Source organism: Pelodiscus sinensis, chromosome 17, assembly GCF_052426305.1.
Source record: "Pelodiscus sinensis isolate ZL-2025 chromosome 17, ASM5242630v1, whole genome shotgun sequence".
Lineage (NCBI taxonomy): Eukaryota > Metazoa > Chordata > Testudines > Trionychidae > Pelodiscus > Pelodiscus sinensis.
The window spans coordinates 6,503,797-6,575,885 of NC_143068.1; the positions used below are offsets into that span (position 1 = coordinate 6,503,797).

The 72,089-nt window shown below is 46.6% G+C and overlaps 1 long non-coding RNA gene across 2 annotated transcripts; it reads left to right on the forward strand.

Moving 5' to 3' along the window:
- Positions 1-24,668: 24,668 nt before the first annotated feature.
- LOC112546362 (uncharacterized) lies at positions 24,669-53,668 on the forward strand. 2 transcript variants are annotated; one of them, XR_016347003.1, is made up of 3 exons: positions 24,669-24,786; positions 27,030-27,183; positions 50,190-53,668. It is a non-coding gene; the product is annotated as an uncharacterized LOC112546362 (long non-coding RNA). The 2 variants fall into 2 exon arrangements; XR_003090047.3 differs by having other exon boundaries at positions 24,696-25,035.
- The last annotated feature ends 18,421 nt before the right edge of the window (positions 53,669-72,089 follow it).

The following is a 72,089-nucleotide window of genomic DNA, read 5'->3' on the forward strand; positions in this document are numbered from 1 at the left end:
AGGAGGCTCTTGGGGAGCTTGGGCATCTGCCATAGCAGCTGCACTGTGGCTGGAGTCTGTCAGGGCCTGTTTCCTTCCCCAAGCCCTTTCCCCTGAGTCTGCAGCTTTAAGAGCTGCAGGGGAAGAGGAACTATAGAGGCCTAAGGAGTGTGGCCAGAGTGGCCAGCAGGGCACCTATGGGATTTCCTGGAGACCTCATTTTTTGACACAACTCCCTGTTCCAAGTCCACACATGCCCTCTTCTGAAATAGCTTTTTCAGAAGAGGCTCTATTTTTTGTGGAATGAGAGGCTATGTCTAGACTGCAGCGCTTTTCCAAAAAAAATTCGAAAAAGCAGACACATTCTTTCGCCATCCCTGTAAACCTCATTGTATGAGGAAGAAGCGATGGCTCAAAAGAGCGGGTTTTTCCAAAATTTGGTTCCTCTTTCGAACAAAAAGTGGAAAAAGATTGTGGTTTGCAATTTGCGGATCTTTTTCCAACTTTTCTTTGTAGTCTAGACATAGCCAGGTTTACCAACACCAGAAAAAGCCCTCTTATTTAGATTTTCTTTTGAAATAACGCAATTGCTGTGTTGACACTAGTACTGTTTTTCCAGTATAACAGCCGTTATTCCAGAATAACAGTGCAGTGTAGACGTCTCGTTGTTTTTGCAGATACAGGCTAACACAACCACGCTCCGATATAACATTCTCCAGTGTAAATCAGGGGTAATTCACTGAAGTAAATGGAATTACACCAGAGTAAAACCAGTAAGCGTTTAAGCCAATAACAATAACAAGGAGTAATGGGCTTAAAGTGCAGCAGGGGAGGTTTAGATTGGACATTAGGAAAAAATTCCTAACTGTCAGGGTGGTCAAATATTGGAATAAATTGCCAAGGGAGGTGGTGGAATCTCCCTCTCTGGAGATATTTAAGAACAGGTTAGATAGACATCTGTCAGGGATGGTGTAGACGGAGCTTGGTCCTGCCTTGAGGGCGGGGGGCTGGACTCGATGACCTCTTGAGGTCCTTTCCAGTCCTATGATTCTATGATTCTATGATTCTACGATTTTCCATTTCCTGCCCCATTCTATGAGCATTTTGATGAATACTGGGTCTACTTCAGAAAGCTTTTTTGATTCACGTTCAGTTAATACCTTCATTAGCTTTTCAAAGGAGATACCCCTTTTCTATGGTTGTTTGGTAGAGACAGGTCATTTAGCATTCTGCTGAACTCTCTCCTAGCTCTAATGGATTAGCAGAACATAAAATCTCCAATTTCTTTTAAAAGGGACATTTAAGTAGGTCACATAGATAAAATGTACAGTGCCTTTTAACACTGAAAAAATAGTTATTTCACATACTGTACACTTTTTTTAAGGAAGGAACATTTTCCCCCCAATGGCTGTAAAATATGGACGTTATAGCAGGCACTTGCAGTGATTTAGAGCATTTTCACATGTGCGGTATGTGTCTGATCAGATGGTGAGACAGAGTACCATACCTAAGTCCTATACTGGTGCTTCATGACCTGCATTGCATCTCTAATTATACAAGTGGAGCTTTGCCAGGTGGATTACCTTGTGCATATGGATGCTATGTGATTTTTCTAGAGAAGGAGCATGGCTATATGCCAGTTGGAAGTGAGGGCTGGAATCCAAACTCCATCAGAAGGGGAGAGAATTTTGAAAGTTTCTGACGCTTGGTCCACACTATGATATGTCAGCATAACTGTGGAAAATCGGCAGCCCTGAGCAATGCAGTTATACTGACCAAACTCCTGATGTAGACAGCACTATGTTGGGGGTGGGGCTTCTCCCATTGCCATAACTACAGTCTGTCCACCTCTCAGGGAGTTGGAGTACCTGCACCCATCAACTCAGGCAACGTCTCCAATAAGCATCACAGTGTACAGCTGCATCAGCACTGCATGTATAGTCAAGACAGTACCATTTTGCAATTTTGACTAAAGTATGCACCTGCAAAATACTGCCTGTAGCAAAGCACTACAGCCCATTAAAAGAACAAAGAAGCGAACATGGTTCAAGATCTATATCCCTTTGGCTGACATAAAAATATAAATTAAACTAACCAATAATTGTCAGCAGAAGAACAATAGTAACTTTTTAAAAGGTATTTAAGAATGTTGCATTTTACAAACTAGCTGAAATGAAAAAAAATACTATGTGAAGAGAATTTCATTAAACTACACATTTGGAGAGAGAAAAATCACTTCAAATGACAGCAACACATTTTCATTTGTATTCTTCATTGTAATAGCTTTCCTATGACTTCACCCAATGTTTTGGGCTCAATGTTTTGGGCCCTTCACACGCCCCCTCTACACAGAGGCAGGGGACATCCCCTCCGCTCTGGCCACACTATACATGGGACAGGGGCATGGGTGCAGTCTTAGGGCAGCTCCCAGTTCTGGGGAGAGCCAGACATCCTGACCATGGCCTCTGTGCAAGCACATCGGCTCTGCGGTGCAGGGCATGGTCTCCCTCACGTCGCGGCGGGGGGGGGGGAGGGGGCTGGACATCATCCTCTGCGTCCCCAGGGAGAACTGACCACTTCTCTTCTTTCTCTACAGCTGCACCAGCTGCTCGTGCAGGGCCCACCACCCTGCCCAGGACATGCACCCGCACCCGCGGCCTGCTCCAGACTGCCACCACGTGGCAGGAGTATTGGGACCAGCACCTGGGGGCCCTGCGAGCCCTGCACCACACCATCCAGGCCTGGATGCTGCGGCTGTGGTGAAACAAGAGCATTGGTCAGTTCTCCCTAGGGACATGGTGGGTGAAACCCAGCCCCCCTCTGCAAGGCGAGGTCGGCGTGTGGGGAACAGGCCAGGGCCCCTGCATGACACCCAGCTGCTTCTCCGTGGTGGGCAAGGCCCAGGCGCACGGTCCCTGAGCTCCCTCTCCCCCCACCAGCCCCATACACGTAAGGGGAGCATGATGGCACGCACATGTGGAGCCCTCCCCAGCCTCAGACGACACAGCCAATGTGCTCTGTGGGGTGCCTCGGGAGTCCTGGGTCCTGGGGAGGCTCCTGGCTCTCAGCTTCCTCCTCCTCCGTGTCAGGGACGGGGCCCTTTGCCCAGGGGTTAATCATGGACTGCATGAGCCCCCAGGATGCGGTCTAGCGCCTCGTATTGAGGTCATGCCTCCAGGTCGGCCCCTGGCTGGGAGGCCCTGGAGCAGGCCTGTTGCAGGTCCTTGATTTTGCAGCGGACCTGCTCCTGGGTCCACATGTGACCAGGCTGGCAGCCATGCGGCTGTAGACGGCCGCGTTTCTGAGCCTAGTACAGAGATTGTGGATGTTGGAGGCCTCCCCCCAAACCTCAATGAGGTCCACGATCTCCACACTAGACCAGGCAGGTGAACTTCTTTTGTGGCTCCTGGGAGCTGCCAGCCTGGTCCTGGGAAGAGGCGGAGGGCTGGGTGGCAGCGGCTGGCTGGCTCATGGTGCTGGCAGGCTTGCAACTGGCACAAGCACTGTAGCCAGACCGTGCCCCTTTAAGGGCTCCGGGGCCGGGAGGGGGGCAGAAGAGTTTCCCTGGTTTGGCCCAGAGTGGCCACCACGGCAACCTGGGAAGGGCTAGCCTCCCACTAGCTTGAATTAAGTGGCTACACAGCCCTTAATTCGAACTACTTAATTCGAACTAGGCATTACTCCTTGTAGAATGAGGTTTACTTAGTTCAAATTAAGCGCTCCGCTAGTTCAAATTAAATTTGAAATAGCGGTTTGCATGTGTAGCCCCTATTAAAGTTCGTTTGAATTAACGGCTGTTAGTTCGAATTAACTTTGTAGTGTAGACGTACCCCTACAGTTTTACTTTCAATTTTGATCTCCTGATAATTGGCTCCTGTCCACTTGGACCATGCCTGATGCTAACATCTGGGCCAGACCGCCCATGTTCCAGCCCTGACACCTACCCCTTTGGAAAAAAGTTGGGGGGCGGGTTTAAGTAGAAATAACAGAGCAGCACCCACCCGATGAATTTCCAAAAAACCCCATATCCTTCCTAGTATAAAGCAATGTCACACAGGGGAACAGCAGCAGCTATTTCTCCAAAGGCAGCCAAGTCTTGTCATTCCTTATTGGCTCAAATCCCTGGAGCTGTCTGAATAATTCCAATCACCCTACATTTTAACTGCTTTGTAGTGAAAGGGTTGTTCCTAAGACTCATGCATGAGGACGGCACTATGTTTGATTGCACAATGAAATGGTAACTTGTGAGTGTATTGCCAGAGGACATGAGATTATTACAAACGCCTTTCTCATAAACACTGCGCCCAAATATAGTGTCGGAATTAGGGCTGTTGATTAATCACAGTTAACTTACGCAATTAGCATAAAAATTAATCACGATTTTTAAAAATCACTGCTAAGCAGTAGGCTAGCAATCAAAACATTAAATATTTGTGGATGTTTTCTACATTTTTAATATTGATTTAAATTGCAAAACAAAATACAAAGTGTAAATCCTCGCTTTATATTATTTTATTACAAATTGTGGCAAATCTGGGCTAAGCCCCCTGGGTCCTGTGCTTCCTGGAGGGTCTCTGCGTGCGCCTCAGAGGCTCGTGGTGTCCCTACCACTGCCGAGAAGACCAGGGTACCCCACCCCAAGAGCCCTTTTCAGCATCAGCCTGTCCAGAGTTTTGGAGGTCAGTCCCTCCGATAGTCCACAGAGTCTCTTCCCTGTTTCTCACTGGCAGTCCACCAGCCAGGAGGAAGGTTGGGGGGGAAACCAGTCCCACCCACTTGCTCTGGGTTCCAGCCTAGGGCCCTACGGGGGCAGGGGGGTAGCCCCAAGTGGGCTATGAGGCTTGGCTCTTGCCCCACTGAATAGTGGCCCCTCCTTGGGCCACTTCCCCAACCCTTCCTGGGTACCTCCTCCTTGAAGCCTTGGAACAGGCTCGGTTGCTGGCTGCCCTGTGGTCTGTCTCCATATTATGCCACTGTTCTCTCCTCTGGTCTGTCCCTTTTCTTCTCCCCCGTGCCTTGCCCGAGGGAAGGTTTTTATTGTGTGCTCACAGCCTTAACTAGCAGCAGGTGCTCTAATCATTCTGTCTTCCAGGCTGACTCCAGATGGGTTTCAAGTGTCTTAATTTCTGGGCTGCAGTCTCTGGAAGCCTACTCAGGGAACATAACCCCCTCCCCCCCCCACACACACACACACAACTCCCTGGATAAGTGCCTTCCACCAGGCTTCTGCAGCCCCTGGCTCTCGGGCTGCCACACATCCTCCCGTCCTGCTCAACACCTGGGGGTTGGACAACTTGGGACATCAGACAGTGCATGCGGGACAAGCCATCAGAGTTCCTGTGGCAGCTTCCTGCCCTGTGTTGTACCCAGAATTGGTATAGCTGGAGAGCTATAGACCAGCAAGTCACCGTAGCATTTTTTTCTTTATTCCACTGGAGTGGGGGCATGGTCTGTCACCAAGACAAACTTGCTTCCTAGCAGGTAATATGGTAATATGGTAACATGGCTCATTTTATGACCAGGCATTCCCTCTTCACCACTGCGTACTTATGTTCCTTAGGTAGCAGATAAACTGACGATAATACCCCACAGCCCTTAGGAATGCTCACACCTGCTTCTTGCGTCTTAGCCGGAGCCACTGTTGGATGGCCTCTAACTTATTCAACTGGGGCTTCACCAGACCTTTTCCCACCATGTACCTGAGGTACCTGGCTTCAGTGAATCCCGTAGTGCACTTAGCTGGATTTGCAGTGAGGCCAGCATGCCTGAAGGTGTCCAGAACTGCCTCTATCTTCTGTAGGTGTGTCTCCCAGTATCCCAGGTGTGTCCCACCATCCAAGTAGGCTGCTGCGTATCCAGCATGGGGCCACAGCAGCTTATCCATGAGGCGCTGGAATGTTGCTGGGGCCCCACGGAGGCCAAACAGAAGTACTGTGTACTGGAACAGGCCTTCAGAGGTGGAGAAGGCCATTTTTTCTTTAGCATCTTCCTGGAGGGAAATTTTCCAGTAGCCCTTAGTCAGGTCTAGTGTGGTCAGGTATCAGGTGCTGCCTATCCAGTCCACTAGTTCATCAGTGCATGAAATAGGATATGCATCGAAGTGGGAATCTCATTCAGTCGCCTGAAGTCATTGCAGAAGCATGTGGTGCCATCAGGTTTTGGCACCAGAACTACTGGGCTAGACCACTGGCTGTGAGACTCCTCTTTAACCCCCATCTCTAGCATCTTTTCTACTTCTGCTCTGATCTCTTCTCTTTTCACTGCAGGAACCTGATAGGGTCTCAGCATCACTGGGCCCCAGGACTAGTGATGATGTGGTGGACTGCTGCTGATGTTCGGCCGGGTTTCAATGAAAACACATCTTGATTTCTGAGAATCATTTCTGTAACTTCCTTCTTCTGCATGGGTGATAACTCAAGGGACTATTTTCACTTGCCCCGGGGATTCTGTCTGGAGAACTGGGTCCCTCTGAGCAACCACGCAAGCCTCTTGCTCTTGCCAGGGCTTCAGCAGGTTTACATGATATGTTTGCTCCTGTTTCTGGTGCCCTGGTTGCCAGTCCTTATAATATACTTCTCCTACCACTTCAATCACCCCATACAGACCTTGCCACTGGGCCAATAGTTTACTCTTGACAGTGGGTACTAGTAACATGACCCGGGACCCTGGCTAGAATTGCCAAACTTTGGCTTGGTGATTATAGCACATGCATTGGGCCTCTTGTGCCTTCGCCATAATTCATCTCACAGCTGGGATGACTCGGGCTATATGGTCCCTCACTTGCAGCATATAATCTACTATGTTTTTCCCCTCAGCTGACTTTTTTCCCAGACCTCTTTGGTAATATCCAAGATGCTGAGGGGGAGTTGACCATACAATTCAAATGAGGAAAATCTGGTGAACTCCTGGGATAACTCTTGGATTGTGAACAGGAGATAGAGCAGCAGCATGTCCCAGTCTTGCCCATCTGCCCTCACCACCTTCCTAATCATGGCTTTCAGGGTATGGTTAAATCTTTCCACAAGATTGTTGGTCAGGGGTGATAGACTGATGTGGGCAAGGTCTGGACATGTAGCAGGGAACACAAGTCCTTCATTAGCTTGGATGTGAAGGGAGTCTCTTGTTGGTTAGTAAGTATCTCCTTAGGGAGCCCTACCTGGGTAAAAATCACCACCAACTCTTTCGTCTGGGAGACCGTGATTCATAGCGGAACCGTTTCCGGGTATCTAGTGGCATAGTCGAGGGTAACTAGTATGTACTGGTGACCCCAAGTCATCTTCTCCAGTGGCCCCACTAAGTCTATAGCAATGCATTCAAATGGGGTTTCAGTAATAGGTAATGGTACCAGTGGGGCTCTCAGGTGAGGCAATGGCTATGTAACTGGCACTCGGGACAGGAGGGGTAGTACCGCCAGACGTCCTCATATACCCCTGGCTAGAAGAACCAGTGCAGGATTCGTGCCTTCTTCTCCGCCCCCAGATGCCCTCCAAATAGATGGCTATGTGCAAGATCTAAAATGGCTCACTAATGTCTTTGGCGTGCCAAGAGCTGGTGCATCTTCTGTCCCTGTATGTGGGCCATGTGGCACAGGAGGTTCTTTTTAAATATGAAATAGGGGCCAGGACTCCGGGCTTTTCCCACTACGGGTACCTCATCTATTTCAGCCACTTCCTTCAGGGCATTTTCATACCTGGGTTCCTCCACCTGGTCTTGCCCAAAGGTTGCCCTCTGAGGATTAGAAAACTCGAACCCCTTGAGGTCTCCCTTGACCCCTTCAGATGGCTCTGGGAAATCAGGGTCAGTACTAGGTCCAGGTTCCCCCACTGCCTCTGGGTCCCCTGCTATGAGCCCCCTTAGGATCCTCCCCCTCCTGAGACTCTGAACCCTTCACTAACATAACCTGTGCTCCTTGGCCCGCACAAGTTTCCGTCTGGTCCTGGAGCAAAATGCATGTGCCCAAAGCCTTGGCTGCCCTCCTTTGCTTCCTTGTCTTTTTATCCTTCTCAGGGATGGGGAATAATTCTGGGGCCCATTCTGCAAACATGAGGGGAGAACACAGCTCAGTGTTGTCCACTCTTGATTCTGGGGACTCCCCATGTTTCTGCTCCTGGAGGGGAAATCAGTCTCTAAACCCCAGAAAGTCCCTGCCTATCAGCACTGAGTAGGAGAGATGGAGGACTACCCCAACATGCAACCTAACACTGATCCCTCGGACTTCCATTTCCACCAATGCATTGGGATAGAAATTGATGGTCCCATGTACACAGGTGACCTTGGTCTGCCCTGCCGGTAGTATCTAGTTGGGCTTCATGAGCTTCCTAGAAATTAGGGTGACTGTGCTCCCTGATTGTATGAGAGCCACTTTCTCTACCCCATCTACCTTCACTGGCTTAGTATAGTTGTGAGGGGTAGCCACAACCTCTACCAGGCTAAGCAGGGAGCACAGGTTACCCTTGCCCCCAAGACTGCACTGCATAGGCTCCTCAAGGTGGGAGCACTGGGCCACTATGTGCCTCCATTCCCCACACCAATAACATCAGTAGTCTCTCCTCTGTCTACGAGGGGACAAGGGATTGGCCTTGGGATTAGTCGTCTAGAGATCCTTCTCCTCCTCCCGGGACCCCTGAGGGCCTTCACTCCTCCTACCCACCCCCCTTTGTGATCCCCGTACTCTGGGGTGCGTGGGCCCCTGTGGGCGGAATTGGCAGTCTACTGCATCCAGGGCCCTCCCTAGGGGGTCAGGTCAGTTCTCTGTCTGCTAGCCACCACTCTACCAGCATGATCATCTCCTCAAAGGTGATAGGATCATGTTGGCCTACCCACATGCGAAGATCTGGTGGCAGCTTCTGGGTAAACTGATCGATGATGGGGTCTCCAGGATCTCCTCAGGGCTATATATATTGGGGCGCAGCCATTTCTATGTGAGATGGACCAGCTCAAACAGTTGGTCCCTTGGGGATTTTCCCTCTTGGTACTTCCTCTCATGGTATCTCTGGGCCCGGGCCACAGCTGTTACCGCTGCACAGGCCAAGATCTCCTCCTTTAGCTGGGGGTAGCTGGCTGTGTCCTCAGCTGACTGATCATAGTAGGCTCTCTGGGCTTCCCCACAGAGGAATGGTGTGAGTATGCTGGCCCACTGCCCCTCCGGCCATGCCTCGCAGGGGGTGGCCCACTCGAATGCCAGAAGATAGGCCTTTATATTGTCTCCCTGCATCATCTTGAGTAGGCAATTTGTGGCCTTCATGGCCACCGATCCTTCTACCCCAGTGGGTCAGTCAGCAAGTGCTCCTAACCAGTCCACCACCTCTCAGAGGAGGGCTTGGTCTGCAGCCGCCTGGTTCAGGAGTAGCTGGTTCGTCTCTTGTAACCTAGCAGCCTCCTGCATGGCTAGCCCCTGTACCTGGGTGGTGTCCTGCTGGGCAACCATGGCCTGTACTAACTCCTTCACCTCGTCTTCCATGGTGATCTACCCCCAAAACCCTTCACCAAACGGGACACTAAGAGGGGCATAGAATCCACAACCCAACACCCCAGTGCACACCACTATTGCAGATTTTCCTTTCTTTTTTTGTTTTTGTTTGTTTGTGTGTTTTTTGTTGTTTTGTGAACTCCTGTTCTCATTTTCAGGTGACACTGTAAACAAGAAACAGGCAGCATTATCTTTTGCAAATCATAACCAAACTTGTTTGTCTGGGTGGATTTTTAAGCTCTAAAGTTTTACATTTTTATTTTTTGAATGCAGTTTTTGTACATAATTCTTTATTTGTAAGTTCAATTTTCATGATAAAGAGATTTTACTATGGTGTTTGTATGAGATGAACTGAGAAATACAATCTTTTGTTATTTACAGTGCAAATATTTATAATAAAAATAAATATACCCTGAGCACTGTACACTTTGTATTCTGAGTTTTTATCATGTGATTAATTGTGATTAATTTTTTAACTGATTGCAGCCTAATCAGAATCATGCCAAGGTCTTCAGACGTGTTCACCCATACTCTTCCAGGAGCAGAATTTATGCAGACTATGATTGTTCAACTGGACATTTTTATATGAATGTCTTCCTTGATTAATTAAAATAATCACTATGCATTTTATTAGAATTCTTTATTACTTTCATGGCCATGTCCAGTGCTCTTTATTGAAATGAGATAACAGGTGCTAATAGGTTTGCAGTGGCAAAGGACAAGGTGCTTAGATACGACAGGGCTAGGCACAGCGTATGAACAGGATGTAAATAGAACAGACGTGTTATAGTGATGTGTATCCCTCAGAGCTTCTATGAAACTCTATTTTTATTCCTTCCAATTCTTGATCTAGCCAGGATCAATTTCCCCTATTACAGGGCAATCTTGACTATCCTTCCCTTGCTTGTTCCAATTCTTGATCTAGCCAGGATCAATTTCCCCTATTACAGGGCAATCTTGATTATCCTTCCCTTGCTTGTTCCAATTCTCCTGTTAACTAAAAGAAGGTAATAGGTGGTGGAGATTTCAGACAAGGCGTGTCATATTGTTGTGATGGAATCTACCTCTCCTCATCTTCCTGGAAGGGCTGTTTGCTATAGGAAGAGTGCAACTGCTTTCTTCACTGTAGGAGTCCCCCAGCAGAAGGCTGACTGGCTCTGTGTCACATCCACACATCTATTTTTTGTGTGGAATTTAAATCTTAAAACACCACATGAAGAATGATGGCACCCCGAGAGAGAGAGAGAGAATTGAGGCTGTCTTATGGTTTCCCTTAAGATTTGTAGGTGGTTGATTTGGATAAGAACCCAAATTCCAAAACTGATCAGAACCTTTCCTGAACCTACTGAGTTTCTAAAATTGTCAGGAAGTCTTGCAAAAGCAGCCTTTCCAGAGAGATTTCTGATTGGGCTGCAAAAAAGGGAGAAACTGCCTTTCTATTTGCATCTTGGCACATTTTCAAATCTGTCATTTGGACTTTTAGAGTTAAAATCCAGGGGGGTTATCAGAATGGGTCTTGCTTTATCAGAATGGGTCTCCTGTCCCTAATGGCAGGCATTTAATGGCTCCCTTTTATTTCTGGTACAGAGATTTGATAAGTCAAAGCTGGAATAGGCTTCTTTTAACAGGTTGAATTTTTCAGGGGCATTGGTTCAGTCAGCCAACAGTTGCAAATGGTGTCCCAATAGATGGGAAAGGACAGAACGCCAAGTCTTGGTGGTTATGAATATTGTCACTAACAATGAACTGAAACCAAATGCCTCCAAGCATTGGTGAAGTTTGCATACAGTTCTGAACTCTGCAGCTCCTGCTTTGCTTAATGATCACTCTTCCATGTGGCTGGAGTTCAGCACAGACAACATGCTTTGCTGCAGGAGGTAATTTGCTGGACAGCTTCACACAAACACTGTGGAGGCAGAGACATATAGTAATAGTAGCTGGGTGTGGTAGATTTTCCTATGATGACTGGAAACTTATGATCTGTCTGGGCAAATTTCTTCTCCTTTGAAATGTCCCCCAATTCATGGTACTTACCTTAAAGCTGACTGGAATGTGAGATTTTTAACAATGGAAAACTTTAATGAAAACAAGAACTAACAAAAAGTATTTTCATTTAAATGTTCAGTGAAAAAATAAAATATTTGTTGAAAAATCAAAAACTGACTTTTTTCACGAGCTGAAAATGTTTTGGTTTCTGAACAAAAACTAATTTTTCTTGAGATCTTCAAATATTCTAAAAATCAAGACTCCTACAAAAAGTTGAAACTAAGTCAAATTACAAAGGATGAATGCAAACAAATAATACAAGTATTTAGAGGGCAAAATTAGAAAGATACATATATAAAACAAGCTCAAACTATATAGAGACATCTAGGATAACAAGAAAACATTCTACAAATATATTAGAAGCAAGCGGAAGACCAAGGACAGGGTGGGCCCATCACTCAATGAAAAGGGAGGGGAAAGTAACAGAAAATGTAGAAATGGCAGAGGTGCTTAATGACAACTTTGGTTCATTCTTCACCAAGAAGGTTGGTGGCAATGGGATGCCTAACAGAATGAATGCCAGTGAAAATGGGGTAGGCTCAGAAACTAAAATAGGAAAAGAACAAGTTAAAAATTATGTAGACAGGTCAAAAGTCTTCAAGTCAACATGGCCCAATGAAATGCATCCTAGAATACTCAAGGAGCTGACTGGAGAGTTATCTGAGCCATTAGCTATTATTTTTGAAAAGTCATGGAATACAGAGAGATCCCAGAAGATTTGAAAAGGGCAAACATAGTGCCTATCTATAAAAAAAAGGAAATAAAATCAACCCAGAGAATTTCGGACTAATCAACTTAACTTCTATACCAGGAAAGATAATGAAGCAAATAATTAAGGTATCAATTTGCAAACATCTAGATGATAATAAGGTGATAAGTAACAGTCAGCATGGATTTGTAAGGAACAAATCATGTCAAACCAACCTAATAGCTTTCTTTGACAAGATAACAAGCCTTGTAGATAAGAGGGAAATGGTAAATGTGGTATATCTAGACTTCAGTAAGGCATTTGATACAGTCTTGCATGACTTCCTTATTAGTAAACTAGGAAATACCACCTAGATGTAGCTACTAGATGGATGCATAACTGGTTGAATACCCATTCCCAGAAAATAGTAATTCATGCTTCATAATCATGATGGAAAGGTATAAAATGTGAGGTGTTTCAGGGATCAGTTTTGACTATTCAATGTCTTCATCAATAATTTAGATAATGGCATAGGGAGTATACTTATTAAGTTTTATTATATTATTACGTTTGTGGAAAATACCTACCTGAGAGTGTAGCTTTTGGGGGGCTGTGCTGTGAGCTGGTGGAGTGAGTAACCAAGTGTCTGTCTGTCTGTGAGCATTTGTTTGACTGTGTGTTTGACAATTTGAAAAGAGCGGCGGCTTGAAAAGTTTGAAAAGTGTGAATTGGGAGTGCTTTGGTCCAGGTGGGCCTTTGGGGCGGACTGGATTACAGGAAAGGCTTTGAGATGGGCCTAGCCAACAGCCTTGTAAAAGGGCAGCCAGAGTGAACACACTGAGCAGCGAACAGGGCAGTAGCCAACAGGGGAGTTCGCCTTGGGGAAGCCCCATAGTGTTTGGTCTTTTTCTAGCATTTTGTTTCTCTTCTGCCCTTCAAGGGGGCATTAAAAGCATCTGAGGAATCTCTCTGAAGGAAGGCAGGTATGGATAGTTATAGGTTTGCTGTTGTTATCTGCACAGCTTGTGCCATGTTTGTCCATGTCCCAGAAGATAGAAGGATTTCATCTGCACTAAGTGCAAGCTGGTTGCCATTTTGGATGAAAAAATTAGAGGACTTGAGGCCCGAGTATCTAGCCTATGTTCCATCAGAGAAGATGAAGATTTTCTCGCTAGAAGGCAGCATTTAATACTGCAGGCACAGCCGGTTGAAGAACCAGTGACGGCAGTACAGAATAAGGAAGAAAACTGGCAGCATGTAACCTCCAAGAGAAGAAAGCCAACTCAGGTATCCCCAATTTCAGTAAAGTAACCACTTTCAGGCTCTCTGCACAGGCACTACAGTGGAGAATGCTTTGGCAGGGACCTCTCAGAGAAGAAATCAGAAGAAGACCTCCCCATCGACCGGAAGGAAAAACAAGCTGACCCCCTCAGTCAGAGGCCTGCGATACACACAAACAGACCTTCCAGGACACACCTTAACAAAGTGATTTTTATTATGAAACAAAAGATAAACTTGATAAAGCATACTTGGTTGCTAGATGTTACAGAGCAACCGAGGAAAACAAATTAAAACAGAGATAAATATCGGCACAATGCTTAGATGTTAAAAGGGGGAGGGGAGGCATAGAATCACACAGAGTAGTTCAAACCAAATCACAAAATAAAGAGAAATTACCCTGAATGCGACTGGACTCATTTCTCTTGTACTCCCTTCTAATTTTCTTTTTGATCAGTCCACTCCCATACTCTGAATTCCATAGGAGGCATAGTAATCTTGCCCGGGTTAAATCAATCTGTCTCTCTCAACCCGTGGTGCTATTCTACCACACAAAGAAAGCAGGCAGGGAATCTATATCCAATTCAAATTCTAAACCTCTAACTCGATTGACTCTCCCAGCCCCCTGGCCGACACGTTTGCTAGGCACCTGAGTTTACCCCTTAATAGTGATTAAGGTGCTGGTCTACACTTTTTCTGTTCGTGACAGATGCACAAGATGGAACAAATGCTAGCTCAAGCTCTCAGATCTGTGTTGGTTCCGTTGGGCAAGGGATAGTAAAACCAGCAAACCAAAGCAAATCAGTATTTTAGTCCTCAGTGTGAGGAGATGCAGTTATGCATGCACACGCGCGGGAGGGAGGTGCCATTTTTACAATAGTCACTTCCCCAAGTAGAACCATGCTGTAAGCCATCTTTGTTGTCAGGCACTCTAAACCAAGAACTTCTGTGAATGGTTGCTGCTTTCAGAAGGCAGAACTTTCAGGAATGAAGTTGCATCCTCAGCCAATGATAATGAATATACTGCAGTGCATTATATGGTTCCTTAGAGTGTTTGCCCTTATGCCTTTAGTAAACTGTATTAATCAGACCTGGCTTGGATCCATGAAAAAGCTATGATGAGATTAGTGAACTTGCAATTCAAAGGCTAATTAGCAAGCCTTCCTTTAAGCAAATGCATTGCACTTTCAGTCCTACCTTTTGATTGTATCAACCATCGTAACTTTCAGAAGGGTCTGGTGCATTTTAATCTGTTCTGAGCAAACCTATCTGCTAGCTTACTCAGTGAACTGTTCAGTTAGTATCAAGACTAAAATGTGAAAGAAAAAAAAAAGAAATTGATCCTTGTCGGCTGGATGAAAACTTGGTTTCTTCATCTCCCCCAACCTCCATCTCTCCAGAGCACACGATATATAGAAGGTGACCTTTCCCCTCCTCCCTCTGCTCCAGAGTTAGAAGAGATTCAGATGACACATCTGATGACAAATAGATACCAGAATGTGCAAATTGTGCTTTGAACTTGCTCCAGAGAAAATTGTTACAAGGCCCATGTACAGACTTGGTTGCATCAGAGATGGCACAGATGATAGCCAAATGTTTGTGTTGGTTGGAAACACCACTCATAGAGGACACAGAGGGATGCACAGTTGAGCATTTTAATCTCGAAAGGTTACTGTAGAGAACATGAAACAAGGCTGATGGTTTGACTTTTGAAGACTCTTCTCCATCTGGGGAAAGTTCAGAGGAAATCAAATTAACTTCAACAGCCCACATTTTTGTTTCTTTCATTTTCCTAAGTGATTTAAAAGGGGGGGAGGGAGTGTTTGAAATGTCTATGCTTGCTTTGGCTGATATACTTATCTATTCATCCTGGGACAAGAGAGAACGTGGGGTGAGTACATTTGGTATCATTTCTGAACCAGAGACACAAGTACCAGGAGAATATTGCAGCTTAGACTATTCTTGCACCAAGAACTGATAAGATGTGCTCTTGTGTCAGATTCTGATTATAGTTACACTACAGTAAATCTGAATAACTTCAGTGAAGCTTCTTGGAGTTAAATTGTAGTAACTGGAATCAGAATTGGAATGGAGACACTCTGATTTATACTTATGTAACTGAAATTAGGTCCTGGCCCAGTGTCATTTGAAGCTAGAGGTGCAGTGATCAGCATACAATATAGATAATCCAAGGGTGTGAAAGAGAGAGTAGCAAATCTAGTGTGCAATCTAGGCCTTACTCCCATTGCAAAATTCCCATTAACTTCAGTAGGACTCAGATTTCATTCCTAGATCCTGGGAAGAAAAGAGAGCTCAGAAAAAACAGACAGATTAAAAATCCAGATCTTCAGATCGGGAGCTAAATGCTTCCTTCATACGCATGCACACAGTCCTCAGTGACATTGTTTGGGGTTGTGAGCATGTAGCTGAGAGCAAAATTAAAGTCAGAATATGCTAATTCCTACTATCCAAGGTTTTTAAAAGTGTACCACTGAACTCAACTGAGCCATGAATCATACAATGTATGGTGAGTCAAACTGTCAAACAAGTGATCAAACTGGTGTATGTGAACCTCTTCTGACCAGATTGTGGATTACACCTTCCAGTCATTAGGGGAAGGAGGCACAAAACCACAAGTGTAAACCATTTTTCAGGGGAGGAGTGCCAAATGGCTCCCACAGGGTTACAGTCCCTTTGAATACATCTTCCTTCTGTCCAACTAGCAACTCCAGATCAATCTAAAGTACAGGCCTTAACCCATTAATGCACAGAGAGGTTAATGAAGACTAATAGAGTCATCTTGCTACAAAGCATCAATTGAAGTATGATATGGGATTCAAGCAAACAGGCCCATTTTGCAGCAGCTATCCCCCTTCTCCCGAACACACTTGCCACAAAGTAAAGTGGGAGTGGAGAGACAGAGGAGTGAGACTCTGTGGTATTTACCTTAAGATGGCAAAGCATTTCGGAGACTTGGGATCAAAGATGCTACCTATAAATGACAGGATTTATGAGCCCTCTCGCCGAGCCAATGTAGCTCCATGTTGTTGCTTCAGAGAGATGAGAGTTTACAGCAGTCGAAAGCCTAGCCATTCTTTCAGGATGATCTGGGACACAGCTCTGCTCTTAACAACAATCAGCATCTATGAAATCTGCCCAGGCTCTATCCATTATAAAATAGACACGAAGCCAAGGGGACAGCAAGAAGTGTAAGATGTTAGGGTGTGGCTGCTTCAAAGGACCACATTACATTTGACCTGCAGTACACAATGAAACTGTCAGGGTTGGCGAGCAGTTAACTTGTTTGCCAGACTCATTGTGGGGGAAGTCATATGTTTTCCTTTCTTTAACAGAGGGATATCATGATGATAATACATAATGCAGGTTATGTATAAGCAGGTGTACTTGCAGTTAAATTGATGTGGTTGCACCTGCTAACCAGAGGGTCCTGCTCACCGGTTGTGCCAGTGCTTTGTGGTTTTCTGCTCCCCTGGGCACCAAGGGTTCATTTAGCCCCAATGTAATTTAGAGTAGCAGTGACTGTGGAGTACAGTATATTCTTGCCTTATCCTCCTCTACCTATAGCACAGGGGCGAGGAACCTGTTTTGGGTCAGGGGCCGCTGACCCACAGAAAAATCAGCTGGGGCCCATACACAAGTGAGAAGCAAAAACAAAACAAAACAAGCAGAAAAGGACCTGGGGGTTACAGTGGATGAGAAGCTGGATATGAGTCAACAGTGTGCACTTGTAGCCAAGAAGGCTAATGGCATATTAAGTTGTATTAAGAGGGGCATTGCCAGCAGATCCAGAAATGTCATTATTTCCCTTTATTCAGCTCTGGTGAGGTCACATCTGGAGTATTGTGTCCAGTTCTGGTCCCCCCACCACAAAAAGGATGTGGACGCATTGGTGAGGGTCCAGTGGAGGGCAACCAAAATGATTAGGGGGCTGGAGCATATGACTTATGTGGAGAGGCTGAGGGACTTGGGTCTGTTTAGTCTGCAGAAGTGAAGCGTGAGGTGGGATTTGATAGCAGCCTTCAACTTCCTGAAGGGAGGTTCCAAAGAGGGTGGAGAGAGGCTGTTCACAGTAGTGACAGATGGCAGAACAAGGAGCAAAGGTCTCAAGTTGCAGTGGGAGAGGTCCAGGTTGGATGTTAGGTCTCTTCCAGCTCTACGGTTCTATGATTCTATGAAAACAAAACAAAACAAAAAAACTCAAAACAAACCCTCACTGACGTGGCTCCTGACTGTGAAGGAGAAAGACCCTCCCCACGTTTTCCTCACACAGAAGAGCCTCTGGGGCTGGATCCAGGCAAGCAGGGGGCCACATCTGGCCCCCAGGCCTGAGGTTCCCCACCCCTGCTATAGCACATCCCTATGATTCCTAGGAAATCCTTAGGTAATGCTTCAAATCAGCTCTTTGATGATGGGGTAATGCAAAAATATATGAAAGGGAGCCAGTCTAGCCCTGTGGCTATATTTAATCTTATACCATTTGAATAAAAGCAGTAACCCCCAGTAGAAAACTTCACTCCTAAGAAGAAAATCCTGCAGCACTTTGTTCTACCTCCTCTGCTGATGTTAGCTGTTCTTGGGAATCCCCTGTATTACTCAGGACACTGTTTTATAGTTTGGTCTTGAGACATTGTTCAAAGTCTGTTTACAAATGCCTAGGTATGTACTAATTCAGAGTGTGATCCAACAGCCACTGAAACCCAGGGACAGGCTCTTGTTAGGAGCTGATGTATGGAGCTGCAAAAAAAGGAAGCTATGTGCCATGTACAATAATATATTTCATTGATGCTATAATCTCAGGAACTATGCTACATAATCTTGAGGGCTGTACACTGTCATTTCATCTATTAACGCTGTACATATACAGATCTCAAGCACAGAACATTCCTGGAACAGCTCTCTCTGACTGCAGTGGGCAGACAGAGAGCTTACACCAGCAATGACACTGGATGGGCAATGCATGAGCATGGTTGGAATTATGCTAGCTAGACCCCTTTGCACCTTTTGAAAGGGGATGATGGCGTCATGAAAGTAACTGCCTTCAATTCTGGGCAGCTGAATCACAACTCCACTGGTAATTATTAGAACTAGCCCTATTCACAGGAGTGCTTCGAATGCAGTGGGCTCTGTAACAAGAGGACAGAGAGGAAAAGTCAGCAGCCCTGTTTACAGCAGTCTCAGACCTAGCTCTGCCACACTCTGTAACAGTTATGGACTCCCCATTGATAAGAATGCTCTGAGACACTGCTCTTTAACAGCCCATAGAAGGCAGCCCTAGCCGGAGCATACAGCCTTGAGAGCTCTTCCAGAAACAGTAAAATGCACTGAAATTCACATTATGCCCATACAGGCTTCTTCACCGAATTTGCCCCTTTGGTGGCCTGTAATGGGAAATGACACATTCATGTTGAAAGCCTTAAATGTTCCTTAGGCACATTGACAAAAATTGTGTGTGCTGCTCCTTAGGCATCTGAAGGAACACAGTGGAGAACATTTCCTTTTGGCTAACAATAAAACCTTTTTATTTTGATAAGAAAGAAAGGAAAATGTAACCATTAGAATGCCGGGCTTTGTGTCTCTTGTAAAGGCATTGTCCAGAAATGGGAGAGGGACTCGATTCCTTTATGGGTTCTGCCATTGAAACTCAGGGCATAGGACCCTAGATGGTGAAAAATCTTCCTAGAAGGGAGCTGTGCTGGTACAAGGTGCCCATGCCCTCTTTTGTATCAGGGACCTACAACCACTTAACATCTGATACCTTTCCTTGTGTTTTTCAACTAATTGCAATGTCCAAACTGTGTATCAAGCCCAATCTTAATACTGAGCCATATGCATGCTCACCAAAAACTGACCTGTGTTAGGAGAGTGCTCTACAAAAGTGATGTATGTAACATATATATTAAATATACACATATAATGTCTAAAAACACCCCACATTAAAAATGTTAAGCTTGCAAAGTCAAACACTCAAAACTTAGCAAATGCCAAATTTAAAGACAACTTTGCAACCTTAATTTGGTCCTTTTGTGTGTATGTATTGTGATATGGCCTTTAATTACATAATCACATACTATTTTTCTCTCATGGGACCTCTGCCTTGTTCACCTCATTCAGAGGTGCCCCCAGGCCTTATTCAATGAATGCTATTCAAACCTTGGACTCAATACAAAATTACTAATGTCCGCTTATAAATTTCTGTACAGCTCATCAATTTTTGTATCAGTGTACTTCAGAAACAATAATGAATATATCTTTAAATACCTCCTGTGTGATTAGGCAGTATTATACCATTTTGCAGCTGGGTAACTGAGACATAGAGAAATTGAACATGTGGGACCAGATTTTTTTCAGAGTGCTTAGAATTTTTATAGCACTTTATATATTCAAACACAGCTTCCATTGACTTCACTTGTAATAGTGAGTGCTCAGCATGTCTGCCAATCTGACTGCCATGGTATGTCTAGACTGCATCCCTCTGTCAGCAGAGGGATGCAGATTAGACAGGTCAACATTGCAAATGAGGCAGGATTTAAATATCACACACCTAATTTGCATTAAAATGGCCTCCTGGGGCTGTGTGCCCTGGACTGATGTTCCACGTGCACCCACTTGAACAGGCTGCCGTGCAAACCCCAGGCCGAGAAGGCCAACTGAGGAGCGTGCAGCAGCCACCTCCACCCATAGGTACCATGGGAAAGTAATGATATTCACCTGAGGGGCCTTCCCCAGCTTTGGATGATGCCCAGGAGACATTCTGAGAGAGGGGTACCAACTCCAGGGTGAGCTAGACCTCCTGGCTGGCAGGCAGGCCTTGAGCTGGTGCTAGCTTCATCCGACTCCTTCTACTTCTCCTCCTCCTCCTCACTGGCTGTGGTGATGATGGAGGTCTCCAGCTCGGAGTCCACAATGAGGAGTGGGGGAGGGACTGGCCTGCCCCTCAGGATGTGGTGGAGCTGGATATAATAGGGGCAGGCCTGTGGTGCCACCCCTCAGTGGGAACTGTGCTCCCTGACTTTGACATAGGTTCTTTAACTTTCATGCTCACCTGCTCCTGGGTGCATAAGTGGCCATCCGACCATAAATATGGCTGCCGCTTTTTTCCGGCTCAGGGTTTTGCCGGAGAAAAGCGCCAGTCTAGACGGGATCTTGCGGAAAATAAACCCTTTTCTGGAAGATCCTGAAGCCATGTTCATGCAAATGCCATGGGGGATATTTAAATTCCCCGCAGCATTTGCAATTCCGAAGTGTCTCATTAGCATCCCTTTTCCAGAAAAGGGTGCCAATGTAGACACAGCCAGAGGGTTACAGAAGTCGGAATAAGACTCCTGTTATTTCGATATTATTTTGAAATAACAGGCTTGCTGTGTAGATGCTCACATAGGTATTTTGGAATAATATCCATTATTCCAGAACAATGCTGCAATGGAGACAATACCCTATGTGGGCCAGACAGTAGAGTGGAGGATGAGACACACACTTTGCCAGCTCTTTGCTGACAGCAAAGGAATGTCGAAACAGAGGACTCCTGTGTTTTGTAGGGAAGTGTAGCTATGACCATTCTGTCCCTGTGCCCCATGTCTGTATCTGTTTCTCACTGAACAGCTCCACCCTCCATCATCTGGCTCCTGTAACCTTCTCCTCTACTGCTTCCCCCTTTCACCTTGCGCCCATCTACCCTCTCCCCACCCTATCCTCTCCCCTTGCAGAGGTACTGCAGAAGACAGCCAAATGGTTGCTTTTTGAGGACGTGTCTCACAAATCTCTGACATGTGGCAGGTGGTAGGACTCTATGGCTACGTCTATACTGCACCCTTCTTCCACAAAAGCTTATGCAAATGAAGTGTGAGTAAAATATTGTCGAACTTTGTTTGCATAATTAATTAGGGTCCATTTTTGTGCAAAGCCCCCCCTCTTGCATAAGTGCTGTTCTTCCTCATTTTTTCAGGTAGCCCTCAAGTGTGTGGAGGGGAGGAGATGTGTTGCAGAGATTCCAGGCAGTATTGTGGCCCACAAGGAAGCCCATGAGGCTGCTATAACTAAGATGTGTTCACTATTAGACTAGGGGCCATTTCATCCCCCTGAGCACTTCAGGATCAAAAGGTACAAGGGTAGCTTAGAGAACCTCAGATCCCCTCCATAATCTCTCTGTTATTTGATTTGCAGAATCATCCAAAGGCCCTAGTCAGGACTGAAAGCCCAATGTGCACTATACAGACAGCCCAGGAAGCTGCCCTGAACAGCTTCTGAGCCTTGAGGTGGTGGATTTATCCCGTCATTTCCTCCTCTGAATGGAACTAAGAGTACGTCTACTCTGCACGCTTATTTCAAATTAGCATGTCTACACACAAAAAACGCAATGAAATAGATGTTGATTAGACACTATCTCACTTTTAAGGCCACCCAAAACCAGTTCAGGCAGGGCATTAGGTCAGCAGATGCTTCTGGGTGCTGCTGCCTGAGGCTATTTGAGACGCGAGCTCAAAGGGACTCCTCCCACCCCGAACAGCCATTTCTCAGGTTCTTCTGCTTGCTTGCCTACCTCTCTGAGGGACAGCAAAGCATTTTCACTGTGTGCTCTGGTTGTCCTGCTTCAGGATATCACAGCACTCCCCGCTATGGAGCCAGAGCTCCCCCGAGCATGTGGATGGCCCCACACTGCCCTCATGGTCTTCAGGCTGCCTTCATGGTCCTGCATGAGCTCTACCTTGAGCTCATCATTGAGAACCTCTGCCTGTGTGTGGGTGCAATGCCCTTGCAACCACACCTCATGGGGGGGGGGTGATGCTTCTGGAGGCTGGACACCAGTTCCGATTGGTGGGACCAGCTGGTGATGGAGCGGTGGGATGACCAGCAGTGGCTTCAAAACTTCCTTGAGCTGTGTGCCTGGTTTGCCCTTGCTCTCAGAAGACAGGACACCCAGATGTGACCCGCTATCCCCCTGGAGAGGCCTGTTGCCATTACTGTCTGGAAACTCTCCATGCCTGACAGTTACCTATCAGTGAGCAACCAGTTTAGTGTGGGGCCCTCCTCATGCAGGTATGGCTGCAGTCTCTGGTGGGGGGGGGGGGTACTGGAAAGGGGGAACCTAGGGAAAGAAGGTGGGCTGGGGTGGTGGTGGAAGCCCTGTCTCAGGGGGGGTTCTGCAGTCATGAACCCCCCCTGAGGGGGGGGGGGTCTCTCACACAGTCCAGCAGGGGTCGTGGGCTTCATTGCGGGTGGCTCCTGGGGTGTTTGTAGAGGGAATGGGGGAAGGGCTTGGGGACCTCCCCAGGGCTCAGGCATCCCTTTGCTTCTCTGTTTTATTTCTTTGTCTCCTTCTGCAGGTGGTGAGGGCCATTAACACCATTCTGCTGGGCAGGGTCATCTGCCTGGGCAATTTGGACTCCATCATTGGCCAGATTTGCTGCCCTGGGCTTCCCAAACTGTGGGGGAACTATTCATGGAACCCACATCCCCATCCTGACCCCCGACCGCCATGAAGCACAGTATATAAACCCAAAGGGATACTTTTCTATGGTGCTGCAGGAGCTGGGCGACCACTGTGGTCAGTTCACAGACATCTTCGTTGGCTGGTTGGGGAAGGCACATGATGCCTGTGTTTTCCACAACTCCAGCCCGTAACACAAGCTGGAGGCTGGCACTTTCTTCCCCGAACGCAGCATTAGTGTCAGGGACATTGAGATGCCACTGTGCATTCTCAAAATTATATTGCTTAAAATGTCAGGGAATGACCTGAGCTAGGGTTGATATTTATAACCTGTCTTGTCTGATCCTGTTGATAGCTGGATGTACCCTGTAATTAAGCACTTGCCCATTTGCTCTTAGCCAGTTTTTTTCTTTTATATTAATGTTATGTGTTTCATCAAGGGATTTTATTTCTTTAAGGCCTAGATCATTGTAGCCCATCTTCTGTATTTGGATTTCTATCTCCAGACATTCTTAATTTGCAGTCATTTATAAAGGTGGCTTGGACAGGTCAGCACTGGTTACGGGGAATCATGCCAGGCACTAGAAGATGTTCTGTCACTGGAGCAGGGCTTTATTGATCTCTACTATGCTTCTTTATGGAGCCAGTCATTTGCTTTCATTCTGTGTGTCCAGAGCCTGGTGTTTTGTTCTTATGTTTGCATGTATCACCCACTGTCTGTTAACTTTGGGCAAATCACTTTGTTTTGCTATGCCTCAGCTTCCCCATCAGGAAGATGGAGATACTGATCTCCTTTGTAAAATGCTGTGTGAGAGGCAGCTGGTAGCATTATTATCTGTGCCCTACATTCCCACCCCATTCCCCAGTTCAATTACTGTTCTACCCCCTATATCGATGAGCAGTTTGAGATCCTATCCTCTCCTATCCTACTCCCTCACTTCTTCCCCTCCCCCTCTGCTACTATCCTGCTTTTGACTGATTCACTTGACCCATCCTGGAACATCAGCAATTCCCATTCTGGAATGTTAGTATTATGAAAAATGCCGGTTTATGGATGTATTAGAAGATTTACCTGGCATTGCTCAGGTTGTTCAGGTCAGGGGGCTGGAGGTGTGGGAAGTGCAAGAATCAGAGAAGGATTTGGGAGTTCAGGGCAGATATTGCAGGAGTCAGAGCATGGGGTTGGGTGTGTGGGCAGCTCAGGACAAGGGATAGGGATACAGGAGTCATGGCAGGGAGCTGGGAGGTGTGGGGGACACAGGTTGGAGGCTTCAGGACACGGGGTGGGGCATTCAAGCCAGAGGCCTGGGAGATCTAAGGGGCTTACTGAGGCTACCAAGAGTAGCAAGAAAGGCACTGCAGCTGCTGGGTGACTGTGGGGGTCCCGTTGCCCCCCTTCCCTCTTTGCTGCCCGCCTGAACTGCGTGCCTAGAGTTATTAACTGTTCCTCAATTCCGCTGCACTTCGGGTGAGCAGGGTGGGGGGTCTGGGCCCACCCTCGCTCCCAGACCCCAGCCCAGGGCCCCAAGGACAGAGTCACTCGGACCTGTCCCACCGGAGGGGTCTAATTCCTTAACCCCCGGTGCGCCGGCTCCGTGCCCTGCCCTGGGCTACTTCCACCCTGCCTGCTTCCGTTCCCCTATCCCGTGCTCCTCGCTCCTTACCCCAACTCGCCTTTCCTCTTCCCCGTGCTCCCCGGGGCTTTATACTACCCCGCGCCCGCCCCCCCCCCCGGGTGTCTGACGTCACTTCCGGCCGCCATGATTTTTCCCGCGTGAGGGGCGCGTTGCTTGGCAACGCCAGCCATCCCGCTGCTCTGCTGATGCAGGGCGGCGCTGCACCGCTCGCAGCTCTTCAGTCCCTGTCGTGCCGTCCCCAACAGTGAGAGCGCGATCGCAGGGTCCGTGCGGGGTGGGCCTGCTTCGGGGAAGTAGGTGGGCCCCACCCCGTCACAGTGACCGACTCTTCCTGTGGGGTGGGGTTCCAGTGCCTAGCCCTGTCCATCAGCTCCTGGGGCGGAGGGCTGTGGTATCTCCCCTGACATTGATAGGTCCTCCACAGTCTGGTGTGACCCCTTTCCCAGTTTTCTGATCAGAGAACTTGGTCGCTAACTGGCTGTTCAGAGTCAAGGTATGAGCAGCTAGCCTGACTGATTTCTGTTTGGTAGGGTTACAGTGGTCCTTAGATGGGCCACGGGGTCTCCATGAGTACCTTTCAAAGGTTCTGATTGCACATGAACAGTTGTAATTGTAGCCATTTTGCCAGTAGCAATTGGTAGCCAGCAGAGCAATATTCAGTATCTAGGGGGCGTTCCTTCAACAAGGGGACCAGCTGGCTCGAGCCCTCACCCCATAAACTGGGAAAGTTTCAGCTTACCCACTGGGTGCCTTTAGCGGCACTTCTTCCCCCCTTGCAAGCACTGAGTCGGAGACAGAAGCAGTCTATTTAATAACAGTAATCTAACATTAATCTACGGAAAAACACATAAACAAAGTATAAGCAAGATACCATCCTTAGGTTGTGTCTACATTGGCCCCTACTTGAAAGTAGGAATAAGAGATCCTCCGGAAAAGAGCTTATTTTTCTGGAGGATCGCGTCCAGACTGGCGCTTTTCTCTGGCTTATCTACAAGCCGGAAAAAAGTGGCAGCCATGTTAATGCAAATATTTAAATCCCCCGCGGATTTGCCTATTCCAAAGTGCTACATTTGCATCCCTATTACGGAATAGGGGCCAATGTAGACAGCCCTAGAGTCCTCAGGGTAGAATCTTTTGCTTCAAGGCTCTTAGTTCAACCCTCCACTTAGATAGTGTGCTTCCCACCCTCTTCAAACACACCATTCACAGTTCTGTTCAGTCAGGGCAGACCCAGAGTTCATAGGTACGTCATCATGATGTCCAGCCTCATTGGGCATGTGACAATGTCACTCATTTGCAGCTCCTGCCAGCCCCCTCCTGTCAGGTGCTCCTGTTGGCCACCTGCCACCTGCCACTGCTTCCACTGGACCCTCCCGCCAGCCACTGCTCCTATCAGCCCCGTGAAATCTGAGCCAAACCTAGTGACTATTTCAGTTTTTCAGTGTTTTCAGATCTTGGCCCGCAACAGCCCAGTTAAAAAATTCCAGCATCCACTGGAATAAATTTTAAAATAATAAAGAGACTCCTTATGGAGTCTATTCCAATTCTATCATTAGAACGGGAGGAGCAGGGCAGAAACAGGTTGAACCAGTCTTACAGCTCATGCCTGAAGGGCATACAGTCTTCTGGTTCAGAATTTTGCCCTCACCACATTAGACCTCACAGAGTTTTGGCACAGGAAGCCTTGTCCATCCGAGATTCTGTACATTAACAGTTTCTCTCCTTTGAACTAAGTTAAACACAATCTGACTTTTCCACATATCCCCAATATCTTACAATTCCTGCATTTAAGGTTAACACAGTTTGTGACTTCTCAACAAGCAAATTGCTTACAATGGGCCAACACCATTCTAACTGTTGAATACCTAGCAGGCCTAAGCAAACTGAGTGAACATAACCAAACCCAGGATTTCTTTCCAATTCCAGCTGGCAGTAATGGAAGTATTGATTCAGAACCTGCTTACATAATGAAGCCACCATTGTTGGTCCAAAGTTCATTAAGAATGATGGTCACCTGAATTTTATTCCTGACATGCACTTACTTTAAATAACACAAGGGTAGTATTGCCCAGGCAAAGTGCACAGCACTGTTTGTCTTCAAACATGACGTGAGATTCTCTATGTGTCATGGGTCTTTGGAGGGAATCCCTCCCAGGATGCTGAATGGTTAAGTAAGGCTGTATGTGAAATGGGGGCAGGAAGCCAGTGGAATGTTAGAGGTGACTTCTCCTTAGTGTGCACTTATGGAACAGTGCTAGAACTCAGAAAGCCTCCTTTGTATTCAGCTTACAAGTTGTCCTTGGGTGAGACAAACTAGGAACATTCAGCCCAGATACCACCCACATTACAAAGTGTACAAAAAGCCATGAGACTGCTCATCCTGCTCCTTATATTGCAAATATTTTGCAATTATATGGTGCTTTGTATGGCTATCTGTCGCAAAGCACTGTAACAAGAAGAGTCATTCTCTTTATTCCCATCCTACAGATACGGTAACCAAGGCACTGAGAGGTGAAGTGACTTCTCTACAACAACAAACCGAGCCCATGATAGAGCTAGGAATGGAGCCCTGGTCTCTGACTCTGTCTGCACCTGCCTCCTTTACAGGAACAAAGAGTCATTAAGGTTCTAATGAAAGCAGGTAACTGCTACTGAATAGAAACTGTTACTGAATAGAACAATTGAATCTTTCCAAATACCATCTTCTTATATGAGCTCTCTCTCTCTCTCTCTCTCTTTCTCTCTCTGACTAATCTCTGTAGCAAACCAAGAAATTGTTGGACAAAAAATAGTTGAGAGAAAGGACTAGTTGAGAGAAAGGCCCATAAAGCTGTACAATATGTCAGTCATGTAATATATTCTCAAGTTCCAAATGCCTTTTAAAGCTAATGGTATGTGTTTGGTAATAGTTACTGGCTTGGAATCCAGGCTAGCAGCTGGTGCCACTAATTGGTAGCCCTGAGGAAGAGCACATCCACAGCAGGCAGGCGACCTGATTTCAGGAGCAGTGAAAGGATTGGGGTGGCTGCCTTGCTAATTCTATTACTCATTGTAGTCTTTAATCAAGATGAAAAGTCAAGCGTCCATGAGGAGCTCACAAACAACAGCTTTGCCTGATTACTGGTGTCCAACTCGCTCAAACCTGACAGTCATAGCCTGGAACTGGCAGGCCTGTAACAACTTGTAACAGCAGCTGAATTGCAGCTGTTCATTTTCCTCTCTGTGGTGTCTGCTGGACAATGCTAAAAATAACACCAGAGAATAATTTGTCAGGTCTTCAGCCTCTTTCAGGCTGAAGCATGGTTTGTTCTTTGAGGGGCCAATGTCAAGTCCTATAAAAACAGCAAATTACCTCCAACTCAGTCAAGCAGCAGTGAATAGGTCACCTACTATGAGCTTCAACACAGACTAGTTACATGCAATATCATCACTCTCCCCTTCTGGATCTGTGTCCTGTGGAACATATCCGGGGAATTAAAGAGAAGAGCCTTATAGCAGACAGGTACAGAAGGAAGAGCATTTATTGATCAGTAAAATGTTAGAAGCAGATTGCAGGAGAACTGATGTTTTGAGTGGTTTATGGAGGCAGCTGCATTGCTGATGCCAATAGAAAGTGACACAGTCTGTATCTGGTTGAGACTCAAGTTCAAGGAAAAATTGGCCTTTTGTGTTTCACTGGGGTTCTGGGTGGAAGAAGATTAAGTGCCCTCAAATGTCCTAATTAATCACTGGATGCATGTCTCAAAAGTGATCCCCTTTGATACTCCATATGAGATCTAATAGCATCCCCCAAATCATCCAATCTGATAAGCATCCCTTCCAATGCTCCACTTGAGTCCTGGGCATTCGCTTTCACTGTCTCATATCCCTCCCAAATGAGACCACAAGAGTGCTAGGGTCCATTCTGTCAGCCAACAGTCAGGGCAGTGAGTGGTGTGTGTTTGTGTTATACACCCGAGACTTCAACTACTGAGACCAGGGTCCCTTGCAGCGGGCAACCTGGAGGAGGTTGACGGGCGCCCCAACAAGTTTACATGGAGAGCTTATTACACCTCATATTTTAGCTGCTAGAATACATGATCCCTTCACAGCGGGCAGCCTGGGGAGGCTGAGAGATGCCCAATGGATCTGTCACCTGGGAGTGACACAAATCCAAACGCCCAAGCTCTCCCTATACCTGTCCCTTATGACCGGCTGAAGTTCTTTTAAATTGTGCTTGGTTCTGTTACAGCAACTGAAGGAGTCAGGTTAAAGCTTAAACAGTTACTATTTTATTGTTACAGGGTAAACTTAGCCGTTAAATGCTACTGCTGTGTTACAGATAACACAGCCACTACAAAGGACAGGATACAAATTACACTAATAAGTCACTTACAGGTACCATGAAACCCTTTTGGTTCTCTGAGCTCTTATTAAATGCATGCAAAATAGACACCTAGCAGGTATATAGTCTCACCCCTGCGTTCCAGACTTGGCGTGGCCAGCGTCTTTCTCTCAATCCCTCGGGAAGAAGTAGGACGAGGTTGGGTGTCCCACAGACCTTGGGAGACAATCAATACCTGCCAGCAGGTGTAGATAATTGGAGCTCAAATGGGGTGGGCTACTAAACCCCTCTTTATACCCCTTGGGTCACGTAGGCTTGTTCCTGGTCTCAAGTGGCCAATTAGGAAAAATGGCTTTGAATGCCAAGTTTCCCATGACGGGTGCAAAGCATAATTCACACCTGGGAAAATGCAGACAATGGGCACCTCTGGTATGTGATGGGCAAAGATTCCTCTCCTGGGACAGTGCAGGCGTGTCAATTACTGGTACTAGCCATCAGGGCAACGGGAGGCCCCCAGGTCGTCAGCTAGCCCATTTACTGTCTGGTTTCTGTTTATGGTAGAGTCAGGGACAGGCAGCACACCTGCGTTCCCTGGGCATCAAAGGCTGACTGCCTTTCTCTTGCTCTCGAGGGGGGGGGGGAACAAGATGGGGTTCATGTCTGGCTACACTCCCCCATGTCCCATATGAACTGGAATCATCCCATCCTTTGGGGACAGTCTCCCTACAGTATTCACTGAAGTTGTGTAGGCCCAAGCTCCCACAGCTCTTTTACTCAGCTCCTTCGTGGAGAGCAGGTGAACACTCCGTGCATTGCTAGCTGTGATCCAGAGAAAATAGGGGCTTTTACCAGGTGGGAGGAGGACAGAATAGCAAGGTGCTGGCCCCTGAACAAGGTGCGAAGCCCTCAGGAAGAAGGGGCAAAGCTGGGGCAACTAGCCCTCAGTGCTGACCAACCTCCCAGCAGCACTTGGAGTGCACCACACAGGACGTAATCTTTTATTTAAATGGCCCAGACCCCTGGCCACCACCACTGCTGCAGTATCAGTGGTGGCTGCTGAGAGACCAGGGCCCTTTTAAATTGCTGGTTGTCCCCTTTGCCAACCCTCTGTTGGTGGGCCTGCTTTTACCAAACTCCTCATTGGCCTTCCCTTTGGGTTCCGGCCCCTCCACATACTTTTCCAGTAGGCTTGTGACTGAGACTGAACCTTATTCCAGATGGCAATGGGCTGAGGAGATGAAATGTCACTGCAATAATAGCTCACACATGTGTAAACAAGGGAAGTGGCAAAAAATTGCAATGATAAGGTTGTTTGAGCGATGGCTTTAGAGAAATCCATGCCTAATATGCATACACTGCAATGGCAAACTAAAAACCATAAAATTCTATTTCAGCCTAATATGGCAAGAAACCCTGCGCAATGCAAGAAACCCTGTGCAAACTGGACTCCAGCACGCATGTGTTTTGCAGGCATTATGAGGATGCGTTACATACTGCCTAGCTGCTGGCGACTAAGAATGTTCAGAGAAAGTATTTCCATGCCTAGTTACTTTAGGGTATGTCTACACTAGTCCCCTAGATCGATCTAGGGAGGCTAATGAGGACGACCGGAATTGCAAATCAAGCCCAGGATTTAAATATCCCGCACTTCATTTGCATGTTCCCATCCGGTCGCCATTTTAGAAATTGACTAGCCTGAAGTAACTGCCCGTGTCTACATGCGGCAGTGAAACAGGATTCCGATTTAAAGCCTGTGGAAGAAAACATTGTCCTCACTCTGCGTTTGTAAGCAACAAGTATTCAGAGGCACTTTTATTACAAGCTGCAGCAAGGGAAAAACTGGTTCGGACAGGGGGGGAAGTTCCCCTTCCCCCCTCTGAGGCAGATCTTCAAATACAAGCAATTACGAAGCAGTTTATATACTGTCCATTAGATATAATAACAATAACAATTAGTCTCCTTCCCATTACAAACACCAATGGCTAACAGTTATTTTAGTTCCACCCAGATGCTCCTTATCTCAAGGTCCCTGCCAGAGTCAGCATTCTATCCTTATCTCCGTATGGAGGCGAGAGACAAAGGCAGCGTCTAATTACAGATCTCGCGTTGTCAGGCCGCAGACTTAGCCCGACTCTTGCTCTGTTGTTATCAAGACCAAGATGACGGCACACAAATTCCCTCATTTCCTTTTCCTGCCTCCACAGTTCCCACTTTTGTGCTTACAGCACAACTACCTTTCTAAACCTTTATTTTCATTAAACATTACATAATTATTACAAACATAAAAGCTATTTCTATTACTACCTCTTTTACAACAACAATCAAATATGAAACCTTTAATAAGCAAAAGCAATATAATCATTAATATCCCCAATATAATTCTATGATGGGGCTGTTCTATAATTTTAGCAACATAACACAACATATCATAATTAGTACACCAGAGAGAATGGGCTATGGATTAAACAGATATTCAGAGATTTCTTTGAACCTCTGATAAGAGTGAAAGCAGATTTTGGAATCTGTCAGGTACTAAGGTAATCCAGTTAAAGGGTATTTGGAACTTAAGGGTTAATTGCATCTAAAAACCCAGTTAGGGAGGGCAGTACATGCTGATGGTAGCTGTCCGTAAGCACAGAGTCCAGATCAAAGGGAGAAACCCAAACCACTCCCAGAAGTATCTCCTTGACAATATACAATACTTCGCTTCTTTCACCAAGGTCAGTTCTTAATGTCCTTTTGTAGTAGGAATCTCTGGGCTTTGGCGGTGTCAGAGGAGTGGACTTTTCCTCTTTTTTTCCTTGAAACAGTCGTGGTTCAGCATCATTCAGGGGAGAGGTTACCAGCACATCACCCTGTAATATTTTGGTTCTTCTGGTGTCCAGCAGGTGGGAAAGCAGGACCAGCAGGAGAGAGAGGCTTATCAGCAGTCAGGGTGGGATCATTTCAAGATGGAGGGATCTTTTTGCAGTGAGAAGCATTGGCCAACAGTCAGTTCTTAGCACTTCACAGTGGTGGTGGTGGTTAGCAAAACTTGGCAAAGGTCTTTCTAGAGCGGTCTTTCACTGATGGATATGAGAGTCTCTATTCTCTGAGCTAAAAGCCAGCTGGCTTCTTTGGAACCAAGCTTTTTTCCTAGGAATAAAGCAAAGAGTACAAACAATCCCGCGCGGTTGTTTGGTACCGGCCTTATCAAAGTGAGGCCCTTTGGAATGTTCCCCTTTGCCAGGGGAACCAGGGTCACAGTAACTGCTGTACTGTATGATTCCTAGGGCTGGCCTAATGATTTGACATGTCAGTTCTCAGCAAGATACCATGAACTGCCTCAGTTTACTCCTATAGTTCCTTTCTCTTGACTTTGGGGTTCTCCTTAACCCACCAGGTTAAATACAACAATTTAAGGTGTTTTAATTTACTCTGGAAGCACTGGTTCAGCACCAGAACTATTATGAATGTTATAGTCAAAACTCCCCACATAATTTGGCAAACACTATTAAAATCCATCCCCAAGATATTTCATCGCCTTACTGGCGCTGCCCATGATTATAAGTTTGACCTCTATTGCCTGGTTGAGTGCCTCAGAGGTAGGTGTTTGGCCTGGTCCACGATGTTTCCCTATCTTTGTTACCTCAGACGGCCAGCCCCAATATATCTCTGGGCATTGGCCATCAACTCCTCGATCTTTGCCTGCAGGGCCAGTAAACCCTCCTCTGGGTACTTACTTCCGCCATGCCACTCAGGATCTCATGTTGGGTTACCCATTACTGCCGAAGTGCGATAGAGCCACATTCCATCAACGGTCAGGATCATCCGGCGAGGGGCTGTTATACACACAGACGGATATGTAGAGGGGCAGGATGGAGTGATCTGTCTGGATAGTCAAACACCAGTAGGTACCGTTTATTTGGACCAGCTCAATGTTCATTTGTTTTTCTGTGACAACCACATCAAACCTAGGCAGATTCGTCATGATGTTAAATAGGCAGGTACATAAAATTTCCTTATCAAAGTGGGTGCAACAATCTCTGGGTACAGTGAGGCTCCCACACCTTCAGAATAAGCAATGCCCTCGACTCTATCTATGGGTATATCTAAACTACATGCCTCCGTCGACAGAGGCATGTAGATTAGTTTATTCGAAAAAGGGAAATGAAGCCATGATTAAACTAATCGCGGCTTCATTTAAATTTAAATGGCTGCCCTGCTCCGCCGACAAACAGCTGATCAGCTGTTTGTTGGCAGATCGGGGCAGTCTGGATGCGCCGCTGTCACAAGGAAGCCTTTGTTGATTGGCGCAGGTAAACCTGGTTTCACGAGGCATACCTGCGCCAATCAACAAAGGCTTCCTTGTGACTGTGGCGCATCCAGACTGCCCCGATCTGCCGACAAACAGCTGATCAGCTGTTTGTCAGCAGAGCAGGGCAGCCATTTAAATTTAAATGAAGCCGCGATTAGTTTAATCATGGCTTCATTTCTCTTTGCCGATCTGTCTAATCTACATGCCTCCGTCAACGGAGGCATGTAGTCTAGACACACCCTATATGCCCCTGCTTTGGTCCAGGCAGGGAGGTTATCATTCTGATCACTGTGAGTGAGGAATCCCCAGAGGGGCCAAAAACAAAAAGTTATACTATGGTCTGTCCAGGTGGGTCTTTGGGTCCTCAAGGATTGTCTACTTCCCCACTCCCATGGATAGGCACGGGGGCAATGGGGCCTCACCACCTCCATAAGGGCTGGGTGGTAGTGGCTAAAGCTTACCCTATTCTTCAATACCTTCTAATACCTTTAATTTAGTTTCATTAATTAATAATCCAATTAGTCTCTGGTCCAAATATCTGGTTAGGTCTAGTGAAGTGGACACAAGAGCTGGACAGATCCTTCAAACTATCCAAGATCAATCGATTGGCTTGGCTAGTGTCTAGGCCTTCACGGGCACTGGATATTACTGCATCTACCAGCCTGGATTCTATACAGTTTCTGGGCTATGACATAAGTGCTGCTGACAGAGTTTCCAGGCCCAAACCAATCTGCGATGGTATCTGCTAAGCCCTGTCGTTGCCTAATCAGGCACTTGCCAATTCGATTAGCCAGTCTAGCGCACAGCTGGTCTATACCAGTGTGGAACATCACCAAGGTAAGGACCAGTGACAGTTGTCCTGGTTCTGGGACAGGGGTTTGTTCAGGGCATGATGCACAATTGGGAGGCTCTATTTTGTCCTTAAGGTCCTGGTTAATAATACCCAAATGAGGGCAAGTTAGCAATGGCCATTGTTTAACAAATGATAGTCAAGCCTCAGGGGTTACCTTTGTCTGGGCTTTAAGTGGTAAGTCCCAGTGGGAGTCAGTAGGTCCAACTTCAGTGGCCTGATGTCAGTATTTAGCTGCTTTCCCACAATATTCCATACAAACTTTAACTCAGAGGACTGTGTATTCTTTGTCCTCGTAGTGTTCATGTTGTTATAATAAACAAAATAATTGTATGAATGAGGGGCGGTCCAAGGCCGTGTATTCCTCATTGCTGTTAATGTATATTCATTCTATGTATGTGACTTGAAGTCTGGTTTCATTGACTAGAGTCACTGTTTCTCTTATAGGACCAAGCATGGTTCAGAGATGTTTAATTGTTAATAGGAACCCATGCAATTCCATAATTCTTTTAAGGCATCAGGCACCAATGAGTAGCATGGCAAGTAGCTGTTATTGCAATGGTGAGGTTACTAGTTTCCTCATTGTTGTGGGCATCTTTACTTAAATATGCTGATGTCCCATTTGCCCGTATATTTTCTTGCAGATTTCTTATTATCTCTGGCCAAACCACTTTTAGGGTCGGTGTGAAAATTTGCAGAAGCTAAATATTTCATTTATGTGGCCATTAAAGCAAAACCAATCTGGTGGGGGAGAGGGCTGGTACTCCTCTCCCATCCTTCTGTTCACGTGATGCACTCCTTACTTACTTCTAGTTCCTTTTTGTTTACCTGTGGAGACATTGTTAACATTCTCCTAGCCTAAACAATTACCAAACTATTATCCTTTCACTACATTTTAAAGTTGCCAATTGATTGGACCCAATTATTAATTTTGTTGGTTTAAATTCATGCTTCTGCTTTACTCAAATTACCCTTTCATTAAAAAAACAATGTTCTATACACAGCAACATTTGCAATACATATTACAATTAAGACACACAAGACAAACTTGGACAGAACAAAAACTTTTCAAAATTCATTAAAAAGCAGATAACCAAAATGAATTTCCCTCATGATCATTCTCGGGCACCTTTGATCACCATACCCGCAGGGGGACAGGAAGCTTACAAGAAGTGGAAACTTTGGCAGATGACTAGGGAGGAGTATAAGTCTGTTGCTCGAGCATGCAGGGGAGTAATCAGGAAGGTGAAAACACAGTTGGAATCGCAGCTAGCAAGGTATGTGAAGGGTAACAAGAAAAGTTTCTACAGGCATGTTAGCAATAAGAGGTTGATCAGAGGGGCCCCTATTGGATGAGGGCAGTAGCCTAGTGACAGATGATGTGGGAAAAGCTGAAGTACTCAATGCTTTCTATGGTAAAGTCAGTGGATGTGATATACCTTGACTTTTGATATGGTCTTCCACAATATTCTGGCCAGCAAGTTAAGGAAGTAAGGATTGGATGAATGGACTGTAAGATGGGTAGATAGCTGGCTAGACTGTCGGGCCCCACGGGTAGTGATTAACGACTCTGGATTATTAAAGCGAAGCAGTTCTGAATCATCATCTGCCTCTGTCAGTACACACTGCAGCATTCCCTGGGATCATGTGTTAGAGAGAGGGATAGGTGAGGATGTTCTTTGTCTCCCCAGAGATCTTGGCAGTCTCTCTGCAAGGCAGCAGGACAGAGTATTTGATAATGTTTATTACAAGGGTTTCGGATATAACCAACTTTAGGAAGGAAGCTTTGTTATAAGGTTGCATACACTGGCTCATTAACATAATTGCCATGCTATAGCAGGTCTCCAACTATGGATCAGGACCCCCAAGCTGATCGAGACGGGCCTCATGTCCATCTAGAGCCACCTGCAATCATCGCTGTTCTGGGGGACTGAGTTGGAGCAATGTAGCTCAGCTGTAAGATTGAGCAGAGCCAGTTCAGTTAAAATTGGTGCTACAGTGACTCAGCTGACTTTGGTGGATCCATGGAAACTACATCTCTTGTGCACCTGCATCCATAAATCAGAGGATTCTGTTAATGAGCAAGGGCCACTCTAGGTTCATGGTGTCAGAGTGAATCCATGGGCATCTCTGCTTCTGCTTGTGCAACTTGGTGCCTTCTCACTCAGATACCTGCAATCAATAAAAATTTAATTGGAAAAAAACAATTTACACTCCAGATACGCAAGGAAATGGGGCTTGCTCATGTAAGCATTTGCATATACTGCTGAATATGCACACACAGTCCACATTTGAAAATCCTGGTCCAAGGAGCTTGCCTCCACTTGGCAGGTACAACACTAACCCGGATAAGCAAAAACTGGCATCTGGCATTAGAACACTTCACTTCCCATCTTCATGACAGCAGCAATGAGATGCTGCCTTGTCCTTCTGACTAAACGATTGATACCTGCTACTTTAGGTTCCCGTCTTTACAGAATAGGTGATTGTTATGGAGGCAAGACTCTGACTCTGGGTATTGCGTCTCTGCTCCCAGAGGTTCTTCCACAAGCGCGACTCCTGTGACTTCAGTGGAGCTGTACCCATCCATGCTGGCAGAAGTGAGAGGAGACTCATGCCCTGAGTCTTCAGGTCACAATGAAATGTGATAGTAATTTGTGGTAAAGTTAATGGGCAGGATAATAGGAGGGACATCCGAATGAGCTCGAGGAGCAAGCCCTAAGCCACAATTATGAGTATGAACGATCAGTGACTTTCTGCCTAGAGATACAGGAGGACTTTACAGCATGTTGAAGACAATGAGCTTCCCAGAGATGTTTTCAGGCACTGTTACTTTCTAGCCCCTAAACAGGTTAAATTAATGAGACATTGTGCTTTATCGAACAGTATGGTTTTATGTGACTCACCCTAATGAACAAAAATAATCCAGGGTGCCTCATAATGGTGTTTTTTGTTGTATAGCTCAGTATTTGGTATGAAATATTTAAGGTGTCTGGAGTTAAGCACAGAGATTTGTGAGTAATGAATTTTGCAACGATTCAGCCTCATACCAGGTGAATTGAAAGGCCTATTAGTGGCTTTGATTCTTTTCTGAGGTAGTCCGCAACCAGCAGTGTGCCCACTTGAAAACATCTCTGTCATTTGGACATCTGGTTTCATCTGGCTATTGGTCATGTCATCTTTCCAACCTCCTTCTCTTTAAAAATAAGGAGTGCTAGTCTCTAAGCATTAAGCTCTGTGCAGTCTTGCTTTGTGCCCGCTCTGGCTGTGTTTAGAACATCAGCTGGAGAGCTCCCAGAAAAGAAAGCAAAGCAATTCAGCAGCTTAATTTAAGAAAAATAATTCTAATTATGGCAAGACCTTGTGTTTAGTCCCCAGTTTGGAAAATGTTCTAAGCAAATGTATTGCCTTAAATGGGATTTTAGAAGGACATGCTTAAAGCTAAGTGCAGTTTTAAGTGTTTTTCTGGATTGGGTCTCAGTGCCCTCAGGCCAGCTATCTGTTCAGCTGTGAGCCTGATCCTAAAAGGTGCTGTGCAATGTGCCATCTAATCTTTTCCGTCCTTGTGCAGATTAATTTTATGTGCACTGAGGCATGTGTGAATGTGCACATCCAATAAAAACAAACCTAGCTGTGGGTGCTCTGCTAATCAGCCAGGAAGCATTTGAATCTCTCCTGAGGCGCCTCACAATCACACATTGCTGGTGCTGGGTGCCCTCAACGCCTATTAAAATAATCAGGAACTCTGCTTCTTGTTCTTATCTGTCTGATCTCCAGGCAATATAGGTAGATGGAGCCCAGAGGAAATAGGTCTATCATGCATGCACTAATCCGGTGAAGCTGAAGTTGTGTTGTTCTGAGATAGTGGAAAGGGCAGCACAGGAGCTGCCAGCTATTACTGATGAAGTGTCAGGACTGGGATGTGGGCAGTCAGGGATGGTCATCAAAGAGACAGGTCAGAGTCCAGGAACTTGGCCAGGGGTCATAGCCAGAATCAAGAACTGGGGATCAAGCAAGAGTCATGTTCAATGTAGCAGCCAGACAGGAAGTCTCTCACTTGTTCAGACAACTTCCTATGCTTCTTTCTAGCTTACATAATGTGGATGGGTCAACCAGTGGGGCTGCTTATCCTCCCCAGGCAGAATCTTTATGGGCAGTTCCTCTGGGAGAAATGAAAGATCTGATAGCCCCTTGCTTCTGGTGAGCTATAGAGGGTGTCCAGATGTCCCCATTTTATAAGGACAGTGCTGATATTCAGGGCTTAACAACATAAGACCATAAGAATGGCCAGACTGGGTCAGACCAAAGGTCCATCCAGCCCAGTATCCTGCCTGCCGACAGTGGCCAATGCAGGTGCCCCAGAGGGAGAGGATACATGATCCCTCCCCTGTCATCCACTTCCAGACAAACAGAAAAAAGGGACACCATTCCTACCCATCCTGGCTAATAGCTATTGATGGACCTGTCCTCCATGAATGCATCTAGCTTTTTTAAACCCTGTTGTGATGGGGTGGGCGTACCCCACACTGGAGTAAGGGGAGTGAAAACCCTGTGGGCAGAAGAAGCCCCATCCCTTCATCCAGACTGGGCATGCTCCAAGTCCTGGGGCAGCATGAAGGCAAGAGAGCAGCTCAGTCTGGGCTGGCCAGTGAAGGAGAAGAACCTCCAGCCAGAGCTCCCATGCTGCAGCAGACAGTGACCCAGACAGCAAGAACCAAAGACCCAGGAGACAGCCGCTACGCAGCCCCCACAGAGCCCCAGAGTGACCCAGCCACTACACAGAACGTTGACCCACCAGAATCGGTAGGAAGTAATCCAGGGAAGGTGCTGGTGCAGTCTGTCCCAAAGAGGACAGTGGAGATGTTTTGGCTGGATTCCCTGCTGAGGGAATGGTAGACTGTTCTGCCACTCACAGGACCCTAGGTTGGGACCCATGGAGCAGGGTGGGCCCAGGTCCCCCTGCCAAGGCACTTGCCCCAGCCCTACTGACTCTGGGCTTTAGGCCATACTGTGACAAGGGCTACTTGCTGACTCTCTGTGCTGCTCTGAGGTAAGGGCTTCTTACTGACTCTGGCCACTAGGCCATACTGCCCTGGAGTGAAGACTGACCATGACGGACTCTGACCAGTAAAATGTACTGCCCTGAGAGAGAGGACAGCATTATTGACCTTAGACACTATACTCAACTACCCTACGCTGCAAGGGGATATTTACGAGCTATAGAGATGGCTGACGACCCTGTGTCAGATCAGGTGGCATCCACACCCCTGAATATCTTCACCCCTGTGATGGGGTGTGCATACGCTGCCACACCTGTTAAAGTCCTAGTCTTAACAACATTCTCTGGCAAGGAGTTCCACAGGTTGACTGTGCTCTGTGTGAAGAAAACCTTCCTTTTGTTTGTTTTAAACCTGCTGCCTATTAATTTAATTTGATTACCCCTACTTCTTATAGTATAATTTTTCCTTATTCACTTTTTGCACACCAATCATGATTTTATAGGCCTCTATCATATCCTCCCTTAGTGTCCTCTTTTCTAAGCTGAAAAGTCCAAGTCTTTTTAATCTCTCTTCATATGGTGCCTGTTCCAACCCCCTAATCATTTTTGTTGCTCTTTTTTGAGTCTTCATCTTATATAGGCACCTGTCACTCTCCATCCCCTTCTGGATTTTTCACATTACTGTCTGGGCACTGTACCCAAGCAGAGCTAGAGGTTCTACATAGGCTGTAGGTCCAGGCTGGCAGATGCATTTGAATATCAAGCTGTGATCAGGGACTAAAGAAACAAACATGCTCACACAAGTTCTTGGAATGTATGTTACAAATAAGTAGACCAAGCAAATGAGTAGACCAAGCCAAATGAATAGGAGGGGAATTTGGCAGTCACCAAGGCACCAGTATTTAGAGGAACGGCTGGGGGGAAGGTTTGAAATCTCCTGATCTTTGGAAGTTACAATCAGTTTTTCTTTCATGTACAATGAATCACTGAGTGATCACTTTTTCATTCACTCTCTGCTTTGAGGTTGCTCTTAGGCTTTCAACTTGAAGGCTGTAAGAAGACATTGTTGAGTTGGAACAGCGTTGGAACAGAAAGCCTGAAGGCAGGCTTGGAGAGGAATGAAGAGGGTGACAGGAAAGGAAATGAAAATGGACATTTGGGATTTCCCAGAGCTAAGTACTGGTACTCAGCGCTTTACTGCTTCACAGCAGCTCTGAACATGCCACTGTTGATAGCCAAAGGGGATTGGGCTGAACATCTGTCATCTGTAATTTGTGGCCAGCAAGTTGCAAGCCTCCATTTTTTCACAGGAGAATCCAATCTGAAATGCTTCATTCCCTGGTTTTACTGACATTAGAAGGACACCGATGTTAGAGTTATGCTGCTTCAAATTTCCATCTTAAATGCCAGACTGATCAGTGGAAAGCCAATCCCTCACCCGAGAAGGAAATGAGCTAGTGGTATTGAGTATCATGTACATAGTCCACATTTCCGTAAGAATGGCCATACTGGGATAGACCAAAGATCCATCTGGCCCAGCATCCTGTCTTTCAACAGTGGCCAGTGCGAGATGCCCCAGAGGGAATGAACAGAAGAGGCAACCAGCATGTGAGCCGTCCCGTCTCCTTTTCCCAGCTTCTGGCAAACAGAGGTTAGAGACCCCATCCTCCATTTAGGCTATGTCTAACTACAGACATTTGTCGACAAAGCTTCTGTTAACAGAAGCTTTGTCGACAGAGAGCATCTAGACTACATTAAGCAGATCGACAAAGCAATCCGCTTTGTTGACAAGGAGCGTCCAGACTGTTGGACGGTCTGTCAACAAAAGAAGGCACCCGGAAGTGCTTCTGGAAGGTCACAGGGGCAGCCTTAAAGCCCAGGCACTGCTGCATGCTCTCTGCAGAGGTGCATGCTTAAAGGGATCCTCCTGGGCAGCCGTTGCTTTGCTCCTGCTTCTGGCTTGCCTACCTCCTCGAGGGAAAGCAAAGCTGCTGCAGTTTTTGCTCTGGTTGCCCTGCTTCCTCGGACACCACAGCAGTTGATTTTCAGGTTGGGTTTTTGGCTTGTGTGTTTGTTTTTTTGGTTTGGTTTTGTTTGTTTGTTTGTTTGTTTTTTTGGCTTTTCTTGGCTATGAAGCCTGAGCTGCCCCTGGGAAGGCGATGGCCCCACACCGTGCTGCTGGAAGTTCTGCTGCATGCTCAGGTGAGCATCATGACGTTTGCGGCAGAGCTGGATTCTGAGCCCAGCTTTTAACCCCTCACTCAGGCTGCAGCCCTGCTGCCCTTGCCCCTGAACTTATTCCTGGAGAGGCAAGTTTGGAGGCTAGACACCAGTTCTGACTGGTGGGACCGGCTAGTTATGCAGCAGTGGAAAGACGACCAGTGATTCCGAAACTTCCAGATGTGGAAGGCCACCTTCCAGGAGCTCTGTGCCTGGCTCACCCCTGCCCTGCAATGCTAGAACACCCACTTGCGGGCCGCCATCCCTCTGGAGAAGCACGTAGCCATTGCCCTGCGGAACCTGGACACCCCCGACAGCTACCGCTCCATGGGACATCAGTTCAGCATGGGAAGGTCTACTGTTGGGACCTTCTTGATGGAGGTAAGTCACCCTAAGGGGATAGTCCAGGGGAGCAGGGGCAAGCGGAGAAGGGAGATGGTCAGGACGGGCACAGGGAATGTGGGATGGAGTGGGAGTGCCTGGCTTCACCCTGTGGAGGTGCGGGGGCCATGGAGGGGTTGTCTGAGGGGGGGCTCTCGGGGTCTTGGAAGTGAGGGGGGGTCACCTCTCACAAGCTCACACAACTCCTCTCATGTCCTCTTACATGTTTTTGTATGTGTCCCTTTCTGCAGGTGGTGATGGCCATCAATTCCGAGCTGCTCCACAGGACTGTCCGCCTCTGAGACCTGCCTACCATCTTGGCTGGATTTGCAGGGCTGGGGTTTCTGAACTGCAGTGGAGCACTCGACGGGACTCACATCCCGATCTGCACACCATCCCATCGAGCAGCACAGTACATTAATAGAAAAGGCTACTTTTCCATGGTGCTTCAGGTCCTGGTTGACCACCAGGGACTGTTCACAGACATTTGTGTCGGGTGGGCAGGCCGGACACATAATGCCAGTGTCTTCCAGAACTCATACTTGTACTGCAGGCTTCAGGCTGGGGAATTTTTCCTGGAGAGGAACTATGCATTCAGGGATGTGCAGATGCCTATGTGCATCGTGGCCAATGCGGCCTTCCTCCTTATGCCCTGGTTCATGAAGCCCTACACCGGCCACCTAGATGCGAGCAGGGAACTCTTTAACTCCTGCCTGAATCGGGCGCGCTTCCAGGTGGAGTGAGCTTTTGGCCGGCTGAAGGGCAGATTCAGATGCCTGTTCACTTGGCTGGACATGGGGGAACACAACATCCCCAATGTGGTAGCAGCATGCTGTGTGCTGCACAACCTGGTGGAGAGGAAAGGGGAAGCCTTCCTCCCTGATGGGGGACATGGGCTGATGTGAAGGGGAAGCACTTTGAGCATCCCTGGACAGCTGCCATCCGGCAAGCCCACCAGTTGGGATTGCAAATCCAAGAAGCCCTGAGGGAGCAATTCTCCCATAGAGGCCAATGAGTTTCCCCAGGGCCTTCCAAATGTGGGACTGCCCCATGCCTGCGGTGCCTTCCCCCCCAAAACCCCTCCTGGCCCCACATTCACACATTCTACTCCTTCCTCACACACTGAGAACAGAGACAGGTGTGGGTGAAAACATTTCAACTCTTTATTGCACTGTTGCTTTTTTGACAAAATTAAATAAGAAACTTTTTTTTTCAGAGAAAATAAATTGTTTGCTAACAAAATAGTTACTCTCACTGGTGGGAGGAGGGAATGTCAACCAGGAAGGGAGGAGGAAGGCTCAGAGCTGAGGGGGCTGCCTGGAGGAAGAGCCCCAGGCAGTTTGGCTGTGGAGGCCTTCTCGCAGCTGGCTGCAAGTGAGGGCTGTGACAGCACGGGGCTGGGCAGGAGGTGGGGCTGGACCTGGGTCTGGGATGTCAGGGGCTGGGGGGGGGAGGGACACAGACTGAGGGGGGACTCAGGCTGAGGAGGAGGAGCAGGACCAGGCACAGGTCCGGGGATGGCCATGGCCTCCCGAATCGCAGCACAGATGTCTCTGCACTGCTGGGCGAATCCCTCCAGCAAGTGCCGGCGCCACTCAACCTCTGCCTCCAGCCTCCTGTCCATTGAGTCCTGCATGCATTGCAGGACTTAGATGTGCTGGTGCACCAGGTCTACATAGGTGCGCCAGTGCCGATGGGTTCCCTGTGGCTGTCTGGGTGGTGGGGCAGGTGTGGTGTCCCCCTCCCTCCGTCCCCCCCTGGTCAGCTGGTCCGGCTGTGGAGGAGAAGAGGGAAAAGTCATCAGTCATGCATGCTCACACTGTCCCCAAGAGGGCATGCTCTACTTCTCAGCAGGCAGTGCCTGTCCTAGGGTCAGAGGATGATTATCAGGAGGCTATCAGGAGGGCGAAAGCGCAATTGGAATTGCGACTGGCTAAGGATATGAAGGGTAACAAGAAAGGTTTCTACAGGCATGTTAGCAAGAAGAAGGTGATCAGAGAGGGTGTGCAGCCCCTACTGGATGAAGGAGGTAACCTAGTGACAGATGATGTGGGGAAAGCTGACATACTCAATGCTTTCTTTGCCTCTGTATTCACGGATAAGTTCGGCTCCCGGACTAATGCGCTAAGTAACGCAAGATGGGATGAAGATGGACAGCCCTTGGTGGGTAAAGAACAGGTTAGGAACTATTTAGAAAAGTTAAACATACACAAATCCATAGGTCCAGACTTAATGCATCCGAGGGTACAGAGGGAGTTGGCAAATACCATTGAGGAGACTTTGCCATTATCTTTGAAAAGTCGTGGAGATCGGGAGAGATCCCAGATGACTGGAAAAAGGCAAATGTAGTGCCCATCTTCAGAAAAGGGAAGAAGGCGATCCAGGGAACTACAGACCAGTCAGTCTTACCTCGGTTCCTGGAAAAATCATGGAAGGGATCCTTAAGGAATCCATTTTGAGGCACTTGGAAGAGAGGAAAGTGATCAGGAATAGTCAGCATGGATTCACAAAGGGCAAGTCGTGCCTGACCAATCTGATTAGCTTCTATGCTGAGGTAACTGGCTCTGTGGATATGGAAAGTCAATGGATGTGATATACCTTGACTTTAGCAGTTCTGGGCTCCCCACTACAAAAAGGATGTGGACGCATTGTAGAGGGTCCAGCGTAAGGCAATCAAAATGATTAGGGGGCTGGAGCATATGACCTATGAGGCGCAGCTGGGGGAGTTGGGTCTGTTTAGTCTGCAGAAACAAAGAGTGAGGGGGGATTTGATAGCAGCCTGCAACTTCCTGAAGGGAGGTTCCAAAGGATGCAGAGAGGCTGTTCTCAGTAGTGACAGATGGCAGAACAAGGAGCAATGGTCTCAAGTTGTGGTGGGAGAGGTCCAGGTTGGATATTAGGAAAAACTATTTCACTAGGGGTACGTCTAAACTACATGCCTCCGTCGACGTAGGCATGTAGATTAGCCAGATCGGCAGAGGGAAATGAAGCCGCGATTAAAATAATCACGGCTTCATTTAAATTTAAATGGCTGCCCCGCTCTGCCGATCAGCTGTTTGTCGGCAGATCGGGGCAGTCTGGACGCGCCGTGCCAACAAAGAAGCCTTTCTTGATCGGCACAGGTAAACCTGGTTTCACGAGGCATACCTGTGCCGATCAAGAAAGGCTTCTTTGTCGGCACGGCGCATCCAGACTGCCCCGATCTGCCGACAAACAGCTGATCGGCAGAGCGGGGCAGCCATTTAAATTTAAATGAAGCCGCGATTATTTTAATCGCGGCTTCATTTCCCTCTGCCGATCTGGCTAATCTACATGCCTACGTCGACGGAGGCATGTACTCTAGACACACCCTAGGAGGGTGGTGAAGCACTGGGATGGGTTACCTAGGGAAGTAGTGGAGTCTCCATCCTTAGAGGTGTTTAAGTCTCAGTTTGAGAAACCCAGCTTGACAAAGCTGGGTGGATTTAATTGGGATTGGTCCTGCCTAGAGCAGGGGGCTGGACTTGATGACCTTCTAAGGTCTCTTCCAGCTCTATGGTTTTATGATTCTATGATGATCATGTGCATCTCAGTAAGGCATGCTGTGGCCTGGCCTGCAGCTATGGCCTCCCTGAGCCCAGAAGGTGTGCAGGCCACCATCCTGCCCCCGCCTACTCCCCCCCCCCCCACACATCCCATGGCCGAGCAGCACAGACAAGTGTCAGGCCATAGTTGGGGTTACTGCAGAGTGCTGAGAGGCCTGCAGCTGTGAGGCAATCCCAGCATCTCCAATCCATGCCTGCAGCTGGCCTCACTGCCTGCAGGAGCAGGTGGTAGCTAGCAGCCATGCTGGTGCAGGGGTAGAACGGCCCTCCCTGAGGGCGGCCATGGGTGTGCCCTCCTTTCCCCGAGGCTGTGATCAGCATGACATGTCACAGCACTGCACCATCTACTTGGCTTCCGCCTGCCCTGCCCTGTGTGTGGAGCAACCCTGAGCTCCTGCTCACAAGTTCTGGGGAGGCCACACATCTCTGAACCCCCAGGGGAGAGAGACCCTCCCAGCACCAACCACCACTGGGAGCAGGCTGGGGACAAGAGCACCTGCCCACCCACACACAGACTGCATATGGGCATGCCTTCATGCTCAAGGCACCACCCTCTCCTGGGGACAGTGCTGTGTGTGTGGCCCCTGATGGAAGCCCAGGCTATTCCAGGCCCCTCTGCCATCCATGGGATCCCAGTGTGGCCAGACACTTCCCTTCCCTGCTTGTCTATGGGACAGGGGTGGGAGTGGTAACCATGGTCCCCTCAGCTCTTTAAGGCCCCTTTGAGGCAGGGCCCACTGTTCAGGCCACACATTGCCTTGCTCCTGGGATGTCACCATCCTCTGTTAGGATTGAAAGTTTTATCCTTTTTATATTTGTATTTTAGGCTTAGTAATGTAAGGTAATATATTTAATATTGTAGTAAGTCAAATCCTTTAGTTAAGTATATATCTCCTATATTTCCTTGTTCTAAAGTTTAGTAAGTAAATAAACAGGATCTCATATTGTGTCTATGTTAATGAGATTAGAAATATTGAAGGCCTGGGCCTTCGATGTGAATTGTTTTGATTTTGCTTTTGCTTAATATAAAACAGTACTGTTTAATTTTAAAAGATTTTGCGAAAGACTGTTTATATGAATGAGATACGGTGCGAAGGTTATAGTTAGAGCCAGATGGTCAAGAGAGAAGGAGGAGAATGCGGGGTAAAGACAAACTGTAAAAGACAGACTGCAAAGAAACATATCGGCATCAGAAAAACCATCAGTGCATACCCACGGTCAAGAACTGATCAGATTGGCAGAATTGATGGCTCTAACGGTAAAGGGCGGGCACCCCTAAAAACAACTGATTAACAATCCAGGACAGGATGAGCCTTCAAGAAATGTTTGGGAATGAATGACATTAACAAGATAACATTCTGGTCATAAGCGGCGAGGAGTCCTGTGGCACCTTATAGACTAACTGAAGTGCAGGAGCATAAGCTTTCGTGGGCAAAGATCCGCTTCTGACCCACTTCAGTTAGTCTATAAGGTGCCACAGGACTCCTCGCCGCTTTTGCAGATTCAGACTAACACAGCCACTCCTCTGATTCTGATTGGTTTTGCACGATCTACCTTTTGTAAAACCATGTTGTAATTTGTTCCAATTGCCATTAGCCTCAATGTCTCTAACTACTTTCTCCTTCAAAATTTTTTCCAAGATCTTGCATACTACAGATGTCAAACTAACAGGCCTATAGTTACCCGGGTCGCTTTTTCCCCTTTCTTAAAAATAGGAACTATATTAGCAATTCTCCAGTCAAAGGGTACAACCCCTGAGTCTAGAAATTTATTAAAAATTTTTGCTAATGGACTTGCAATTTCATGTGCCAGTTCCTTTAATATTTTTGGATGAAGATTATCTGGGCCCCCCGATTTACCCCCATTAAGCTGTTCAAGTTTGGCTTTTACCTCAGATATAGTAATATCTACCTCCATAGCCTTAGTCCCATTTGTTATGTTACCATTATCCCTAAGTTCTTCATTAACCTCATTAAAGACTGAAGCAAAGTATTTGTTTAGATATTGGGCCATTACTAGAGTATCCTTAACCTCCACTCCATCCTTAGTAATTAGTGGTCCTACTTCTTTTTTTGTTTTTTTCCTATTTATATGGCTATAAAACCTTTTACTATTGGTTTTAATTCCCTTTGCAAGGTCCAACTCTACCTGACTTTTAGCCTGTCTCACTTTGTCCCTACATGCTCTAACCTCAATAAGTTAGCTTTCTTTACTGACCATTTTCCACTCCTTATATGCTTTCTGCTTTTTCTTAATCACCTCTCTGAGATGCTTGCTCATCCAGGGCATCGCTATAAACAAGTGCTTGAAACTCCTTGTTAGCTGTGGCATGGTGTCAGGGCTTAGCTGTCTTTGTGAATTGCAACTGGTAGAAACATAGGTGCCTATGGAACATGGGTGCCTACAGGGTTAGGTAGCAACTTTTGGTGATTTTAAAAGCTTTAGTGGATGGACTTAGGTGTCGTGGCAGCCTGAGAGCTGGGGGCTGCTGAAGCCTAGTGGAAGGTAGATACACGGGGAGCTGGGTATGCAGTTTTATGTTCCTATTATAGGCTGCCAGAGACTGTAGCCCAACAGTTCAACACCTGACGCCTATCTGTCATCAGTCTAAAGAGAAGGCTAATCAGAACACCTGAGGCCAGTTAAGGCTGATGAGTGCACCATAAATAACCCTTCCTAAGGCAAGGGAGGGGGAAGGAGTAGAGGGATGGACCAGAGGAGAAGTAAAGGAGAGTGGGGCAGCCCAGCACAAGAGACTGACCTAAGGCATGGGGAGGAGGTACTCAGGAGGAGTTGGGGAAGTGGCCCAGGGAGGGGCCACTGTTCCATGGGGCAAGAGCCAGGCCTCACAATCCACTTGGGTCTACTCTCTCCATAGGGCCCTGGGCTGGAACCTGGAGCAAGTGGGTGGGACTGGGTTCCCCTAACCCCCTCTTGGCTGGTGGGCTGCCTGCAAGAAACAGGTGAGACCCTGTGGCCTAATGTAGGGGCTGACCTCCCATAGCCTGGTCTTGTCTATGATGAAAAGGGCTAAAAGTGGGGTACCCTTGCCTTTGTGGCAGTGTTAGGGGCACTGTGAGCCTGAGGCACGCAAAGAAAACCCAACCAAGAAGTGCAGAATCAAGAGGCTTAGCCTCAACCAGCCACTGTGCCTAAATATTTTTGAGGATCTGAACCTTATCCACTCCCTGCCTCAGTTTCCCTATCTATAAATATAAGGTAATACATCTCACCCACCTTTGTATGGTGCATTGATATTAGATGAAAAGCACTGTGGTGCTGTACAAAGAGACAGTGCTAAGCCTTTGCATCACCTTCAAAAACTGGATTTCACTCCATATCAGTTTACAGCATTGTTGTTCATTTTCTGTCTAATTCTAGCCATATTAATGATGAAACAGTGCTTCTGAAACACTCACTGTGCTTCTACTTGAACTTACATAGCTTAGGTACTATAAAGTTCAACTGGGGAATCAAAAATGTTTGACACTTATTAAGATTAAATACAATTTCATTTCAATCTGAAAGGAAATGATGGGTTGGATATATAAATGCCTGAATGCTCTGAACACAACCTGAATTAGAATTTTTACACCCATTCAATAGAAAGGGAAAGCGTATTCAACATAGAGCTGTAACTCAGGGTATGTTTACACTTGATTCCTCCTTCAAGGGAGGAATGCAAAGGTAGACATCTGAAATAGCAAATGAAGCAGGGATTAAAATATCCCATGCTTCATTTGCATAATTGTGGACTGCCACTTTTCTACAATAGTGCTATTTTGGGACACCAAACTCGGTCCCCACGGGGTTATTTCGAGAGAAAACCCTTCCCTTGAAATAAGCCTTACTCCTCAAAACACCCATTCTCTGTGCAAGTTTTCATTACACTTAGGCCTCTTTATAATGTTCAGTAATAGCAATTTATAGTCATCTCTGGCCCCTGCATACTACCAGAGTGTTGTAGAGGGGCCTTCGCTGTGAAGGAGAGTCAGGCCTTGCATCTCATATAAAATCTGTTACCAACCTTCAGGGTACATAGTAATTAGGCTACTTGGGAATTTTCTGTAAAGTTTTTGTTTTGCTTTTGCTTTGGTTTTAAGCAGATAATGCAGTTTCTCAGCAAATGAAGATTTTCTTATTTTCTGTCAGGAAAACCAAATTTAAATAGTGTGGGTTGCGTAGACTGGAAAAATAAACATTGGTTTGTCAACTGTTTCATATCAGCTCAGTTCAGCATTAATCTGCGTCCACCTGAGCTGCTGTAGTGTCTCGTGGAAGTTATAGCTGGAGTTCCTCATGCCCCTGTTGTTCTCTAAGGCCCTGGTTCCCTGGCTGCACTACAAGCCCCATGAGGAACCAATACAAGTATAGTACATTAGGGGAAAGGTAGTCCTGCTCAGCAGTCAATGCATTGAGGAGAATATATTGTTTATGATCATGACAGAGGCTAATAGAATCTTCATTACTCCAGTTTTGTGTGAGTGTAACTGCATCTCAGTGGAGCTATAGCAACATAAAACTGGAGTAGCATAGTGGGAATCAGATGCCATATATACATTGAACAAATATGAAAAATGGGAAACAGTAAAAATTTAAATTTGGTTCCCAGATAATGTGCAAACAGAGGGAAAGGCCTAAATTCATTGTATAAATCATTCGCAATGGGTAATTTGTTCAGCTTTATTCAAAACATAAACCAACAAAATACCCATTGACTTCCCAAGTTAGAACTTTGTCCTGGATTTTCTCCTGATGGGTCTAATAGTTGTCTTGCTCGAGAGAGCATGGTTAGTAGTATTAAAGGGTGCTGCTCTGGAGGACACTTATTGTCTGAGCTTTAAAACCCATCACGTACACCCAGGATGAGCCATCCCAGATGGACAATGAGGGACAACACAGACAGACCAGGCAGACCAATGAGGGACCAGGTCCGAGGAAGCACTGGCTGCTTTTACCTGATGTACTATGATCACTACTTTATTGTTTCAGAAAGACCACCGGACAGAAGAGTATCCAGGAAGGACTGCACCTCAGGGTTCCCTCCACCCATGGACTTATGAGCTATACCAGAGACAAAGACTTTGTTTTGATTTATGGGTGGTGCCTTCTAGGACATATCTAGATATGTTTTTAAATACCTCCCATCTATACCCAGGACAAAGAGGGCTACACCTATCATTTTAAACCTTGTTTGCTTTATTTTCCCTGTAACCCACCCTTGAGCCCCCAGATTCACTGCACCTTAACTTGTTCAATTTGTCTTTGCTTTCAATTTGTTTCAAACATTCACTTAAAACATTTTGCTATGCTATATAATAGTAATTAGTTTGCACTGCTTAGTCATACGTGTTATTATTGGCATAGGCCAGGGGAAGAGAACATAGACTAGGAGCTATAGACTAGGAGCTATATTGTTACTTCTTCATCTACTAAATGTACTTCTGGCATCCTGTCTGTTTCCTTTAACTGTAATTCATATTTTTTCTTCTCTCATCAGTAAAAAACAAACAAACCCTCTCACTCCCCCTGTACAGAGTGGGACGATCATGCTCTTGTTCAGACTTGGCTCTAATAGCCACTATGATTTGCAGCCTTTATATAATCAGCTAATTTAATGTAATTCCTACACTTTCAATCAAGCCTGGTGAGCAGATGGCAGAATTAAAGCCTGTAGGTTGTGTCTAATGATGAAGCCTGATTTCAAGATCTCACTCTTAGCCTCATGTTGTCAGAGTATTCTGATATTCCAGGCATAGATGCAACCAAATTAAAATAGGGGTGGGCCCGGGGAGCCCAGAAGAGAGAGAACATGAGTCTAACATCTTGATGAAATCCTCCTTTAAGAGAGAAGAGCCTTACAGAACTGAATAGAGATCAAAACCTACCTATAGCATTTGAACCTCTTTCTATAGACAGATGAGTTGGATGAGGAAATATCCTTTATTGGACCAGAATTTGTTGGTGAAAGAGACGAGCTCTTCTTCTGCACTGGTCCAAAGCTTCTGCACAGGTCCAAAGCTTATCTTTTTCGTCAACATATTTTGGTCCAATATAAGCTATTACCTCACCCACTTTGACTATTTATTATGCCGGGACTGGCACAGTTATTATATCCCTGCTAACTCCTTTATATTGTTTTTTAAATCACTTTATAAAAAGGGCAGAATTCTCAATTGAATTTCATAAGGGTGGCCTCAGAACTACATTTTCAAACTAAATTGTATAAGACTTTTCTATAGGGAATTAAACAGCTGTGACTGTGACTCACCCATGTGGACGTATCTGTAATTAACTCATACCAAGCTCTTTGCTGAAGAACTGATGCCACCTCTCCATGTGTATTTGTGTGGGTAGAGAACACTTTGAAGACACACAATGATATATAACAATGCCATAGATTTTCTAGTAGCAGCACAGAGCAATATATTTCATCTGGTAGCACTTTGGGTTAACTTAGACTGGTGTTGAAAGGCAGTTCGGGTAATAGGTTTTTAGGAATGCTTAGGATAAGATCTTAAACTTTAGCTTCTCTCTGTTTGCCACCTTGGAAGTCAGTTAAGAATCCCTGCTGGTCATAGGTTTGACCAACATTCATTTTCCCACTCAACAGATTTCACAGCTACATGGGTTACTGAGTCACACTACCCTACTAGCACCTCTGACACTGGGAGGATGATCTAAAAGCTAGGACAGGGTCAGGACCCCTGAGTTTGGTTCAAGCTCTGACACTGACAATTGTTTCCCTTTCCTATAAAATGGGGTTAACAATACTCAGAGGATAGTGTAAATCTCAACCCATTAATGTCAGAAGTGTTTTCAAAGCCTTGGATGAAAGGTGCTGTAGAATCCTGGAACTATTGTCAATGGTTTGTATTATAGTTGCCCTACATGTGGATGCACAGGATCAGAGTGTGAGAAGGAAGGGTAGGTACATATGAGGGCAGGGGAGGCAGCCCTGCATGCTGGGGAAGGCAGCTGCTGCTCTCTGATTAATTCCTTTAAAGAAGAGGGTGCCCAATGGGCAAAAGACAGGAAGAGAATAGATAGAATCATGGTAGCATCAGCATCCTTGCACCAGTCAATTGCACAGGAAGGACCTGCTCAGCCTCTATGAAATAACTTATACGAGACCCTGCATTGGGTATTGCCAGTCGGATTGCTTGATTGCTGCCTGACCATGCCCATCAAACACACAACGCCTCCCCTTTGCCTGGAGGCATGATCGCATATGGAGAAGGCAATTTGGACTCAGCAGTTACTGTGGCAGGAGGAAGCCCTACCTCTATCTATTTTTGAACATTGCTGTTTGGAAGTTTCCACAGCTTCACTCAAGAGGGTAATTATTCCAAATTGCAGAGGTGGGTGGATTAAGATTGTTTTATTAAAATAATTAATGTGTATCTTTTGGATGCTGGTCCTGGAGGCTGCCAGGTGTGTGGCTGTACTGCATATGCCATTAACAGGACCAGGACAGACACTAAGATGAGAAGGCACCTTATACCTAGACAGCTACCGAAGACAGAATCGGGACAAACCAGGCTGGCCAGTAGGGTAGAGTGAGAGGCTCTCTTTCCCCTTTGTATGAGCTCTTCTCCAGTCCTGACACTTGGGGAAGCACAGGGCTGACTCAAGCAATGGGCATATAGGTGGAGAGGGGTGAGCAAGCAGGGCCCCTTCAGCCCTGCAGAGAAAGCCCAGGCCCAGAGAAACAGTGCTTGAGAGAAGTGCCCTATGGGCACTATCCCTCTCAGAGCTCCCCCGGTGCCAGGTGTCCATGCTGCACTCCTTAGCGGCAGTTTGCTCTCAGCTCTTACAGGGATCAGGAGCATTATAAAATACCTAGACTTTTAGACAGACATACATGCCAGGGGCTGCTTAGGCATAGTTACCAGATTTGCACATTTGATTTACCATCTGCCCGGACAAATTCATATTTGCATAGACAGCTGAGGGCTTTGTTGTGCCCCTGTGGTTGTTGAGTTGGCAGGCTTGGTGAGTGCAGTTTAAACTGCCTGTTTGCAACATGTTCTCCAAAATGCACAGTGAGGGTGGGCTAGGGCTTAATTGGCAAAAGGAAAGTGACAGGAAGGGGCATGGATGAATTTTTTGGCATTCACTATCTTGACGGGCCCTCTGTGTCTGTTGCTAAACCTCTGCTCTCCTGTGTGCTTGGTACAGTGGCTGTGAAATGTCCAGAGGGCCCCATTTGCATCTCTCTACACTTTCCCTCTGCAAGCTGTGGACATGCAAGATTAATTCCCAGCCTTGATTGTCAGCATCTCCGTGTGCAGGTTCATCAGGTGCAGCACTGACTTGGGCTTGTCTGAACCTTGATGATAAGCTCTCCTTGTTAAAAGCCATTATAGTTGCTTCTAGCTGAGTGTAATTCTGACTGACTGCTATAGTTCTCCTTTGCATGTAATTGAATTCATGTTCATCAGAAAGCAATGAAAAATAAATTGTGTGCGTGTTTTTTTCCCCTCATAAAGCAATGCATGACACTCACTCTGCCTTCCCTGTTATCTTCCCCTTTGCAACATATTGTAATAGAATTCATGGGAAAAGAACAGCTGAAATAGAATGTGCATTTCTGACTTGCCTAGCAGAAAGAGATCTATTTTGGTGCCAAGGAGGAATTGATTAATTTGTTGGCTGTTGGGGAAAATGAAATCTCAGGTATAAGAGCCTTCAAAAAACCGAAGAGTGATGCTTGTACAATTGCAGACTGACTAGGAGGGTGTAAGAGGGACCCAAACACTACATCAAAGGACATCTAAGAATGGGAAAATATACATCTAAACAAATGCTCAGAAACTTAATGTCACAATGTGAAACTTAATGTCACAATGTGTCAAGGTTTGCAAGTTCAAGATTTTATAGCACTGGCGCTGATAGAACACAGATTTTTCCATCGCATGAAAATGCTGATTAAAAGGTTACTCCTGAATTAAGATTAAATTTAAGACAAATTAAATTAAAATATGAAAAAATGTTTTGAATCAACAGAAAAATTTCACTTTGATTTCAACCTTTCTAAAATATAAAACAAAGTGAATTTTGAAATGAAAACTTAGATTTTTTTTTGTTCTGAAAATGTCACAACAGGACCTTGAACCATTTTTTCCATTGTAAATGCAATTTTGTCCTTTATGCTCATTTGTTCAGTCTGTTGCTGGTCTAACCAGTTCCTGGTTATTGCCTATTTTGATTGACAACGTATCTGCATGTCTTGCCTCATTCCTTTGTGTATTTTGGGATTGCTGGTCTGGGGTGCATCAGAATATAGCACCATTTCGAGAGAGTGTGATAGTCAATGATTTTCCCAGTGAGAGCATGTGATCAATTTATACAATGGCAATATTGCATTTTCAGAGTTGTTTTCATTCACATTCTTTATATGTCCTCAGGGCTGGTCCTAACCAACTGATGGGCCCCCAGAGGACCAAAAATAATTTAAAAAAAAGGGACAAAAATTTGTCAAGCAAAAAAAAAAAAAAAGGTGTCGGGGAGTAACCAGGGGGAGGGCTCAGGAGGTCAGGCCGAGATGTGGTTGCAGCCCACCCCTAAGTCCAGCTCTGTATATTCTAACATTTTGTTTGCAATTTTGATTCCCACTTAGCAGAGATTCTCTGAGCTGCCCACAATGGCACGCAATTCTTTCCTGTTGTTCCCTAAATAGTTAGTTATCTGTAATTTTAAATGCAGCAGTAAAGCTGGTCAAAATGTTTTCAGATGTAGAAAAAATAGGAAAGTGGGCTCAGATAAATTATTCTCAGGTTAGGTAGTGTTTGACCATTCCATTTTTTTTTAAATGGGGAAACGGCACTAGAACAATGTGTATTGTGGGTGTGTCGAGCCATTGAACCAAACTCTATATAATGGAGACCCCCAGCACCTATGGGGGAATCATGTTTTCATTGCAATTTTCCCCATTCCTGCTTTTCTTTCAACAAACTCTGCCTAGCAGTATTTCTGGGCAACACAATTGATCCTTTCTCGTGTGTTTCTCTCTGTTTTGTCAATGCTGAATTTCATCAGCTATCATGCTGCACATTCCCCTAACTTCAGTTGGTCCCACTGTAGTTTTCTGTTGTGTTCTCTAGGGCTCACTAACAAACCAAAGAAGTCTTGTCACTTAATGTGCAGTTGGGGAAAGCCTGGTGGAAGAGCTGCATCTCACGTGTGATGCAGAGGGTGACCCGCAGAGCTGCCTGTCACACAGGCTGATGTACAACAGCCTTACTTGCTAAAAAGTTACAAGGAAGCCATGGAGCACTGAGTCCTGGAGTGCAGTGAGTGGTAAAACAAGGTCACGTGGAGCCTGGCTGGATGTGCAGCACATTCTGTTAATTTGGATAATTTCTGTGACCTTGCTGAATGTGGCAAGCACGGCTGTATGAGGAGGGGCAGCAATCAAAATTGAAAAATGAGCCTGAAAGCAGGTTGGCCAGGCCTCCATGGCTGGGCTGATTAGATTTGATTGACAAGAGTAGGGGTGAACATAGGAAACGGCAGCATCATTTGAGAAAGGGCTTTGGTTTACAAAGGGTGCCTCGCCTGCCTAGCCATCCCATGTCACATTTGTGCAGCTGAGCATGCAGGGTCTAATCCCGCCATCCATACCCGGCTACTCTCTCCCTGACTTGGAGCTGTCTGTAATAATTTACGACTAATGCATAGTGACCAGGCTGTTGTGCTGTTTACTATGTTCAGCTATTGTGTTGATTCGCTGGTGGGTTTGGCAGGAAATGTAGCCTGGAAGGGAGCTGAAGGGTGGTAGTTAGTCACATATCCTGACACACACTTAGAGGCATACTGGATAATGTAGAGCAATTCCCTTAGACGCCTTGGCTCTGTTCCCTGGCTGGGCCTGCCAGATGGCTTTTTCCTAAGAGGGACTCCAGCCATGTGTAAAGAAGATAAAAATGCCCCCAGTAGGCTTAAAGGTGGACATAGTCCCTTGATAAGGGGTATGGATAGTTAAGGGAGAGAAATAGACCCAAGTCCTGCAGTTAGGGGTGTCTTGAAGAAGCAGAACTACCTATGTCTCCATTTCAGGATGGTCAGACCCCAAGTGAGACAAGCATTTTGTTGTTCTGAAACTTTTTCTCTTCTGCTTTGCAGTTGTTGTTAAGATAAAACAATAGTTTAGATTAAGGAGCCATTTTGGCTCACTGAAGTTACCACTAGCCTCCCGAAAGCACAGTCAAGTCAACTCTGCCGGATACGTGCAGTTGGTACACAGAATACCATAAGGTGGGGGAAAGTGTGGGATTCTACCCCACAGATATAAAGGATCAGGACTTAAAATCTTCAGGGGGTACACTAAGAGAGAAAGACCAAGAAAGGGTCAAACATGCACTTAGCACTGAACTATGACACCATGTAAAACCTATAGGATCCTGGTCATATTTCTCTAGCTATGTCCGATCTCTAGCTAATATATTATACAATAGAATATTGTATTGTACAGCACACAATACAATATAATCTGTATATAATTTTGTACCAGATCTTGCATTCATGATAATTGTCACCTAACCTTCTCAGACCATGGTTTACAGTCCAAACTACTACGTGGGGGCCAAACACTCAGCAGATGTAAATCATCATAGCCCTATTGAAGTAAATGAACTTGAACATCTGGTTCTGCAGGTGTTATGCTGCTTATGTTTAGACTTCTCTAAACTTAATTGTCTTGGTATGACTTGTTTCCGTAGGCATCAGGCATTTAATATAGGGAGAAAGAAAAGAAAAGATGACGTAGTGGCTCAGTTGGGAACAGAATGCAAGAATGATGAGTCTCAGCTTCCTGCATCCAGATCACAGACCAGAATGGAGAATTTTGGCCATTAGTCACCATTTGTTGCTTTTTCTTTTAGAGCATCACTTCCTTTTGGGCTTTGCTATATTCAGAAGCAGAGCTGTCCATGCCACCCAGTAAGAGTCAGGAGGTAGAAAATTGGAAGGTACATGATATTACCCTGAAAACACAACCTTCCCCTCCCCCGCCGGTTCCTTAGAAACTCAAGCAAATAGTGAAGTATAGCATGGTTGAAGAACTAAATGAGCACTCATTCTCAGATGCTTAAGCTGATTGCATCCATGATCCTCCTGGTCAGCCCATGAACACCACTTTCTTCTCACCTGATCCAGTTAATCATCACAGCCAATCAGCGCTATTGAACAGAGAGAGTAACACTATATTTCAAAGCACAATCACTGAGTCTTAGCTGACCCAGTGATAGCACTTATCTCTGCATGCACAGCAGAGTTACTTAAAGTTAAGATGCAGAATGTTTGTGTCATTGAATGGTGCACTAATGTGCGTGTGTGTGTGTGTATGACAATGTAACAAAAGTAAGTGCTGGAGGCAAGATGCATCAAAATAGAGAAATGTGCACTCCACTAGAGCTGCACGTATCTGAATGTGCATAAAGGTTTAGTCTGCTTTGCACACACTGTGACTTGCAGAATGTTTTTCCTTGTTGGGATTATTGCGAATGTGCCCTTTTATATGATTATGTCTGCATACCTAATTCATCATTTGTTCCCTATTTATATTCATGGGGTGTGACTGATCTTCTAATTTACATGATATAGTTTCTACTTTTTAATTGGATGACTGAATACTCTCAATAGGCGAACAAATAATAAATAGAGATTAATGAAACTTCATTATCTTCATTATCTGCTACCAATTTTTGGACTATTTGTACTAAAATTCCTGGTAGTTTAAGGCTGTGCAAATGTTTTCATGAACATCCTACACTTGTGCAAACAAAGCATGCTATGGCCCAACACCGCTGCACCCCAGCAAAGAATCATTCACATGTAGACATTATAGGCATGTCTACACTAGGAAATTATTTCAAAATAACTAAATTTGAAATAACTCCTGAAATAACAAAACTGAAATAGCATGTCCCCACTACAGTGGAGCCTTCAAAATTCGTCCGAGGCAGGCTCCATTAGGATACATCTACACAATAGCATGTGTCTCAAAATAACCTATGCAATTTGAGCTACGCAAATAGCATAGCTTATTTCAAAACATCTTATTTCAAAATATTCTTATTGATAAACTAGGCAAATATAATTTAGATAGGGCCACGATAAGGTAGGTGCATAACTGGCTGGATAACTGTAGTCAGAGAGTTGTTGTTAACGGTGCTAAATCCTGCTGGAAAGGGATAACAAGTGGAGTTCCGCAAGGGTCTGTTTTGGGACCCGTACTGTTCAATATCTTCATCAATGATGTAGATATTGGGATAGAGAGTACGCTTATTAAGTTTGCAGTTGATACCAAACTGGGTGGGGTTGCAACTTCTTTGGAGGATAGGGACATAATTCAAAATGACCTTAGCAAGTTAGAGAAATGGTCAGAGGTAAACAGGATGAGGTTTAATAAAGAGAAATGCAAAGTGCTCCACTTAGGAAGGAACAATCAGTTCCATACATACAAGATGGGAAGCGACTGTCTAGGAAGGAGCATGGCGGAAAGGGATCTAGGGGTCATAGTGGACCACAAGTTGAATATGAGTCAACAGTGTGATGCTGTTGCAAAAAAAGCAAATATGATTCGTGGTTGTATCAACAGGTGTGTTGTAAGCAAAACTCGTGAAGTCATTCTGCCGCTCTACTCTGCACTAGTTAGGCCTCAGCTGGAGTACTGTGTCCACATTTCAAGAAAGATGTGGAGAAATTGGAAAGGGTACAGAGAAGAGCAACAAGAATGATTAAAGGTTTAGAGAACATGACCTATGAAGCCAGGCTTCATGAACTGGGCTTGTTTAGTTTGGAAAAAAGAAGATTAAGGGGGGACATGATAGCGGTTTTCAAATATCTAAAAGGGTGTCACAAGGAGGAAGGAGAAAATTTGTTCCTCTTGGTTACTGAGGACAGGACAAGGAGTAATGGGCTTACAGTGCAGCAGGGGAGGTTTAGATTGGACATTAGGAAAAAATTCCTAACTGTCAGGGTGGTCAAATATTGGAATAAATTGCCAAGGGAGGTGGTGGAATCACCCTCTCTGGAGATATTTAAGAACAGGTTAGATAGACATCTATCAGGGATGGTGTAGACAGAGCTTGGTCCTGCCTTGAGGGCAGGGGACTGAACTCGATGACCTCTCGAGGTCCCTTCCAGTCCTATTATTCTATGATTCTATGAAAATTTGGTGCTGTCTACACAGTGATAATTTTGAAATAAATCACTATTCTGGAATCTTCCTTAATCTTTATGCAATGAGGTTATAGGAAGCCAGAATAAGAAGCCCATTCAAAATGTATTTTGAAATAACGGGTGTGCTGTTAAGACGCGCAGGTTATCCCAAATACCGCCGCTGTGTAGACATACCCTTAGACTGTGTCTACACTGCAGCACTATTTCAGGATACCAGAGGTGCTATTCTGCATCTTTTGTGCATGCCCGTTATTTCAAAATATAATGGGTTTGCTATTCCAACTTCCCTGTAAACCTCATCCCACGAGGAATAGCAACTTATTTCAAAATAAGTGCTGCGTAGACAGCGCCAAATTTCAAAATAAGCTATTTCAAAATAACATCAAACTAAGCTATGTAATTTGTGTAACTCTAGTTGTGTATTTTATTTCGACCTATAGTGCAATGTAGACACACCCGTATTGTGGAAGCACTACCTCAACTTAGAACCCCAGTAAGCACTGCAGAGTAATTACTTTGAATTACTCTGGGGAACTGATATTTCAAAATAGCAGAAGTGGAGCACTCTCCATTTCAAAATAAGTGTTATTCCTCATGGAAAGCAGTAGGAAAGATTTTGAAATAACCAGCCCTTTATTTCAGAATAATAGGGTTGGTAGTGTTGATGATCTACTTATTATTTCAAAGTAAAAGAGGGTATTTCAGAATAACTCCCTAGTATAAACCAGGGCAATATGTAAAGGTATGGCAAGTATGCAGTGAATTTTACTCTGAATGGCAGAAAGTCTCAGTCCTCTTTGTTTCCTTATTCTTACATGAACTAGGTTAAAAAATATAGATCCAAGAATTGGCATATCTGAAGACGGGCTTATTCATGATGCTCATCATGCTAACTAAATGCTTAGTTTAACATTCCCCATTCTGGTTTCATTTTTGCTTCTGGGCATAGGTAACATGGTGGTTGTGTAGCAGTATTTCCAGTAGTATAGAATCAGGTTCTCTTCAACTTCAATCCTGCTCATCACTTCCTTTAAAGATAGAACACTCCAAACTTGGTCTCCCCAGAATCAAATCCCTTAGGGTTCGAACTAGGGTGGTTAATGTAGTCAATCGAAGTTGCAAATGAAGCCCGGGATTTAAATATCCCAGGCTTCGTTTGCATCTTGCCGGGTGCCGCCATTTTTAAATCCCCAGTAGTTCGGACTCCGTGCCGGTGGCTACACGCAGCACGGAGTAGGTAGTTCGAATTAGGCTTTCTAATTCGAACTAGGGTGGTAGTGTAGACATACCCTTAGACACATGTCAGTATGCCCTAGTGCCATCCATGAGAATTAGTTTGACTTCAAGAAGAAAGCATGAGAGGGAAGTCACCCATTGGCACTGAGATATGTAGTCAATTCCTGTAGCTGCTCTCTGCTGAATTGCTTTTCTTAAATCCTTGGCTTTTGACCCACTGCAAAGTATAAGACTGCTGGCATAGCTAATGCTCTGTTGTGATTCATCAGTCATGAGTGTAGATCCTAATTATAATCCTGTCTCATATGTGCTACTAGCCTATAATTTTAATCCGAAATACTTATGTGTGTAATGAGGTGATGCTTTATAGTGTATGCCCTGTTGCGAGCCTGTGATTTGATGATTTATCCTCTTACGACACACTGAAAATATAAAATCAAATAAAAGGGAATAAAAATAAAACACCAGCAAACTTTGGCCTTTTAAATCAGGAGCATAAAAATGTTGTGATTGAACAGAGTTTGTCCAGAAAATACTTCAGTTAAATACTTGAATTAAATACTTCAGCAGCCAGACTTTCCTCCTTCATGATGGTCACAATGCATATCTTTGGTACCCACTCGCCCAGAGGAGATGCTGCAAATAGGGTCATATCAGAGTCATTTCTGCCTTTGACTTATCAAGACAGAAAATAAACACACACACACACACACACATATGCACACACTTTTTAATGTCTGGATGCCCTTCCCTGAGGATGGTTAGCAGACAGTTTATTGTTCCGCATCTGTAACTCCTGGGCTGAAATGCCAGCCTCTATTGAGACTCAAACTTAGTGACTTAGAATGTCTGGTGCTAACCTGAATGTCTTTTGCAAGGCTCCATAAATAATTCTCATACCACAAATTTAACTCATTGTGTGTTGTTTTCCCTTTCAGGCCCTGCGAATTCCTTAGTCAAAATGAAGCTTTTTGTGACTGTCAATGAAGCACTGTCATGGAAGGGTATAAACTATACAGGAAGGACAGACGGGAGAAAAGGAGGAGGAGTTGCACAGTAGGCAAGAGAACAGTACAATTGCTCAGAGCTCTAGTATAGAGAGGTAGAAAAGCCTGTAGAGAGTCTTCAGGTTAAGCTTCGCGGCCAGAGCAAGAGAGGTGATGCCGTGGTCGGTGTATGCTACCTCCAGATCAGGCAGATGAGGTGGACCAGACTTTCTTTGGACAACTAAGAGAAGCTTCCAGATCACGGGCCCTGGTTCTCATGGGGGACTTTAATCACCCTGCTATCTGTTGGGAGACCAATACAGCAGGACACAGACAATCCAGGAAGTTTTTGGAGAATGTTGGGGATAACTTCCTGGTACAAGTGCTGAAGGAACCAACCAGCGGCCATGCACAGCTTGACCTGCTGCTCACAAACAGGGAGGGAACTAGTGGGGGAAGTAGAGGTGGGTGATAACCTTGGCAGCAGTGATGGTAGATTTCAGGATCCTGACCAAAGAAAGAAAGGAGGGCAGCAAAATACACACCCTGGACTTCAGACTCCTTCAGAGATCTGAGGGCCAGGATCCCCTGGGATGCTAACATGATGGGGAAAGGAGTCCAGGAGAGCTGGCTGTATTTTAAAGAAAACTTATTGAATGCACAGGCACAAACCATCCCTATGTGCAGTAAGAAAAGAAAATGTGGTAGGTGATCAGATTGGCTTATCAGTGAAATCCCTGGCAAGCTTAAACAAAAAAGGGAAACTTATAAGAAGTGAATACTTGGATAGATGACCAGAGACACACACAAATCTATTGCTCAAGCATGTAGAGGAGTACTGGGGAAGCTGAAAGCAAAATTAGAATTGCAGCTAGTAAGGGATGTGAGAGTTAACCTAGGATGTGTCTAGACTACAGGGTTTTGTCAGCAAAAGTGGACTTTTGTCGACAAAACTATACCTGCATCTACACTGTCGCTGAGTTCTGTTGACAGAAAATTGACAGAATGCGGCAGTTCTGTTCATGGTGGTAAACCCCATTCAAGAGGAATAACACCTTGTCCACAGAGTTCTGTCGACAGAAGGTAAGTGTGGATTCAGGGGAGAATTTATGTTGACAGTAAAGGCCTCTGGGAAGAAGCCCTGGTGGACTCTCCTGCTACTGCTTTCAACTCTATTGTTCCTGGCCAGAGACATCTTTAAAAGGGACAGGCACCCAGGATTACCATTCTGGCAGCAAGCCAGCTCCAGAGAGGACCCTGACTGCGCAGCTCTGTTTGGTCAGGCAAGTCGGAGCTATGTCACAGGGACAAGCCCCCCAAGACTCTCCTGGCCCTTCCAGGGACACATCCCCCCAGGAATCCCGGAGCACAAAATGCCAGGCACCCTCCTGGTCAGGGCCCGAGATCAAAGCCCTCCTGAAGCTGAGGGCTGAGGAGGAGGCTCTTCCTCTCCCACAGGCTAGGCACAGGAACACTGACATATAAGCCAGAATGGCTGATGGCCTGGCAAAGAAAGGCCACCACCCCCACACGGCACCGCAGGTCAGAGCCAAGGTCAAGGAGCTGAGGCAGGGGTATGTCAGAGCCCAAGAGCACAGCTCCTGCACTGGGGAAATGGTACACTCCTGTGCATACTTCGAGGACCTGGACAGGATCCTGGGGGCAGGAGAACCTTTGCCTCCTGAGAGGCTTGTGGAGTCAGGCTTGGAGACCCCTGTGCAGCAGTGGCCACCACACTATCCAGATGACCAGGAGCTCCAAGAGGAGGAAGAGGAGGAGGAAGGCAGCACACGGAGCACCCAGGAGCCAGGCGCCCACACTCAGGAGGCCTCACAGACAACCTCAGACACCGGGGAGGGATCATCAGGTGAGTGCTGTGAGGGTCCAACACACACAGGGCAGGGCAGGCGGGAGCAAAGTGGATGGTGCAGTGCTGTGACATGTCATGCTGATCACAGCCTGGGAAGTGCCCAAGACCCCCCGGTCCTGACAGGGAACAGCCACAGGGCTCACAGGGCCCCCTCCCCAGGGGAAGCAATGGCAGCACATCAGTCTGGTTGAGCACAGAAATAGCGACCCTCCTCGAATTGTGGGGGGAGGAGGAGTCACTCCAGGAACCCTCTGTTCCCTCGTGGCCATGTCCCTGACGGAGCGAGGTCACCCTGCCCGGATTGTGGAACAGGTCCAGGCAAAGGTGAAGGAGCTCCGTCAAGTATATGTAAGGGCAGTGGAGTGGAGGGGGCGCTCAGGGGCAGGACCCCACACCTGCCCCTACTACAAGGAGCTCCACCACATCCTTGGGGAGGGACCCTCTTCCCCCTACATCTTGGTGGACTCTGGGCTGGAGCAGCCATTAGTGCAGCTCCCGGACCTCGTCTCCGACCCGGAGGAGACGGAGGGGCAGGTCCGGCCCCCGACGGAGGAATAGGAGGACGACCAGGACATCTCCCAGGCTTCCGAGGAGGGTTGGGAGGGATCTTCAGGTACCTTGGCGCACACACACATGCACACGGTAGGGGAGGTGGCCGCACAGGGGGCAGGGGACAGAGTGTCACGCAGACTGTTAGGCCAGCACATGCTGCTGCTGTCTGATGTAGCACATGGCCACAGCAGCCATCCCCCCCCCCCCAACATGCCCTGGAGCCGGCTGCCAGCCTCATGCATGGCCACACGAGTTCTGCCCCCAAGAGGTAGGGGGGGTGCAGCCAGCTGCATGCAGGCTAGCTGCAAGGGCACAGGCATGACCCCACAGCACACGGAGTGCTGCACACAGCAAATGGACATTCCTGCTTGTGCGAGGAAGCCACTTCTCTCTCACTCTCACTCACACTCACACACACCAGAGCAAGCTGCAGCTGTGTGTGCACCCCCTCCCCCAGGGAGGGGCAGGCTGCACATGGTTGCCCTGCTGCACATCAGGGTTCCCCTGCCGCCTATCAGGGGATCCCACTATGGCCACACACTTCCCTTGCCTGTTGAGGCGAGCATTGAAAATGTCCGTGGTGCGATCCAGCTAGCCGGAGTAGGAGCACATTAGTCAGGGCATTCGTGGGTATGCCGCATCCCCCGCTATGCACACTGGCATAGTCTGGTCACCCACCGGAAACTCCCGTCGGGGAAAAAGGTGCCCGCCTCCAGCTGGGCACATAGGTTTGAGTCTCTAAATATTCAGGCATCGTGAGTCCTGCCCGACCAACCCACATAACTGTTTGTAAAGTGGCCCCAGTGGTCTACCAAAGCCTGAAGGACTACAGAAAAGTAGCCCTCGCGGTTCTCAAACTGGGCCACTCGATGTTCCAGTGCCCAGATGGGGCTGTGCGTACCATCGATTGCTCCCACACAGCTGGGGAACCCCAGGACAGCAAAGCCGCCCATAGTGGCTTTCAGGTCATGAATACAGATGACTCTGTGCAGCAGCAGGGAGCTGATGACCCAGATGACCTGCAGAAAGAGAGAAAGAAACACACAATACAGAGAATGAGAGAGGGGTTGTGTGCTCCAAGGGGGACGTGGCCGCCCTGCCTCCTGGGCCCCCTTACTCCGCAGGAATCTCCCCCTCCCCGTGAGCCTGTGCCCACCACCCTCACCCCCCACACCAGGCCAGTATGAGGTTGAGAAGGCATCAGTCCCTGGGGCCAGGGCTTTCCTCCCACCCCCAGTCCACTGCGTACAGTCCCCAGCCCTCCTGCCCTGAGGGTCCCCCTTATGCAACTCCCTCCTGCCCCCCCGGGCAGGGGGTGCAGCCTGTGATCTCCTTACCTGCATTAGGATGGCCCCGACAGTGGACTTCTCCACCCCAAACTGGTTAGCCACCGAGCAGGATGGCAGGCCGCAAGTAGCTGTCACATCATTGGAGGGCAGGTGCAAGCCAGGCACGGAGCTCCAGGAAGGTGGCCTTCCGCATGCAGAAGTTCTGCACCCATTGCTGTTCATCCCACTGCTCCATGACCAGCTGGTCCCACCAGTCCGAGCTGGTCTCCAGCCTCCAGAATCTTCTGGGTATGATGGGCTAGGGCAGCTGGAGAGGACCACCTGCAGCCAGACAGATCTCAGGGTCCACCTCCAGCTGGAAGAGGACCGCTGTTTGAAGCAGGCACCGCAGGGAGTGCAGCATAGCCCTGGGGAGTCCATTGCATGCCCAGGGGCAGCTCCAGCTCCATAGCACAGAGTACAGTAGGCAAAAGCTGTGTCATCCACAAAAAAAGCACAGGGCATACACAGCAGGCACTGCTGAAGCTTAGCTTTGCCAAAGAGGCTAGCAAGCAGGCAGCAGAAACAGAGAAGTGGATGTTCACAGGGGGGCTCCCTTTAAGCACGAGTCTCTGGAAGGCTCTGGCAACAGCACTCAAGAGTGACTGGTGACCTCTAACCCAGCTAGAATTGATTCCAGGTGGCTTTATATGCATGAGAGTGTCCAATAGTGTGGATGCTCTCTTGTACAAGAAGTTTTTGTGTAAGACTGCAAAAGGCTTCCTGTGCAAAAACCCTGCAGTCGTAGACAAAGCTGTCATTTGGGAAAAGCTGAAGGACTCAATGCTCTTTTTTGCTTTTGTCTTCACAGACAAGGTCAGCTCCCAGACTACTGCACTGGACAATGCAGAATGGGAAGGAGGTCAGCAGCCCATAGTGGAGAAAGTACAGATTAAGAACTACACACAGCCCTTAATTCGAACTACTTAATTCGAACTAGACGTTACTCCTCGTAGAATGATGCTTACCTAGTTCGAATTAAGCGCTCCTCTAGTTCAATTTAAATTCGAACTAGCGGTGTGTATTTATAGCCGCTATTAAAGTTAATTCAAACTAACAACTGTCAGTTTGAATTAACTTTGTAGTGTAGATATACCCAAAAAGTGGGAGACTTCAGAAAATGTAGCCTTACAGATTTAAATTGAACAAAGATGAGCGATAAGTGAGCCCTGTCTAAAAGGAGGGATTGAGACAGGGAATACTAAGGAAAAATTGAGATATTTCAGGCACTTTTCCAGAATGCAGTTTTAGACAATCTGGAAAAGAGAATACCATCAGGGAGAGGGTGCGCTAGAGCAGAGAAAAAAGGTACAAGTGGCATTCGGTTTAGCCTGAGGCAACAGGGCCTAGTGGACAGGACTAGGAGACAGGAACTCCTAAGTATGTGTTTCTGATAACTTGCTATAGGGTATAATAAAAAAACCTAATATAACCCCCTCTGCACCTGAGATCCACTCCACCCGCCCTCAAGTACCAGTCCAGGGGACTGTGAGGCTTCTTTCGATAGTTCAAGGAGGAAATGTGATTCTTGATCAAAAGTGGGGGAGATTCAGTGAGGGCAGGCTCACTGAAACCCTTGAGGCTCACAAGCGACAAGGAGTCCTGTGGCACCTTATAGACTAGCACAGTGGTCCCCAACGCGGTGCCCGCGGGCACCATGGCGCCCGCCGGGGCATTTGTAGGAGCCCGCCGACAACCCGGGCTGGACCCGCCTTCCGGCACGCGGCGCACTGGAAGCGCAGGCCCCAGGCGTGCGACACTCACCGGCGCCTGGTGCGCGGCGCTCGGGCGGCCCCAGCCCCGGGGCACATGCGGGTGCGCGGCGCCGGTGCCGGCCCCAGGCACGCAGCTCGGGCGGCGGCACCAGCCCCGGGCACAAGGGGCTCGGGCGGCCCCGGCCCTGGCGTGCCCCAGGATGCGCGGCCCCGCCCCCGGGCGCCCGGCGCGTGAGTGGCCCCGCCCCCGGGCGCCCGGGAGCCCGTAGAGGTTGGGGACCACTGGACTAGCAGATGTAATGGAGCATAAGCTTTCATGGGCAAAGACCCACTTCATCAGATGCATGAGACTCCTTGTTGCTTTTGCAGATCCAGACTAACACTGCTACCCCTCTGATACTTGAGGCTCACAGACTGGCAAAGGGATAAAGAAGAAACTGTTCTAGAAGAATGACACTTGAGGAGGAGAATAGGGAGCCCTGAGTTGGAAACAATAGATGGTGTTTATTTAAGCTTCAAGAAACTTATCTTTGTGGTGCTTTTTATTTTAATTCTGGAAAGGAGTTTAGTGAAGATTATATTTCCTTTTTTGGAAATGAACAGTCAATGAGCTCATTGTAGAGACTGAAGAGCTGTAAAAGTTCCTCAGGAAATATTGCAACGGTCTGGATGAGTCACTGAAAAGCAAGCTGGGTAATTTACTAGGACTAAGCTGTAGGGAACACTCCAGCGTTAGCCAGAAAATGGACAAAATTAACCTAATGGGAGTAGGTTTGCAAAGGGCATCTGGAAATATCCCAGCATGTGTGGTAAATGCTTTTAGTTTCATTCACAAGTGCCCATTACAGAACCCATTTCCACCTCTGATTTCTATGATTCTTTGAAAATAACCACGGTGTTTGTTCCCCCAGTCATTAACTCTTCTCGCACCTTCTTCCTTTCCCCATTTTAAGACCTGAAACATTAAGGCAATTCCTGTATTTCTAATTGAATCTACACTGAGACTGGAACATGGAAATCCCACTTCAAGCACCTTCCCCTGTTTTCGGTGGGGATGAGCTTTGTTTCCCCAAACTAAAGGAGAATGTTGATTGTATGCCATCCTTTAAGCTGTAATTTCATTTTTATAAAATTGTTCCAGGCATTTGGTGTGAAGATCATTTTTAATATCTGAGACTGTTTGGCTGAGTTTACAGTCCAATTCCCTGCACTTAGGCAGAAAACACAGGCAGTGGTTGAGTGTACAAACAGTAAAAGCATACAAAACAATGAAAATAACTGTTTTAGTACCTCAACAATATTTAAAGCACGTTAAGGTGGCATTTGTTAATCTCCTTATATTCCAGTTTCCTTGGGAAATTGCATCTGCAATATATTGCCTTGGGTCTAGTTCTGGGGTACTCTACTCCAATGTAATAATTAGTAATGCTACTGTGTGCAAACACATCCATGGTATGCCCACATCTTGAATACTGCATACAGATGTGGTCTCCTCATCTCAAAAAAGATATACTGGCATTAGAAAAGGTTCAGAGAAGGGCAACTAAAATGATTAGGGGTTTGGAACGGGTCCCATACTAGGAGAGATTAAAGAGACTGGGACTTTTCAGCTTGGAAAAGAGGAGACTAATGGGGGATATGATAGAGGTCTATAGAATCTTGAGTGGTGAGGAGAAAGTGAATAAGGAAAAGCTATTTACTTGTTCCCATAATATAAGAACTAGGGGCCACCAAATGAAACTAATGGACAGCAGGTTTAAAACAAATAAAAGGAAGTTCTTCTTCACACAGTGCATAGTCAATCTGTGGAACTCCTTGCCTGAGGAGGTTGTGAAAGCTAGGACTATAACAGGGTTTAAAAGAGAACTAGATAAATTCATGGAGGTTAAGTCCATTAATGTCTATTAGCCAGGATGAGTAAGGAATGGTGTCCCCAGCCTCTGTTTGTCAGAGGGTGGAGATGGATGGCAGGCGAGAGATCGCTTGATCATTACCTGTTCGATTCCCTCCCTCTGGGACACCTGGCATTGACCACTGTTGGCAGACAGGGCACTGTCTGACCCAGCATGGGCATTCTTATGTTCAGGGCTCACCCACTTGGCAGCCACGCAGTTCAGCAAGCTGCGCCTGCACAGACCACACTGCACATGCACTGACTGCGCTCCATGGCTGTGTCGGCTTGTAATCTACTCGCCACGGGTGAGTAGATTACACTAATTGTCGAGCCCTGCTTATGTTCTTATCCCATAATGTGCCAGGTGTCTCTGAACCCACTGTAGAAAATAAACTACGAGGAAAATAAAAATCAAGGAGGATTAAAGGCTAACATTTTCAGAAGCATTGTAGTTTTGAGAATCACTTGGGCTCAAACCCTCTAATGTTTATAGTTGCCGATCTCATATTGAAATCAATTTTGCAAAGCCTCCTTGGCACCTGTCTGCATCTTCATGTGCCTAAATACATTTGAAAACCTGGCCATGAGGCACATTGAAAACATTACCCAGAGGGATCTTAACAAATCTTTTCCTTTATGAAATCCTCTGGCTATGAGAATTAGTAAACTCATTTAGACCTGCACTTCCAGTGGCATGGTATGACTGAACTCTGAGTTTCACCTGCCCTGCAACAGAAATTGCTAACACTCTGGAAGTGCCCATGTATACTCTGCTGAAATGGGATTTCATACCTTCTTAAAATCCTGCTCCTCAGTGACACTCCTAAAAGAATCTTGTGTGCCCTACTGTAAGAGCATAGTACAGGGACTATTTTTCCTTTTTCTCCATGGGTGGAGGAACACTGTTGTGCCGAGAAGCTGTTTTTGCCCTGTACTTAAAGAAGAAAATAATTAGGGCTATCAATTGACCTGCGTTAACACCTGTGATTAATGCAGTTCAGGATTAATGCATTAATCACAGGTGTTAATGCTGCGCTGCCCCTTTGAAGTGCCACTGCCACGCTTCAAAGGGGCAGTGTAATGTGGAGCCTAGGAATAGCTGTGTTGTCTCAGGCCAATTCCACAAGCCAAATACACAGGGAAGCCGTGGAACTTCATTTACAGGTTTGGGACCCATCATAAAGGTATGAATAAAGACATTACGGCTGCGTCTAGACTGGCTTGATTTTGTGCAAAAGCGGCCACTTTTGAGCAAAATCTTGCCGCCTGTCTACACTGGCCATGAGTATTTGCACAAGCACATTGACTTTGTACTGTACAAAATCAGTGCTTCTTGCGCAAATACTCTGACGTTCCGGCTCAGGGATAAGCCCTCTTGCACAAGTATTCTTGCGCAAGAGGGCTAGTGTAGACAGCAACGTTAATTTCTTGCGCAAGAAAGCGTCTACACTGGCACAGATGCTTTTGCACAAAAGCAAATCTTTTGCGCAAAGGCACATGCCAGTATAGACGCTCTCTTGCGCAAATACTTTTAACGAAAAACTTTTCCGTTAAAAGTATTTGCGCAAAATCATGCCAGTCTAGATGCAGCCTATTTATTTTGGACCTGTACCTTTAATACTCCCTTCATCTGAAGAAGTGGGTTGTGTCCACAAAAGCTCATGATAAGATCTACATATTTTGTTAGTCGTTAAGGTGCTGCTAGACTATTTGTTGTTTTTAAGATTTCCTGAGTCTGTGTCCTGACTGTAGCAACCTCCAGTAACCATCAACACAAACACACAAAAACTAGATGCCTGAGGGACTCCTGTTTCCAATGTGCACAACACCAATATCCAGATAAAAATGGAAGGGTTTCCCTTTAGCTCAAGGGAGGGCAATAATTTTTGGTTGGGAGCGGACACTCCAAGATTTTGGAAAATGGTCAAAGGCCACACTTTTCTGTGGAGCAGGTGCAGGGCTCTAGGATGGAGGCTGGATGCACAAGGGCACAATGGGTAAGGGACTGGGGTGCAGGAGATGGTGTGAGGTCTGAGAGGGAGTTTGGGTGAAGGAGGGAGCTGTCACCTGCGTCAGAGGATGGGGGGCAGGGGCAGGGAGGGTGTTTGGGTGCAGGAGAGGATTCTGGCCCTGGGGAGAGGTGGTAGGAGGGAGGTCACAGGCTCTGGGAGGGAGTTGTGAACTGGGAGAGAGGTACAGAGGGTTTGGGTGGTGATCTGGGGGAGGGAGTTGGTGTGCGGGAAGGGCTGGGGTGCCAGAGACAGGCTCTGGCTTGGGAGGTGCTTACCTAAATGTCTCCTGGCCAGCACCCTACAGCATCCCCCAAGGCAGGCTGGGCTCTCTGCTTGCTGCAGCCCCAGACCATTTGAAAATGCAGACTGCTCCCTCCATGTGGCTCTCAGCTCCAAGAGGAGGGGAGAGGGTTGTGCTGCCCTCATCACCCAGGCCAATCTCTCAGCTCCTATTGGCTGGTTGTTTCCAGCCAATAGGAGCTGAGAAATTGGCTGGGATCAGTTCCCATTGACCAGTTGTTTCCAGCCAATAGGAGCTGAGAGATTGGCTGGGATTAGATCCCATTGACCAGTTGTTTCCAGCCATTAGGAGCTGAGGATTGGGCTGGGGGCAGGGAGACCACACAACGCCTCCCCCTTCCTGCAGAGCAGAGTTGCACTGACTGTGCTTTAAACAGTGGCAGCTGCATGCCTGAGGGCCCAGCAGGGTGGTCTGTGGGCCAGATCCGGTGGCTTGGAGGGCCAGATCTGGCCCCTGGGCTGTATTTTGCCCAGCCCTACTTTAGCTCATTCAGTAGCACTTTCTCCTAAAGGCCCTTATCTGAACCCCAGGTACCTCAGAGATTCACACACACACACTGAGACCAGCCCAGAAATGGGAATTCCACTCACTGGCTGCATCCACTATGTTGTCCACTGACACATGCACCCTAGAAATACTTGCCTTACACTCAGTCCTTTGGTCTGCCTCTCCCAAGAGAGAACAGACTAATTCATCTGGAGCCTTCTTTGTGCTTTGAAGGCTATAGAGAAAGACTAAGGGCTCATGAAAAGGCTGGCAGAGAAGTTGTTCCAACATGTGATGCAGGTTCCAATATCCTGGCACAGCTTGG